At 43.7% G+C, this 52,133-nt stretch overlaps 6 protein-coding genes across 6 annotated transcripts; 2 read left to right on the top strand and 4 right to left on the bottom strand.

The window, feature by feature from the left end:
- Window positions 1–879: 879 nt before the first annotated feature.
- On the bottom strand, window positions 880–1,946 carry LOC143334581 (RING finger protein 222). Its single transcript, XM_076753433.1, has one exon. The coding sequence runs from the start codon at window positions 1,841–1,843 to the stop codon at window positions 1,217–1,219; it is 627 nt and encodes a 208-aa protein (XP_076609548.1). The 5' UTR covers window positions 1,844–1,946; the 3' UTR covers window positions 880–1,216.
- A 1,650-nt stretch (window positions 1,947–3,596) lies between these two features.
- ndel1b (nudE neurodevelopment protein 1-like 1b) lies at window positions 3,597–12,335 on the top strand. The gene is made up of 9 exons (XM_076753479.1): window positions 3,597–3,737; window positions 6,247–6,343; window positions 8,148–8,301; window positions 9,097–9,245; window positions 9,676–9,812; window positions 9,921–10,088; window positions 10,180–10,271; window positions 10,478–10,623; window positions 10,723–12,335. The coding sequence occupies exons 2-9, from the start codon at window positions 6,258–6,260 to the stop codon at window positions 10,811–10,813; spliced, it is 1,023 nt and encodes a 340-aa protein (XP_076609594.1). The 5' UTR covers window positions 3,597–3,737; window positions 6,247–6,257; the 3' UTR covers window positions 10,814–12,335.
- A 199-nt stretch (window positions 12,336–12,534) lies between these two features.
- On the bottom strand, window positions 12,535–18,331 carry LOC143333850 (medium-chain acyl-CoA ligase ACSF2, mitochondrial-like). The gene is made up of 16 exons (XM_076752215.1): window positions 18,234–18,331; window positions 16,839–17,034; window positions 16,334–16,462; window positions 15,971–16,024; window positions 14,857–14,975; window positions 14,541–14,703; window positions 14,342–14,437; window positions 14,107–14,258; window positions 13,923–14,014; window positions 13,744–13,820; window positions 13,548–13,655; window positions 13,322–13,473; window positions 13,098–13,239; window positions 12,844–12,954; window positions 12,685–12,753; window positions 12,535–12,594 (listed from the first exon to the last, which is right to left on the bottom strand). Exons 1-16 carry the CDS (start codon window positions 18,329–18,331, stop codon window positions 12,535–12,537), a joined length of 1,818 nt encoding a protein of 605 aa, XP_076608330.1.
- Window positions 18,332–19,257: 926 nt separating this feature from the next.
- slc16a5b (solute carrier family 16 member 5b) lies at window positions 19,258–25,343 on the bottom strand. Its single transcript, XM_076753340.1, has 5 exons — window positions 25,231–25,343; window positions 23,870–24,328; window positions 22,247–22,387; window positions 21,322–22,158; window positions 19,258–19,936 (listed from the first exon to the last, which is right to left on the bottom strand). Exons 2-5 carry the CDS (start codon window positions 24,288–24,290, stop codon window positions 19,683–19,685), a joined length of 1,653 nt encoding a protein of 550 aa, XP_076609455.1. The 5' UTR covers window positions 24,291–24,328; window positions 25,231–25,343; the 3' UTR covers window positions 19,258–19,682.
- A 1,014-nt stretch (window positions 25,344–26,357) lies between these two features.
- On the top strand, window positions 26,358–28,358 carry atp5pd (ATP synthase peripheral stalk subunit d). The gene is made up of 6 exons (XM_076752678.1): window positions 26,358–26,432; window positions 26,882–27,020; window positions 27,363–27,459; window positions 27,555–27,626; window positions 27,815–27,877; window positions 28,035–28,358. The coding sequence occupies exons 2-6, from the start codon at window positions 26,899–26,901 to the stop codon at window positions 28,164–28,166; spliced, it is 486 nt and encodes a 161-aa protein (XP_076608793.1). The 5' UTR covers window positions 26,358–26,432; window positions 26,882–26,898; the 3' UTR covers window positions 28,167–28,358.
- A 9,733-nt stretch (window positions 28,359–38,091) lies between these two features.
- Window positions 38,092–44,761, bottom strand: metrnla (meteorin like, glial cell differentiation regulator a). The gene is made up of 4 exons (XM_076753682.1): window positions 44,342–44,761; window positions 42,270–42,658; window positions 39,131–39,190; window positions 38,092–38,987 (listed from the first exon to the last, which is right to left on the bottom strand). The coding sequence occupies exons 1-4, from the start codon at window positions 44,437–44,439 to the stop codon at window positions 38,674–38,676; spliced, it is 861 nt and encodes a 286-aa protein (XP_076609797.1). The 5' UTR covers window positions 44,440–44,761; the 3' UTR covers window positions 38,092–38,673.
- Between the last annotated feature and the right edge of the window lie 7,372 nt (window positions 44,762–52,133).

Below are 52,133 nucleotides of genomic sequence, written 5' to 3'. Positions count from 1 at the left end.
CAAAGGAGTGTGTGAGTGTTTGTCAGGATGGTGGTGATACTGACAAGGCCCATTCTGAGAACTCGTTTTTCATTCGTTGTGACTCTCCACCCCAGGTTGCGTAGTGCGGGTCTCTCCGCTCCATCTCAATCTGGATTCTTAAAGAGTCAGTGGTAATTTAATACTACAGTCCAGCAGTGTATCTCCTTACAGCAACCACCCAGGCGCAGCTCATCCCTATACCTGTTGGTCTATCTCCTTCAGACCGCCATGGGCGCATCAATTATTTCTTATTGAAACTTTTAAAGGTGGCTCTCTTTACACCATCTTTGCACACACTACAAAGTGAGCCAGTCACATGCTGTGTAGGATGATAATGAGGGGTCTGATACGACCAAGGACTCCCTCCAGGCCTCTGCATATTAAACATGTTTGAACTTGATTTGCATGTGTAAAATTAAAGTTAAAACTGGAAATTTTGTGAGAATGTCTCCCATCCTTTCTTGTAATGTAAGGAGGAGAGAAGGTATGTCAGCGTGATGCATTTTTTAACAGGCTCTTTATTGTCACAGTTCGCTCCCTAACATAACCAAGTTCAATGTAACCTGCCTAAAATCATGCTGAAGTTGGGATGCATGTTGCAGCTCTGCAGTTTACAGTTTTTGCCCATTGCTTGGAAACAGCGTCTCCAACAACAGGGCAGCGTAACAATGAAGTGAGCTGCTTTAACAACAATGGGATTAAGCAGGGTTAAGTGTTTTTATTGCACCTTTTTTTCTGACAAATGTTTGTCTAGTTGTTCAATAATAATTTATAATTTCAAAATGCCCACCCTTGTTGAATTTACAAACTGTTGAAAAATTTCCTGCACGTTTGCTTCTCATAAAACAGGTAGAACATGTCACAGACAGGAATTCAGAACAAAGACTTTGCTGTCAAGGCTTTCTTAACCTTTACTCTTGACTGTTGCTTGGCAATGCACATAAAGGACATGGGCATGCCTATAAACTTTCCCACTTTTCCCTAAAATCAGGATAGGAAATAGCAACACCTTATCGCATCTCATGTTGCAGACTAAAGTACACCTTAATAAAAACAGAAAATTGCAGGGCTACATTTTCAGTGGGTTGATTATTTTGATCATGAAGACAAACTGCTTGACACACTTAACAAGATGTTTCCTACAAGTCTTTGTTCATCATTGGCACTTCAGAATCCACGCATCCCTCACAGTGAGCTATGCCAACAAAATCCAGGGTAAAGTTGCCGCCACCAGCGCGAGTATAGTGAACGCTGCGAGCAAAACGACCAGGCATCGCGCGGTTGTGCAAATCCTGCGCCTTCGCCTGCGCTGGGGTTGAACCACAGTCATCACAACGCTGAGCGCATCTTCTTCAGCCATGGGTCGCCCTTCAGCGCTTATGATAAAGATCTGAGATGCGTTGCGGCTGGGGCTGATCAGCTTCTGTCGACGGACTCTTTCGGCGACCCCCCTGAAGCAGTGAGCGATCCAGTCAACCCCCCTGGGTGAACTGTCCCTGGAGGGGAGCCGTGCGCTCTGGAGCTGTCCCGGCGGCAGAGGGAGAGGCACCTCTAGCGTCTGCGCTTCATGCGGGTCCTTGTCCGCCGCGAGCGACACCAGCGCTTCCTTCTGTTTCCTGATGAAGGTGAGATGTCGGCAGATGGGGCAAACAATAGTGTCTCTGATGTTTCCATCGCTGTTGATGCTGACCAGCGTTTTGACCAGACAGTCGTGGCAGAACACATGTCCGCAGCTCAGAGTCCTCTCTGTGCCCGACAGACACTCATAGCACACTGGACACTCTCGTGCGTCCTCCTGGCTGTCTTCCCTCTGAAATGCCATGGAATGGATTAACCACCTCAGTCGGGGAGTTGGGGAGTTATTTAGGCTTAAAGTAGACACCTCGCTATTTTCCTCTCCAAGTTGTTTTCCTCTCAGCGCATGACTTTACTGACTTTGGCTGTGGGTGGAGGCGAGAGCTGCAACTTGTAAAACAGGGCCTGCCACCTGTGGCTGCGGTGACTTGATGAGTCCCTCAGTGGAGCTTCAAGTGGCCAAGCTGGTTCACATTTCATGCTGTTCACATGCGCTATCATTCACTGACATTCTTTACATATCAGCAAAACGACCACATCTGCCAACTTGGTGATAATTATCAAAGCTGCAGATTACAAAGCAGTGCAATAAAATTTTTAAAAAAAAGTGTCACCGATTTGCTCAAGTAATTTAATTCTCCCTTTAAATTAATTATGTTTTTATTTGTTTTGCTTTATTTGTTTGTGTTTTTTTTCCCAGTTATTTATTTATATTTTGGGTTTGGTTTGTTTTTGTCAGCGGGATTACAGGAAAACTACTGACCAGTTTAAAGTTGGTAGAAGGGTGTAGCACGGGCCGAGGGACAACCCATTAAAACTCGGAGCGGATCTGAATCACAGGGCAGATACACAAATTATTTTTCACTTTGGTTAACAACGTGACATAGGGCATTTGGACTTGGTGGAATAAATTTCATACATCTTAAAATCCAGTAGGTGGTAGTAGAGTTCAATAGTGAATTAGGATGACTCCGTAACACAGTGCACATTGTGACAGGTACTAGCAATAGAAGTGCTCTTGTACACCTCCTGTATGTCCAAGTGACCAACAAATTTCTATCTTTCAGGTAAACAAAGGTTTTGGAAGATGCTTCTGGAGTGTGCATATACAGCTCAGCTGGATTGGTGCAGACCAACTGTTAAAATATGAATTTTGCTAATGCAAATTAATTATTCACTGAAGAATTGATGCAATGGACCCCAACAAAATGTAAAAATGTTAAAAATTGACACACATTGATCACACACAGAATTGTCTTAAATTTTATTCAGTTTGATCAAGTCTGATGGAATTCATATGATCACTTTAATAAATTTTGTTGAACTAATTTTCTTTGTCTGATCCAGAAATACCAAGAAGTTTATTAAACGTACAGCTGGAAAATGTTGCCTCGTTTTTTTTTAATTACCGCAAAGTAACAGATTTTAATATGAAAAATCATGAATAGTAAATTCATCAAATCAATAATGTATATACCTATAAATATAAGGTTATTGACTGGGTTTTGGTAAAGTGTGTGTACTGTGAGAAAAACTTAAAATTCTATTATATTCTGTTGTCAGTGTCCAGACTTGTATAGACTGTATATAAAAAGGGCTTTAAGTAGATCTTGAATTCCAGTAGTATAATTAAAAAAAGAAAAAACAGCAATAATTGGGCTGTGAGACAGAAAAGGCAATGGTAGAGAACAATTAAGAGTTACGTTTGTCTAATTAATGGACTATACGCCAATGGAAACAATTAGTCATCTATTCAGGGATATTATGGTATTTGGTGTTGATGTTGCTTGTCTCTCTGGAAATCATATGCCACCTCGTGGTCACTGCAGCGAAAACTGTGTGGCTACTAATCCACAGTCCAAAAAAGGAAAAAAAAAAAAGAGGTGCGGCTGACTCTACTACATCCATTTCTATAGCAGCCCTGCCCAGTTCTGACGTAACATGAGGCGTCATCACGTACGCCCATGTCAGGATTTACGTCTGTTCCGGGAGACGCGTTGGCAATTTCCTAAACACAGCTCTGTAGCGTCAGTATCATCCGAGGCCAGGGCGGGGGAGAGGTGCGTGTGTTGGATGTTACACCGGCTGGAAGACGACCTGCTGTAACAGAAGAGTGTGGACTACCGGTTTGACATGAGCAGGTACCGAATTTATCTGTGGAAATATTCCGTTTTGATGTGTTTTGTGGTTGACTCGCTCGTGTGCTGAGCTGTCGTGTTCAACCGCGGCGTCTGTGTGATGACAGCTCGAGCTCGCTTTAAATAACGTTATCGAGAGGTTTGCGCTGCGATCTTTGGCCTCATATAACATTCATTTTCACTTTTGGTACGTAGTATTTTCTGTTTTCCTTTTAGCATTAGACGTAACATTAGTGTGTGGGATTAACCTTCCCGTCGGTACTGTCTGTCAAACCACGCAGTATCAGATATCCACACACTGACAGCAGCGTTTATGAGCTACCTAGCTAAACGACAGCCTGCCTGAGTTCGGAAAAAATACCTCTCATGAATGTCAGTTTGTCCTTTTTAATGCTTCAGTTTATAATTTTTGTAAAAATGTGCATATTGGCTGTAAATGACAGTTATTTGTGACTCATATCAAATGTCATTTTTATAGTAAAGCCTAATTTAGTTAGTTTTTAGTCATCACATTGACAAACAGCACGATGATTTTGAACCTCTAGCATTTTCCTGCCTTCTTGCAGCTAATTCAAAACACAACTGCCCAACATATGGGCTCATTTCAGGGGGATGCTACCACCACACCCTGTAGAGCTGAAGGTCTGATTATTAATCACATTAGGGCAATCCAATGAGACTACGAAGAGGCATTTGGAAAAGCATTTGTAAAACAGCCCTCTCATGGGCCCTGCTGTAAAAATATGACCACATCAGTGCCGGCTCGTGAACTCTTAGTAAGCACCTCGTCATCTCCAACAAAAGAGGATGTAGAGAGAAGAATGTGAGAAAGGAAACTCTCTTCTCTATCTTCCCCTGTTTGTAGCTTCCAGATGGCTCCACAGTAAGTGTGGTGTCCCATCACCACCTTTGGCCCTGCTTGTCCCAGTATTGTTACAACAGACAAATAGAGGGTCCAGGGGTCAAAGCTCTGACAAAGCTCCAAAGGATGCTGAAATGAGAAAACAGGAACTGTCATTTGTGCTTGCAGGCTCTCAGCACTTGACCTGATCTCTGGTATCAGGGATATTCTTAGGGGTGTATCTCTGTGGCCCCGTTTGATTTAAGTATCCTGTCATTGGTCAATGGACTGATAAATAGCCATGTCTTTTTTGAGGGGGTGATTATCCCGATAAGACCCACTGATCTGAATCACCATGAAAACAATTTCCTGTTGCTCATGCCTTTGGTGACCCTCAGGGATCAATAGAAAGCACCAGATCCCATTCAGGCCATTAAGCATCATAGCAAATGCTATTGCTTGATTACCTGAAAATATGCTAAAAATGATATTTTGGCCTATTCCCTGGACAGACTTGAAGGCCCTCCCTGGTCAGATGATGCAACTAACATGTTATGTCAGTAGCAGCTTGGAAACATTTCCCTTACTCCGCCCTTACAGTATTTTGGTCTCCAGTTTCCTCAGTGATTTCCAAAGTAGTGTACTGACACGTGAGGGCCCTGTAGCGAGGAAATTGTTGATGACGCCATCTCAGAGGAATGTTCATAGAGAAGAGCAGACGCTCTGGCCTCTGAGTCTAGACCACCTTCATCTTGGCAGGGAAATGACACATCCTCTTCTTTGCCTGAACCCAAGCCAAGCTAGTCTGGTCAAATCATAATGATAATAGCTCCAGTAACTTATACCACTGCTTTCTTGTTTATGTAACCACTGGCTGAAACTGTTGAGCGTTGCTTGCTTGACCTTCAGTCCAGCTCAGGTTGTTGTTTCCTGTGCTACCTCCACTGGCTGTCTGATATAATCTCTGCTGGCATTATGAAAAGTCCCGGAGCTACAGCTGTATTCCCCACCACACACACAGAACACACACCCAGCAGCTCTTTCCAGATGTGTTTAATAGGTTCCTGAAACCTGCCTTGTTTGGTCCACATGGATCACAGAGTGAGACAGAGTTTATTAGCTCACCAGAAAAGAGGAACAACGGTCTAGTAAAGAGGAAAGACTTTTAACACTCCACCCACATTACCCACGTCTAACTGCCGTGGATGGCTGTTCATGATTTAGCTGTGTTGGCATCACATATGTTGAGCTGTAAGGTTAGAAATGTAATGAGGAGGAGGCACACTTTTGCAGGCTACTCAGTCATAGAAAGGCTTGTTGGCCATGCTGGTACTCAGTTGATCAAAACCCAGCTTCTATAAGACTGGGTGCTTTAGCCAGTGATTCATGAATAACTAAGGATGACGTGACCTCAGAGCAGGGTGACACAGCCGGGCTGATCTGACTTTCTTTGTCACGTTCAAATAAAAAGAGTCCTGTTCTGTTATCTCGTCCACTGAGGAATGAGGGGAAACTTTGAATCTGGATGTGCCCGGTCGTTCGGCTCTGAGATAAGAAGAAAAATGCGCTGTGTCTGATTCTACACGCCAGAGCAAACAGTGAAAGTGCTGTGCCATGTTTGAGTCGCCTGGTTGGCTGCGAGGTTCCTAAATATGTCTCTTTAATCCTCAGGGCGCCCTGACATGGACAAAGAGATGATTCCCAAATTTTCGTCAAAGGATGAGGAAGTTGATTACTGGAAGTCCCAAGCCCTCAAATATAAGAAAAGGTAGGCATTTACCCCTCACACGACGAGTTACCAGTGACCTGTTGGTAATAACCTCTTTAGCCATATTTAACATCTTGTTCTGATCAGTCATAACATACTGTATGCATAAAACTACAGGACAGCTGTGTCCTCAGCTTTTTGTACATGGAGACTATTACTGTTTGCCGACTAAGCTCTTTCTTGCGCACTGGGTTATATAACAATGTGTCATGTCTGTCTTGGAAAAATGATTAACCAAACATCAGACGGCAGCAATTCCCCATATGAAATAAACACTCACAGCTTCGAACAGCAGCTCGCTCTTACATCACAGGCAGATCCTGATATCCTGCGAGCTTTGCGGTTCTGAAATAATTTCCTCATTATCTTCAACCAAATGTTTCAAAAACTTTTAAAGTCTCAGCACAGAAACCCTGTGTTAAGCCATATAAGGCCAATGGCTAGACACGCTTTTTGAAATCAGTGCCCACAAACAGCTGTGGTTTGCTCAGGAGGAAATGACTCCATCTTTGACTGCTTAAACAGAGACCACAGCCTGTGCTGGGACAGGCTCTATGTGGAGTTGGGGCCCATTGTGCTCTCATAGGGAGTGTAAAAAGTGTAAACCTGCACAGACGGGGTTAAACTCCTGGTGGTTTTCTAAGAAATTCCTGCCATGGGTACATAAGGGAAAAAACTTCAACCCATGGAAGAAATAACACTAAGTATACAGTTCACCGTGGCTTTTCTCACACATGTGTTGTGCGTACGATTTCTCAGGATCACTCTTACAGTCACAGCAGTCAGTCTTTATTAGTTACCTATTGAAAGGTTATCTCCCCTGAGGTGATATTTTTAAACTTTTTCCAGTTTGTTGTGACTGCTTGAACACCAAGCAGTTTAAGATTATCAGGATATAATACTGTCAAAGGCACTTGTATTGCCTGTATTCAAACATTTATCGTGAATTTTAAACCATGAAACGTGTAAGAGGGCACAAGCCTGGCAGTTAAATGGGGAAGTTTTAGGGCCCAGTGTGCTGATGAAGCAGCCGCTGTGGTGTTGGTATGTGTGGAACGACCCCGGCATAACAACTGATTCATGGAATCCGGCGCTCTGCAGAGCCACTGTGAGGCCATTATCCCAGCACGAGTCAGCTGATCTCAGAGCAGTGTTAGCCACGGTGTCATCGTGTGTGTGCACACCCTTGACTGGCAAAAAAAACTTCATTTAGATTATGAATGAGTCGCTTTCAGATTACATCCATTTCTTTTTGTCCTACTCCACCTTGAAATGTTTACTACTACATTATGAGTTATTATGTGTGTTTTCAGATCCTCTGCATGGGGTCGACCCTGACCAGTGTGCGCACACATCCTGTTTCTTAGCCCATGTCCTCGTCCTGTTTCTGTCCCCTCTCTTTTTCTCTGCACCTCTGACCTTTAACCTCTCTCACAGCTGAGGGTGCATGACAGCAGCCTTGTTTTTCTGAGCTACTCTTGAACACTTACTGCCACAGTTCAGCTGTCTCTTCAGAGCTGTATATTTAGAGCGCTTAACTCGACAGTGCTGAGCTGTTTCCTGTTTGGCAGAGGTAGGATTGAAGGTTGAAAATCGGCAGATATCTCACTGACTTTTCATGCAGGTTTATTTCTGGCCATTGGAGATGAAGCTACCAGAACAGTCCTGCTCGTCTTACAGGACAAAAGCCAGTCAGTGTTCCAGAGCTCTGCAGAATTGAATGGTGGACAGTGGACAGGGTGGCTGGTAATTGACAATGATTGTTTATGTTTCTCCCCACTGTGTCTGTGTGTGTACCATCCAGTTGCCATGAAGCCCAGGAAGAACTGCAGGAGTTCCAGGAAGGGAGCCGGGAGCTGGAGGCGGAGTTGGAGGCACAGCTTGGCCAGGCCGAACACCGCCTTCGTGACCTCCAAAGTGAGAACGAGAGACTGAAGAACGAAATGGCCAACCTCAAGGTAACTTGGCCTTATTTGGGGATTCAGCTTGCTTTTATGGTCTGTGGATTAGGACACCAACAAACTAATGTGCAGTTACTAAAGATGTGATCTGATCTCTGTTGGATCCAAAGTGCAAGGTTCAGTGTCTGATTTGTATGTTAGGTGTTAACAAGGTGAACAGTTGTTAGGTAATCCTCCAGTGCTCCTTAAGTGGATGTCAGGGTGAAGAGGAAGAAAATAGAAGACTGTGAGGACAATCTTGTTCTTAATCACTGCAGTCATGAATGGCAGGCAGGTGATTATGTCCACAGTTGAGCAGATTACTGTGTGCATCCAGTAAAGTATTGTGATTTTTTTTTTTTTTTCACATGGTCCAGCATGTGAGCATGCTCGCGGGCTGCTAATGCTAAAAACGAATGGTGTCAATGACCCAGAGAGATCACGAATCATGCTTTCCTGTCTTTGTGCCTCAGGGGCCACGATAGAGGCGTGCAGCCCCGCCAATAACTGTACTGTAAAGTGCCACAGGGCAAATGAGCCACGGGGCCTCCCCAGCGAACAAAGAGGCTCTTTGAAAGTGAAATAATGTGGAAGAGCTCCTTTATTAACTGTCTCATGATTCACCGGGTTTTAGTGGGGGTGCTGTTGTTAATGATTATTGTATGCTATATAAAATGGTACTTTCACACTGCATGTCTCACAGAAAGGAAACGAGAGTGGATTTTTTCTGTCGTGGAACAACAGCTCTGTTTGACATCCTTTTCTCTCTACACACACACACACTCACTCCTAAACTGTGATTCACTCTATCAGGAGAAGCTGGAGCAGCAGTATGCCCAGAGTTATAAACAGATCTCTATGCTGGAGGATGACCTGGGCCAGACACGCAGCATCAAGGAGCAGCTCCACAAATACGTCCGAGAGCTCGAGCAGGCCAACGATGACCTGGAGAGAGCCAAAAGGTCAGAGTGACACAGTGCATTAGGGTTAATATATGTCTCAGTACGCACATGAAATACAGTGCTTGTCGGTAGGTTATCAGGAGGATGGGGAAGATAAGAAAATAAGATGCCATGTCAGGATTATTTAGATGCTCTCCTTCGACCTCCCTAAGTTATTGTTGCTGTCTCTCTTTAGCTCGCCATTGTCGAGTAGGACGTGCAGTATTTTTTTAAATAATGGGTCTAGGTGAAAGCAGACTTCTCGTTTCCAGCTGCCACCTGGAGGTTGTTCTTAGCTGTGTGTAGCAAGCTAACGTAAGTAAGCTTGCTACCCAGTAAGTTGTAAGTTCAGGAGGTCATGAATTCTAACTCTATTTAGATGGTGTCATGTTTGGACCTACCATAATTGTTTAAACTAAAATGTTTTGTGCCTCTCAACCTCTACGTGCAGGGCAACAATAGTGTCTCTCGAGGACTTTGAGGGCCGTTTAAACCAGGCCATTGAGAGAAACGCCTTCCTGGAAAGTGAGCTGGATGAGAAGGAGTCTCTTCTAGTATCTGTGCAGCGGCTGAAAGATGAAGCACGAGGTAAAGACAAGGCACAGAAGAATTCATTCTGCCCTCTTGTAGGCAATATGTCACCTATGTAAGGGTTAGCGGAGGAGTATTTCATGAGTTTGACTGCGTCTTCTGCAGACCTGAGACAGGAGCTGGCAGTACGGGAGCGGACAACAGACAGGATGTCGGCACCCAGCTCACCCACCTTAGACATCGACAAGATGGATTCTGCAGTGCAGGCCTCTTTATCCCTCCCAGCTACACCTGTAGGAAAGAACATAGAGCACCCCTTCATCAGTCCAAAAGGTCAGGTTTAATTCATCTCACTCTTTATTGTACACGTGAAACAGGATATTCACTGATTTATATACTAATATTGGCTTGTATGCTCGTGCAGCAATGACCAACGGCTGTGGCAACTCGTCCCTCACTCCCTCTGCTAGAATCTCAGCTCTTAATATTGTCGGCGATCTCCTGAGGAAAGTTGGGGTAGGTGTTATTCCCTTTAATTTAACACACAGTTACACTTTTTTGCATGGAGGGTTGGATCTCTGTATTCAGGTAAACTCAAACAGGGTTTCCAGATTCTGAAGGGGCTGCAGAACGCTGAGGAACAGTGTCCTCAGCCTCAGGACAGACAGAAAGATGTTTCTGACGGAGCTAACACAGATTGCATTTCCTTGTTTTGTGACTAGGCTTTGGAGTCCAAACTTGCCGCCTGCAGGAACTTTGCCAAAGATCAGGCAGCAAGAAAAAATTACTCCAAAGACAACGGCACTCTCATCAACAGCAACGCCACCAAGTTCTCTCACTCTCTACATACGACTTACTTTGACAAAACGTGAGTCTTCCAGCAAATCGTCTCACTGTTCCTTGTCTCTCTGTTATTTCGTTTGGTCTGTGTTCACTAATATCGTGCACGTCCATGTGGAAACTGCAGGACTGTTAATGGATTGGACCCCAGCTCCATCACCTCCATGGCAGCGTCCAGAGCCGTGTCTCCGCCAGGCATGCTGCCGCTGAGTGTGTGAGGCGTCCCCATGCCACGTAAACCTCTACTGCTATCCACCCAACACAAAAACAGTGAGGACACTTGAAAGACCATTACATTGTGTGCTATGTGTGTGTGTGTGCGTGTGTGTGTGTGTGAGAGAGAAGGAGAGTGTGTTTGAAAGGAAGTGTGATGTGTGTTTTGCCTGTTTGGGATTGTGCATTTTTGAACGTGATCTGTGGAGGAGGATGTTTGCAGCTCGAAATGCATCTGTGAGTAGGTGCACAGCCACATGTGCATACGGTCCTACCACACACTTGCATGTGCCTAAAGCTGTACAGTGCTGCGCTTGTATGAATGTCACTGCAAATGCGTTGCTCTCTAGATGTCAACTCTGAAGTGGCGCCATTATATTCTCAGTTCCACTCTTCAGCTGGAAAGCTACTACCCCTGACAAAAGGTCTCTGAACGGACCACAGCTTGTTTCTTTTCCTCCTGTATTTTCACTTAAATTGCACAGTTAAACTATTTTCAATTTAGAATGTATTATATTTAAAAAGGGATGTGTTCATACGAGCTTATTTATCTCACAGTATGCTTTAAAATGCAATGTTTCTTATTTGCAATTTTCTTGCATGTGTGCGTATGTAATGTGGGGTTGGAGAGGTGTAGTAGGACCCCGCGGTCACGACTGAAGTGAATGTTGATCGTTCAAAGCCATGTAGCCAAAGTGCAGTCATTGTTGCTGTCTACTTGCTGTAATTCATTTGGAAGCAGTCTCCATGTTACAGCGTGGAAAGACCAGCTGGTTCTGTCCGCTGACTCAAACCTGCACTTAAACTGACACTGCTCCTCACAGGTTTTGCTCCACTGACATTTTGAGGGAATAGTTTTGCCTTTTTTTTTTTTTTCTTTTTTTTTTCAACCCTGTGACAGGCTCATTTACCTCATTGTGACGGTGGATTCGTCATAGGAGTAGAATTTGGCTTTATGAAAATCACATAAAAGGATGCTTGAAGCAAAACAAAACTCTAGGAACCTTTTTCAGACTGTTTCCTTTTTTGCTGGTGTACATGAATTCATGGTCCGTTGTGGCCTTTGTGTCATGCAGCACATTTGCTGATGTTGTCTGTTGTCGTGTGAACGTTGTGTTAATTTGACTGGATTCTTGGATTTTTAGCAGGTTGGCAATGCATTCATTTTACGTCCCTGAATTTTGTCTGAATCCATTTTGCCCTCACATTTCTCCCTTCCACAGACCTTTTTGTCACCATCCTAAGTTGATGCCTTTGGTATTCATTGTTATTTGATAATATGAGATGTCATTTTGAGCTTTCTTATGAGCCTGTTACTAAAGTGTGTCCTACAGTCCGTGTATATAGCTTGTAAGGATGGTAATTTCTGCCTACCACATTTGTACATACTGACATTTGGCATTAAGGTCCTATTTATTTCAGATTCTGTATGGCATGTTTGGACAATGACTGGTTAAAGTCGTTGTATTATGATAACAGATTGTTTGTCAAAATTGTTTAAGTAAATAAAGATTGAAATTACAAATATGTTGTGTTGTTTGGGTCATATTCTGTAAGCGAAGATGACACAACTTGATCGTTTTCCAAGGTCAATCAGGAAACTTAAAGCTTAAAGATGATTTAAACTCATTGTGCTTTTATATGACATATACTGTATATACAGCATTAAACAGAGTGAATTCAGAGTGATGAAAACTCAGCAGCTGATCAGTTGCATCATCCCAGCTCAGCTCTCAGTAAAGAGGTACTGCTTCTCAATTTTCTCCTTTAAAACGTTCTTCTTGACCTAGAAAAACAGAAAGCAGTGGCCGACTCAGTCTCATTATGTGTATCAGCCATAAGTCATTTTTATAGCTCAGGTGTGTTAGCATTTTACCTTTCCAGAGGCTGTCAGAGGGTAGCTGTCTACAAAGAACACATAGTGTGGGATCTTGAAGTAAGAGATCTAGAGAAAGAAAAACAAATACCAGTCCGCAAACTGTACAGCTGCACTCTGATTTGGGCATGTTGAGCTTTATTGATCGCCTCCTCTCACCTGGCCCTTGCAGAATGCTTTTATCTCCTCCGCGCTGGAGGTGTGGCCCTCCTTCAACCTGATGCAGGCACACACCTGCTCGCCCAGCCTCTCATCTTTCACTCCGACCACCTGGGAAACAAACAGAGAAGCAGAACAGTTCTCATGAAATGCATTTTGTTTTCACTAAAAGGCGCAATTGTCCTCTTGCTGAGAGACAAAAAGTATGGCTTCAAGGTGAATCTTTGCTGCCCCCCAGTGGATCTGAGCCTCACCTGCGCCTCCTGCACTTTGGGATGGGTGCAGAGGAATTGCTCAGTCTCAGCAGGGTAGATGTTCTCCCCTCCTCGGATGATCATGTCCTTTGAGCGTCCTACAATGCTGCAGTATCCCAGACTGTTCAGAGTGGCTATGTCACTGTGAAAAGGAAAATCCCACCTGAGCATCAATCCCTGAAACATGCTCCCTTAGACAAGCACTCAGCAAGCTCTGCACATACCCAGTCTTGTACCATCGGGCTTCAGAGATAACCTCACTGGTTTTCTCAGGATCATCCCAGTATCCAAGCATCACACAGTTGCCTCTGATCATCATCTCTCCTTGGGTCCCCACAGGGACGATCTCTCCAGTAGCGGGGTCCACCACTTTAGCCTGTAGTAAAGACTCAGAGGCATAAGTCACTGCTGGTGTGGTGATGTGTAGATAAAGGTTTGTACAAAATCTACCTCAGTGTGACCCAAGATACATCCAACGGTATTTAGCTGCAGGTCGTCCTTGTCTTGCGGGAATCCCATGAATGTAAGCGGGCTGTTCTCGGTGGTTCCATAAGCGACCTGTTCAGGCATAATGTACATGCTGGACAAAGCTATACTCTTTTTATGTGGCGTTATTTGAAAGGGTGTAGGAGATGTAACCACTCACTATTATGTCTTTCATGTTCATCTCTGTTTTCAGTTTTCTCAGGATCTCAGGAGGGCACATAGCACCTCCTGTTAAACCTGAGACACAGCAGCACATAGACGGTGAACCTTCATATGCTTGTCAAACATCACACCGAATCCATTACACATTGATCAGCTTTTACCCTTCAAATCTCTCACCAGCTTCAACTGACGACAAATCATACTGGTGTAACTCTTGTTGGCTAAGCATGTCTGCGAACATCGTGGGAGTGCCGTAGACGAAGTTACACCTCGAGTGGAAAAACAACGTGAATGCTAATCAGTGAAAGTGCACAAAGTTCTATATTTTAAAGTCGTTTTGATGATGAGCAGGTGGCCATACCTCTCACTCTGGATGGCTTGTAGGTTGGCTCGGCTGTTGTAGCCGGGGGAAGGGAAGATCAGCGTGATACCATGCAAAGCCATATTCATCCCTCCCATCACAGAGCCAAAGCAGTGGTGCATGGGCACAGGCACGCACGCTCGCACCTGAGGCTGATGGGAAAATGGATAACATGATTGCTTACATTCTCATTGCTTGTGTTTCCTTTAAAACAAGAAGACAAATATGGACTTACTTGCCATCCGTAACCCAATCGGAGACCCGTAAAGTAGGCGTTATTTACAATGTTGTGGTGGGAGAGAGTGGCCCCCTTTGGGTTCCCTGTAGTCCCCTGGAACAAACAAAACAAGCAACATGATCTGAATCATTGTTAGATCTATGTGACTTCATAATGTCAGTCCAAGTGATACATGTGTGCCGGTGTAGATGGTTACTGATGTGAACTGAATGTTGATGGGTTCATCGAAGGACAGCTTGCTCTGCAGATCCATCAGCTCTTTGTGGTGCCGACTCTCCCCAGCCTGCATCACATCCTCTACGTGGAGCATCCCTGGCTGTCTGCTGTCTGTCACGATCACCATACGCAAGTCCGGCAACCTTTGAGAGGCAAGACAGGATCTTTACATTACATCAACAAAACCATTTATTAAAGATGCCGTCATCTGTGAAGTGTTTTCAGTCTCACTCCCATGATGACTACAGAGGACGAACATGCATTAAATCTGACATTTGGCATTAGCTCTGTCAGACCTGGAGCTTTTGATCATGCCAGCTGCGGTCGTGTTGATCTCTGGACAGATCTCCCTCAGCATCTCACAGAAATGTTGTGTTTTAAAGCGGGCAGGGCAGACCACAGCTTTACACTGGACCTGCAGAGTTGTGAGTAAGAATTACTTTTACTGTGGAAACAAAATGTTTTACTTCACTTCAGTGGTATAGTAACTGTGTGCACACTTAAAAATGTTGGGTTATTTTTTCAACCCAACAGCTGAGTTGAGACTGTTGGGTAGTTTAATTGGGTTGTTTTCATTAAGTTGGGCAATCTAAGAACCCAATTTGCTGGGTTATTGTTGTTGGGAGTTGAGTTATTAGCTGTTGGGTTGTTGGGTTGTTGGGTTGACGTTAGCGATAGCTTGTTGTGGGTAACGTATGTTAACAGTTATGCACACCCACAGTGGGCCAACGTAAACGTATATGGTTTTAATACATGGAAGCCTTTGCGGCCAGGGCTTTAGAGAATATGAGGTTTAGATGTGAGTTAATGACGCACCAATGAGCAACGTTACTATCTATTAAGTCAGCAAGCTGTTAGCTAATGTTATTAGCATGCACAAACTCCATTTCATTAAAGTTAGCATGTTAGCTGGGTCGCTACGTAGCAGTTTCGAAGTAGCTCGATTATTTTGTTTTAAAGTTGTATGTAAGTTGTAAACCCGAGTGAAGGGCAAATATATTATGAATCCAGTTGACCGTGGTGGGGGATCGATTTTAATGATTTTTTTTCTGTGTTCCAGAGGAGGCAATTGACGAAGAGAGCTTTGGCTACCTTGATCTTCCAACCATCACCACCTTGATTCCCAGAATAGGCGATATTCTCCGGTTAGGCCAGGACGGTTAGGCCAGGACACCCAGTTTCTCCTGTAGATGTAATTCCTGCAATTGAGCCTATGGTTGGGTTATATAAACAACCCAACTGTTGGTTTAAGGAAACCAACCCAACTTGTTGGGTCAAAATAACCCAGCACGTGTTCTGTCCAATATTTAACCAGTGTTGGGTTAAAAAAATAACCTATATTGGGTTGTTTTTAACAAAACATTTTTAAGTGTGTGGCTATGTGAGTAGGCTAATGTCTGGTAACAGAACCTTCTTCAGAGTAAAGTCCACTTCCTTGGCCTGATAGGCCGAATTTAGTGACACCTGCAGGGATAAGAACAGTTTCAAATTAAGAGTATTTATAGTGTCTCACCACACATTTTGAAAAAATATATTCTGTTCTACATGGCTTTTACTATATTATATCATGCTGAACATAGAAATAAATAGAGATAGAAGGTAGAGAAGATAGAGAAATTCCCTGGTAAACAGAGTGTAACACTACAATAGAAAAGCTTCCTGAAAGGGTCCAATGTCCTGCTCACTGACACTTCACTACCACAGATTAGGGGCTGAGGCTCCCATGAGGCTCCTCTCTAGATGTAATCTGGTATGGACAGCTCCCAAACTGACCAGTATAATTCCAGCCTTGGCTGAGGCAAACTGGAAAAGGATCCACTCGTAAGTGTTGGGTCCCCATACTCCCAGTCGGTCGCCCCTCTTCAGGCCCAAAGCAAGCAGACCTGCCGCCACTTTATTGACCTGCACCAGTGAATGTCAAAAAAATGTTAGATAATTCTTCACCACCAGCAGAACAAATTCTGGCATTTTGCAGCATAGCTCTCTAGATTTTTTCCCGGCTGCATACAATTTTATCATTTTGATTGAGGGAAGCGTGGTGATGATTTCTCCATAAGAGGAGAAGCAATTAATGTCAGTGACAAACCAGACTAATAGTTTAGTGAAAGAAAAGGTACAAAAAAAGTTAGATTTAGCAGTGATTTGACAAGCTGATCTCACCAATGAGCTTCCTGAAACTGTTGTTGAAATAGGAGACTCATTGGTCAAACACAAACTGTTCTGGACTGGATTGATGCATGCATGAAGGTTCCTGAAGGCAACAAGATCTGAGACTCACATCCTGCTGAAACTGCGCAAAGGTTTTCCGGACGCCGTCCTCCAGGAAGGCCACAGCTTCACGGTCAGGCCAGCGCTTGACTGTGGAGTCCAGGCACTGGCCTACAGTCATGGGGAGCAGAGAGATGGAGGAGGCGCCGTGGACGTAGCTGCTGGTCAGGGTGGGGATGCGAGGAGGACTGTCGACATTGAGGGACCTGGGACAGCACAGGGGTTAAATACAGAATGATTTCAGCATGATAATGATAATTACTGCACATTTTGAGGAAAATGCTCTAAGTACATATCACAAAATACAAGAGGCTGTTTAAACTGTGAACCTTGGATAAACACACACACCATGCCAACAAAATCAGGCTCAGTCGAAGTCTTAATGGCCAAGAAAAATCAAAGCGTGGGCTGCACAAAAACCAGTTTTGAGGAGCCATTGTTTCAGTGCACTGATACGACCCTCAAACCAAACAGTGGAAAAACACTGAGCTCATATTATTGACAGACATAATAGTCATTGTTAGTGCTTGAATGCATTCGGGCCAAAAAGGACACTTTTTTAAAATTATTCTTAATATTTTTTTATCAAATAGAATATCAGGAATTTGTTTTTGATTATGTGAGCTCATTGTTTTTTCTTTCTTTTTTGTAAGAAAGGTATCACTCCCCAAACCTTCCAGTGTGTTCAGTAATAAAAATATGTGTTCAGCTGAATTTATATTCAGTGTAGACCCTATAGTCCACATATAATCATTCCTTTGGTCAAAAACATTCAAAGTCACCACATTTGTGTTTTTCACTGGACAGGAAGAGCATGAAAATATGTGATTTGAAAAGTAACTGAAGTAGTAAAAAGTAAAATATTTGCTTCTGAGATGTAGTGGAGTAGAGGTGTAAAGTCACATAAAATGGAAATACTCAAGTAAAGTACAACTACCTTGAATTTCACCACTGACTACAACTACTACATGAGAAAAATACCAGAAGACTGAACCCTTAAATGAAACATAATATGAAAAAACACATGAAAAAAACAAACATCTTTCATTATTCTTTATTCGTTTTAAGACATGTATTATATTTCTATAAATATATATTAAATACACAATACATATTTTTGGTCTATTGAAAACATCTCTAAGCCTTAGATTTGAAAGAGGTTCACACAAAGAGAAATCATTTACTATAAGAGGCCCCTCTAGGGTAACCATTAGAGACAGGGTGGCCAATGTCTTTAATGACTGACTTTATTATGTCAAAAATGTCTTTGTCAGCTCATTTAAAAGCCTGTGTTTTCTATATTTGCAGTGAAACGATTACAGACTTTAATGGAACGCAGACATCTTAATAAATGAGTGACACCAGGTTCCCATTTGACCACTTAATATAAAGAGAATGAACTTACCGAAACCACTGGAGCAAACTTGTGCCACATAATTTCCAAGTCTTGTGTTTGAGCCACGCGTTTGAGCTTAGCAGCGAGGAAGAAATCAGCGCTGACATTGATAAGAGAAGCAGTCAATCTGTCTGAACACTGGTTTGAAGACACTGGGGCTTGACAAAACCTTAGCGGCTTCCTGACCACTAATCTTCACTTTGGTTGGATGGCATCACTGCAGGTGTAATCTTTAACCTCCACCCATCCTCATTGGCTGAGAGGTAAAGATGCACTCACCATTTCGCAACTTCATGCACACCTCCAGGAGAGCTCAAACATGGTTTTGCACACTGTTCTCCTGCCTTGGTGGTGTGTGTAAGGGAAATTCTCCTTGCTGAGAGTTGAGAGTTGCTAATTCTCTGAAGAATTACGGACTCAGTGTGATGAATCAGGTCTCTTTAATACAGCATGGAGGGAAGACTCATGCAGAGCGTTCTCTGCTCGGGTGCTTTTATACTGTTTAGAATTCATAATTCATAGACTGATTCCTGGGATTAATAAGTCATCTAATTCCTGCAAAGATTTATAATGTCTGCAGCTCAAAAAGCAAGAGGCAAGGAGCTGTTAACAAACATGAGCCAGTAAGAGGAAGAGAGCCGGCACCACACTCGCTTTACAGAAAAAATACGGCTCATTAAAGTCATTAAAACAGAGACGGCTAAGAAATGGACTCAAAAAATAACAACACAACAAGGCTTAATGTTGCATAATATCTGCAATGTAGGGACCAAAAAAAAAAAAAAGATTTACCCCAGAATATTTCAATTCTTTTTTTTTAATTGATACAGAAACAGAATTTCTGTGTTATGTTATATAAAAATACTGTGTAATCCTGCTCAAAACACACACACACACACACACACACACACACACATTATTTTTTTTTACCACCCCTCCCCACAACTTCATTAAGTCAAACAAATACTGAAAGTTTGAAGATTTCCAGTATCTACACTACAAATGTTACAATGATGAGCGTGTCACATGACAGAGCCTGCAGTGCCACCTACAGGCCACAGGATGCTCTTCCTGCAAATGAACAGGAGGAAGAACACCACTTATTACTAGAATTTTATGAGTTTTATTTTATTACAGAAACCAAATATAAAACATCGACTATGGGGCCAGAAATAACTTAAAATTTGTATAAACCAACTCTTATGCAAACCACCAAACTTAGAAATTTGTAAACTATCACACAGTAAAAAGGTGAATTTATACAACATTAATACAATTACAGCGTAGGATGTTTAAAATAAAATATTCTCAGACACTCCACGTTGTTCAACACTACTGAGTTCATCTGAATCCTTTCCCATTAAAAATAGTATCACCTAGAAATTCAGAAAGATTTTGTCTTTAAAGGGGCGAACAAATAATTCCATACCCTTCCTGAACGTTACTGGTGTTCTTGTATCACACACTTGTTACATAGACTGTGTTTTCTGATGTTCCTCCCTTTGAGGCAGCACACTGGCAGTCAGGGGCCAGGATCACAACAGGCTTCTGATAGAGATCTGACGCCTTCTCCAGGCTCTTCTTCTTCTCCTCGTCTCGTTTTCTGTCCAGGAGGTAGAAGGACCCCGAGATGAAGAGGCTGGCAGAGACTACGCACGCACAGCACGCGTAGAAGACATACGAATACCGGCCTGTGTGGTCCACCATCATGCCTGACAAGGACAAAGTGAGTGTGAAGGGATGGACGGATGTAAAGATGACCACAGTCACATCATGAATTTGTCTTGAAACTGACAAGAAACAGCACTTTGTTAATTCCCCATATATTATCTCATTAGTGTCTATTTAATATGCCACAAAGTTAGACTTAAATCCATTTTTATTCTGTAGATGAACTGTTAGAAAATCTTATTCCACCTCCTCCTCCTTGGTACATCTCATGAATAATCTGTACTTTTATATCATTCCTGATAACATTATTTCTGCTGGGAGGTCAGATTAAACTTTGATTTAGTTGTGAAATATTTGCTTTCTCCCAATTACCAGACCTTATCTGAGGGTGTGCCACTGCCACAATTTGGTGATTTGGAAATTTTGGCACATGGAATGAACCATTTCTTAATGGTCAGTGGTTTGATCCCCAGCTCTATGTGTTGAAGTGTGTTTGTTTTTTTGGTGAATAATGTAGACTGCTTCACATGTGGATTTACTTTGAGCGGATCGAAGGAACACGTCAACAGATGGACTGGGTTCAGAGCATTTCCTATCTCTTGGTTCGGTTTCTGGGAGAGAAGAGCTGACTCACTGAGCTACACACTGAAGTAAAGAAGCCACTGATCCTCGCCTCAGTGTGGAGTTTGTGGAGGATGGCACACGATGAGCCGCGCGGCTCCTGTTCTATTGAAGAACGGAAATTTCCAGATATAACAAAATTAAAAGGCTTAGCAACCACTGCACTTAGAGACCCAAAACAAATATCCCCTGTGTGCAGTAGCTCTGCAATAAAAACTGCCTTATTTGAAATGTTCTATTACTTTTCTGATTTTTCTGGCTGTTACAACTCAGTGGAAAAAACTATACTGACCTTAGTCGACTTTGATTTAAACCTTTTTATTGCTTATTGTCCCATCTGTCCATGCTTTGGTTTATGACCAAGAACATGCAAAAGCAATTTTCCTCAGCCATCCTCTTCACTGCACTTGTGTTTAGTGTCAATTATCACATGTTAAACTAAGATGTCACCGTTACAAGCTCTGTAATCACTCGGCTACCGGGGCGCCACTTCTGTAGTCATCTCTGTGGACATTTTGCACGTCTTTATAGTTGTTTGATTATAGGGGACCCCTGATAATCGGCCCCTGTGCCATTCAGGCCCATTCAATGTATGACCCAATGTATTGGACATATTGAAAATTTGGCCATATTTTGGCACTAGATGAAAGGTCAGAGGTCATTTGGATCCTCTGGGGATCATGGCAGTGCAACTGATTGTTCTTGAGATATTTCAGTCCACTAAAGCAGTGGACAGGTTGACTTTGCCGTACCTAGAGATGTCACTGTTGCGGCACAGGCCACATGAATGAGTGTGTGTCTGTACCTGCTAGGGGCGGTCCACTTAGCATTGTTCCACTTTGCAGCAAGCAGAGAAGTCCAAGAGCTGAGGGGAAGCGGCTCATCTCCACCGTGCCCATCAGCACAGTGTAGACCAGAGAGCCGGCCACGCTCATAGACAGGCCGAACATCACCACGTACACCAGGAGAGCTGTGAAGGAGGCCGATGCTCCACAGATGCAGTTACTCAGCCCATTCAAAAGCCCAGCTCCAGCAAACACGTACACAAAACTCTTGCCTCTGAAGCGTGGCAGACCCAAGACAAGTGCAGCCGTAGGTCGCACCGCGGTGTTCACCAGGCCCAGGACGGACATCAGGAAGGCAGCACGGTCTTTCGCCACGTTGTGGTGAGTAGCATAAGGCACCAGGTAGACCAGAGGCACCAGACACCCCAGTGTCATCCAGGTCATACCCACAGCAAAGGTACGGTAGCGAGCGTTACTCACAAGCAGGTCAAAGGCCATATGTCTTTGTAGGAATGCTAAAAAGGTCTTTACACGGTCTGTTAGCCCTTTTGTCTCCTGCTGCAGAGAGAGGTTGTTTGGCTTATCCGAAACCTGAGAGTGTCTGGGTTTGTTTGGTCCTGATGCAATGGGCCTCATCACTGCCCCACATACACAGCAGTTTAGCAGCACCCCGCCCAGAATCAGGAAGCTGCCACGCCAGCCAAACTGACTGAGCAGGACATTTGCAATCAGGGGTAAACTGCTCATGCCCACAGCCGTGCCGGTGGATGCCAGGGCATTAGCAAAGACACGGCGTCGCACAAAGTAGTGGCCCATGGCAGTCACTGACGGCTGGAAAGAAAGGCAGAATCCCAATCCTGCAGAGGGGAGAACAGAGAGTCTGATGAGGCTTCATGGTGGAGAAGGAGTGGAAGCGTGGGTTTGTGGGTGTGTGCACCTCCTCACCTGTGATGGCACTAGTGATGTAAATGTCAGTGATGGTCCTGGCCAGGGAGGAAACCGCCAGGCCCAGTCCACTTAAAAGCCCGCCCACCATCACTGTTGCCCGACAACCAAAATGCTCCACTAACATGCTGCATAAAGGACCTGGGGAGAAATGGGGGGAAAGGTTTCAAATACAATTTTGCCAATGCAGAGAAGAGTGTGCCATCTTTTTCATTCACAGAAAACTACACAGTAAAACAACGTCCCTATTAGCACAACAAATCAATTTAATTTGCATACATCTATTATTTTTGGACGGTGAGGCCTCACAAAAAAAGGACCCAAAACAGGGCCAAATTAATTTCCTCTTGTCTCTGATGTACCCTCAAAAACACAAAAACACAGCTGATGGCTGCTTTCTTCTCTTGCCAACATGTGGAAAATCAGCTGCAAAAATTAATTATAAAACTCCATTTCCTGACTCACCAAACCGGACTAATGCCAAATGCATTACTTACGCGCAGACTTATCAAATAAAGTCGACATCTAAATCAGCTTAGTGGGCCTTTTCAGCTCTTTGATGTCCCACCTCCATTCGTCAGGCCTTCATGACTCCTTTTCCACTACGATACAGATGTATAACAGATCTCAGGCTGTTAACGACTTGTATTTAATACTTAGTGCACACAGCAGCAATCAGCCATATCCATGCAAAACCATAAAGCAAATGTAATGTACAAGAATTTGGGGAAATGGCAAGAATCACAAGCAGATTGTGTTTCAGTACGCTCATATATCGAGGGTCCAGCCTCTGGTGCTTCGCACAAGATGCATTAATACATAAATCATACCATCTACAGGACGGAGCCAAGGAAGGCCAAACTCTTCACTGATGCACATGTGAGAATACCTACTTCTTCTGCAGAGTGCATTCATGCTCCACAGAGGATGAACTCTTCTGATTTACAACACATGCTTTATGCCAAAATCCAAGCAGAAACATCTCCTTTGCACACACAATATCTTGTAATTTGATTGACAGATAGTCATGAAACTTGTCCCATGAGGATAAACCATTTGGATTAAACAGCCCAGCCCCTCTGGCATTTTCAGAGTCAAACTCTGCTTCTTTAGCCTCACTCCTGGACAGGCTGTATGAATAATGAAATCATCAGGTGTAGGTACACGTTTGAGTGTAAGCACTGTTGCTTCTAGGGGCCACAAGTAAAACTTCAGCTAGTCTTCTTTAATACATTTGCACACTGAACTTGTTCTCAACATATTACCCAGTAGAAATATTTACACTCCGATAGAAGGACGCAATCAGACGGAAGACAAATAAACTCTGCTGCACAAGAACAATGGGTTCCTGGCTGAAGTCTGACCCTGAACTCATCGCGACCGCAGCCTGACTCATTGTTGCCTTCCTCAATAAGAACTTACAAGATGAAGTACATTAAGTCTGTATTTCTACATCACCTTTTGTCTGATTCTTACAAACTTTGGAGAAATTAAAACGATTCGTTCCAACTAGAAAAATCACCCTCTGCTAATGTGTACAGGAGAGGAAAGATAAAGGTGACAGGTATCTCTTCATGCATGTTCAGTTAATGTGGGTTCTAGTACCATGTTGGCGGTCCCTACCTCCAGCATGCAGCACGGCGGTCATGATGGCCGGCACCCAGGAGGTCTCTGTGTTGCTGGTGTTGAACTCTGTTTGAAGGTCTGTGTAGAAGATACCGATGCATGAGGGGAAGGCCAGCGTTAGACACAGAACCAACATGGTGGCTGCCAGCACCACCCATCCCCAGCCTCCGTCGGGTGCAGCTAGATGGCTGTTTTCAGTGGAGCCACCCACCTGCATGGCATCAGCAGGACAGGAGGCGAGCTCCTGCTCCTCTTCCTCTTGGTCTTCCTCCTCTGAGCAGCTGTGTTGCACTCCTGACTCCGCAAGCCACTTCTCCTCTTCTTTAACACACTGGGCATCATTTATGCTTTCCCTCCAGGGTGAAGCATTATCTGTGTGGCTGTGCCCGTTTCTTGTGTCCTCCACCGCCTGAGTCATTTTGCCCACTGCTGCTGTTTGTGCTGTTAGAGGCTGGGCTGTGGGCAGGATTTAAAAAATACTGAGGTCATGAGGGAGTGTAATGCCCTTTTCGCTTTTTGTGCTTAAATCTAGCCAAAGTTCAAGATATTGAGTGTAAAAAGTATCATATTTAGCCTTTAAAAAGGTCTAACTTGTTTGTAATTGTAGGACTTAAACCTCTCAGGTTGCTAAATCTCCTGAATACCAAAGACAACACAGGAGACATTTCCTCAGTGTCCTCATTGGTAGCTACACGACCCTGAAAAGAGGGACAAATACACACTTATGTATAACACAGAACGATACACATACGTGTCCATTTGGATATATAAACTGGTTCAACAGGATGGTATGAGAACTGGTCCAGCATTAAAAGATGAAGGGTTCTTGTTTCAAGGCTCAATGCAATCATGTTTGTCTGGTTGTGATTTCCACAGGTCGTCTAAAACTACACAGCTGCACAAACACAATGCCATCCGACTAAAAATATTGGAACACATATCATATATCTTATTTTCAGTTGTGACACACCTGCCTGCTATCAGGTTTTAATTAAAGTGCAATAACAACTGATTCCCTTCAGGTCATTCTAGCATTTAGACCCATGTTAACTGTGTAAGTTCCCCCTCCCTTTAAAAGATAATCAGAGAAGAAAATTAAGCAAAACATGTAGTCCAGTACAGAACTGCACACCCGAATGCAACACCATCTCATCTAAGAAAGCATTCCTTTATAAGAAAGCTTTCATGCATACTTAATATGTTTCTTGTGTTTTTATTTCTTTATTTCTGGTTTTCATTATTTTTTTGTTTGCTTCCTCTTATCCATGTAAAACATTGAGAGACTTTGTTCAGAAAAAAATCTATACAAATAAAGTTTATTATTAGTATTAGTATTAGTATTAGTATTAGTATCTTACCTTCTAACTCGACTTTCCTCGTCCTTTTCTTTCACTCTTCTCAGTTGGGTCAACAGCTGTTTTTGACATCTAACGGTACCTGAACCTCTCACCGTGTTGACCTTACTGCTTTCAAGCAACTGCGTCAAGTTCGAGAATGACAGGAAAAGTCACACCGGATGTAATTTTCCAAGTAAAACTATAATAGTCGCAAACACTTGCTGAGACTTAAGGCTTGCCATTTTTCGTGACACTTATCAATCAGCAATGTCATACCCTCTACAACACACTGTCATGTGTCTATATTAGTCTACATTTTAAACAATTAGCTCAGAAATTAACTTCTCAATCCTCAGAGTGAATAGTTCAGATATCAATAGTGATTGTTACCATTATTTAGAGGTATTAAAAGTTCATAGTACTAATTGTTCTCTAATCTGGAGTATTGCTATAAACCTTTAGCAAACAATGAGCCCCTGCACCATTTAATGAATTCCCGTAAGCATGCATGTTACGTTTGTGAATGTTTTGGCCACCTGCATTTCTGTAGTATGGAGGTTGGTTGTTTTATTATGAAGGTTTACACCGGAGGTAATAGTAAGGTCTTATTTTTGATTGATCTACATAAACTATATTTCTGACCTGTTTTGAAACAGTTGCGGTCATAAAGCGGAACTTCAACGGACGTCAATGAACACAAATTAGCATCATGGTACATTCGGTTATGTTTTATTTTTTATTTTATTTTATTGTTTTTTCAAATCTATCAATTAAAAAGAAAAAAAGACATAATCGTCCATTAGTTTTATTGTATTGCTGTGCACCACAAGTCAAATGTTTTCTAGTTATGTCTTTATTTTGACTGGTACATCATTAAATAATACCATGATTATAAGTACACTCTTAGTTAACCGTTAGCGCCACCTAGCGTCATTAAAAACACAAACGCAACACCGTACTTAAATTTCTGGTTAAACTTTCAAAATAAAACAATGAAGAGAAAAAGTCCAGCTAGAATTCTGTCATGCGCCAAGCATGAAGGCTCGTCGTGTACAGTTGAAAGATTCATGGACGATCCATGCTCTGATGAAGCGTGATTTGTGTCTAATTATATCGCGAACACCCTGACCGGAAGTGAACTTACTTTTAAAGTAACGCTAGCTAGAGATCATTTCCGCTGCCGGCCGGCAGTCAACAGTTCGAACGGTTGTGTCAAATTAACGGTATGACTCTCCGCTCTAATGTTCAGCTTTATCACAACAGATAAAGATAAGATTTACGCGATGTCATTCAGGGGAAATGTGGCTGATTAATTTACAAAGTTAGACTAATGTTAAATCTGCTGTTTGATATTCTGTCTGCCGGGGGTGTGGTTCCGACTTTGCTAATGTTACCTGTGTTTTGCTAACAGCACAGTAATTCTCCATCAGTCAGAATGAACCAAATGCTGAAAAATCACATGAGACAAGTGTTGAGGAAGACAGGAAGATGATGATTTTGTTGTCCATCCAAAGAGGTTCAGACACCGGGCCATAAATCTGAATATTTGTTCACCTAAATCGGGAAAACACACGGTTAATTAAAGCAGTGTCAACAAAAAGAAGCTAATTTAAGGGACCCCGCCATTAAAACTGCTTGAGTAAATTATCTTGACTTTTTCTGCCCCCTCCAGCTTACACGCCCCGGATCATGGCTGGCAGGCGAGCTGCACTGAAGGCCATTGACTGGCTGGCTTTTGCAGAGAGGGTGCCACCCAACCAGAGGACCATGTTCAACAACCTGAAGACACGAAGCGACGCCATTTCTGCAAAGTTTGTATTCCGGGTCACACACAATTGTCTTCAAAAAAATCCTGCTCTTCCCTTTAAAGGCGTGGCAGTGATGCTGCACCACAATTTCACCTCTGAATATAGTTTTGAGTGTGTATTTGTCTGCAAATTAGCAGGCTTTATACGTAATTTATTAGGCATGGTCGGTGCAGCGGGTCGCACGGATCCCCCAAAGCGAGAACGAAGGTTTGATGAGTTGGCAGCTGTAGGTATGTGTCTACATGAGTGCTAGGATAGGCTACAAACAAGTACAGACAACAGCTTTTATTCTGACAGACCACTGCTGACTGCAGGTGTTTGTAACCAGGTGATCTGCATTCACAGGCTCAGCGCTCTGCCTGAGAGACCCACCGCCATTGATTGGAGCTACTTCAGATCGGCTGTGGCTCACGCAGGCATGGTGGATGAGTTTGAAAAGAAGGTCAGAGAAGATCGTAAAGCGAACTGGTACCGGCAGGTCTGACGATGCAATGCTGATTTAAGTGTTCATAGTATTAACTTTCTGTCTCCTCTCAGTTCAGCGCCATGAAGGTTCCTGAGCCCGTCGACACTCAGACGGCTCTTATCAACACTCAGGAGGCAGAAGCGGTGAGTGTGGCTGCCTTCACATTTTTCTTGCAGTAAAGGAAGTGTGTTTTGATGGTTAATTTCTGTTGCTCCAATGTGCTTTTAAGGTCACAATCAAAGTAGTTTCACTGGACTTCTGTAGTGTACCGAAACTGTATTAAGAACTCATTCCTAATTCTGCTTTTGATGTTTGTTTTCTTGTCTTCCAGAACAAAACAGCTGCTGCCTACATTGAAGAATCCAAAGCTCGTGTCGCCGAGTTTGAAAAAGAGGTGGGAGTCACAATCACATCACGTCCTTTTTCATGAGTGCGAGATATGCACTAATACTACTCTGAAGACGTGGTCCGCTGTCTTAATTAACCCGATCCTACGGGAAACATTTATCAAAATCCTCTTTTGTTCTGATCTTCTGCTCTTCCTCCTCCAGCTTGACAATCTCAGGAACATGATTCCCTTCGACCAGATGACTATCGAAGATCTGAACGAGGTATTCCCGGAGACAAAGCTGGACAAAGAGAAATATCCTTACTGGCCACACAAACCCATTGCTGATCTGTAAATGCACCACCCTGACTAATTCTGTATGTGTATCCTCTACTGAGGAAAAGTATGTGTATATAAAAGTCTTGTTTCATCCATTCAGGAGTTTATCAAATGATTGTATGAATGGAGGAAAAACATAATGTCTTTGTTTTGTTTCTCTTCAGTTAGACTTGAGTGATTGGTGAAAGTAAACCCTGAAAAAATGGCACGATTTTCTCGCTTTTTGTCATCAGTAAAACGCGTTCACAGGCCCCGTAAAAACAACCCCACAGACCCCTCACAGGCAAAACAACTGTTATTTTATTACTGGATTTCTTCCTAGGCGTCATGAACTGAACTTGATCTGTTGGACTGTGTTTTCTTTCTAAATTTGGGATGAAATATCGTCCAACACTCACTGAAAAGCCAACCCTTGCGGACACACTGATGGGTTTTTAAGTACACACTCGGCCAAATCACTCTCAGCAGAAAGAAGAGTTTGGTTTCCCTCCCTCTTGGGGTCACTGTTGTCTTTGGGACAGCGACTTGTAGTTGTCAGTTTTCTGCATCAGCGGGGCAGAGGCACTCTCCTCTTTATGTCTTTCCTCATGTCTGCAGGTGTGCACGGCCTCGCACACTTAAATTGATGACTTCTTATAGAGGCTACGTCTCCGTTAGATTTGACTGATTCAAGTCATCCATAAGCGAGTGGACGGCATGTCTGCAGAGCAAATGACCACAGCTCCAGCCCTTTTATTATGCAGTGTCAGTCTTGTTCAGGCTTTGTTATGACTACGGCATGAATCTACATTTCACCACAGCTGGAAATATGAGTGGTCTCTCTGGAATCGGAGGGAGACTAAACATAAAGCTTAATTTCTATGCTCTCACTGCACTGTTATTATGGCTTTGGTTTGTGGGCTAATACTGTACATAACTCGGCCCATTGGTGCAGGCATGATTGTCATGAGTAGAAGAGGGTCCTCTAGCCTCAACATTGTCATTGTCTCAGGATTCACCACACACAATAGAGGCAGGGTACATCAAGCAGCTGCAAGGGGCATTTTGTCCTGCGGGGGGCAGCATATGTCCTATTAAGAGGGACCAGCAAACGTTATGCTAAAGTCAATTTCTTTTATATCTGTGTTTTTGTGAGGAGCTAACATTTTGTTGTTTTTCAGAGTGGAAAAATGTAACAGATTCAGACACTAGACTATTAAACCCAAAGGGTGAATTTGTTAGTTTTTTTTTGTTGTTGTTGTTGTTGTTGTTGTTTTTTTTTCTTCAAATGCAAAATAGCCTTGAATGCCTGAAGGGGCATTTTAGAGGATGAAGATCATTAGTTATTCTTCCTCCTTAGCTTTCACTTCCTCACAAGACTAATAAATTCCTTAAATATGAGGTCTGCAAGTGTGAAAACAAACAACCTCTTTTTCCTAAATACTGAAGGAAAACTGCTCAATGGAAGTCAGCAATTAAAGAGATGCGTTTATGTGTGAAATTCAATCTGAAAAAAGTTTTGCTTGTTTAGTTTTTGACTAAAGTGGTACACCAGTGATTTCGTATCACCCCTCCACAAAGCTGGTGACTTGCTGGAAGAATATCCTGACTGTCAGTGTCAGTCTACAGAAAACAGTGGATCTTATGGTTTCAGATAGGAGGTAAAACTCCTTCCTCACTTAACTGTCTCTGTATTTATGTTCAGACAAGCTTTATAATTGACAGCACAGTGCACAGCTCTCACTCTCTGTTCATCGAAATGGCATATTTAGGAGCTTTTCCATGACTGAAAAAAAAATTCTTTCATGCCTTAAACTGACATGCATGGATTTATGAATATGAAAATAGCATGCACACCTGCTGATCAAACACACAAACCTCTGCTTGTTTTCTGTTTGGCCAGCTACTCTAAACACATATAAGAGTGATTTGGGCATACATGTTCGGACATGAAACTGATTTCAAAGAAGAAGATGAGCAACTTGTGCTGGGTGGCCCACATGTTGGTGTATCAGAACAGTAATGTATTCCATGTCAATAGACAGCACGAGGCTTTGGCTTGAAGATGTTATCAGACAGCTATGGAAAGTCCCACCCCGCAAGTTGACAGGATTGGTTCCTCAAGTATGTTGGTCATTGGTCCAGTTCCAAGGCAGAGAGGCTCAGGCATGGTGTTGACTACTTATTTAACTCCAGATGTGTGTGGTAGCATATAAAAAAACTAAATATAGACACGTTAACAAGGTTAAAAACTTCATTTTCATTGGAGTGGATTGTGAAAGTTCAGTCTAGCTCATGCATCGGTCGATCTCTCCCTGCAACCAATTTAGATAATAATCCAGCCAGATCATTTAAACAAGATGGTGTTTCCTTAAGTAGAATGAAAGTGTCCCTGTTCTAAGTGAGTGGATGTGTTGGTCTACACAATCCACAGCAGTTGATAAACATGAAAGGTAGGATACGGTTTCATTTTTGCACGATTTTATTAATATACGTGCCTGTGATGCTTTTATTGACTACAAACCGTTGCAGGTAAATAATACCAGCATGAAAATGCTTCCTAATCAACCAGACGTGCTCGTCATCTTTCCACAGTGTTCTGTTAGTAATTTCTGTTTTAGCGAGACTAACAGTCGGAAACTGGCAAAGGAGGGCAAACAGAGTTAACTTCTCTAATTAAAAGCCCCAGCTGAAATGACTTTGGCCCCTCCAAGACTGAAATTTGAGTAGGCTGAGTAGTGGTCCTCATGAAGAGTACACTGATGTGTTTTGTCAGTCTGAATGACTGCACACTTTTGATGCCTACATAGTTCAAGAGCATTGGTCAGTTCTGTCATGCACATGTCTAACAGCGCAATGTGGAGGATTTTGTCTAATAAACATTTAAGACGCGCCAGAATCGTACCAGCAGGAGTGGAGGCTTATAACATTTTAAGACTTCAGCAGCCTCACATTTTTCAGATAGCAGGGCGAAACAAAATGTCACCGTCAGCACGCTGTGAGGCTCATCGCCATTCTCTCCCAATCAGACATGCTGTGCATACCACAGCGGAGCAGTGCTAATCCTCCCAAAAATCTACGCATGATGTCATACCAGCGAGCACACGTCTCATGATTCTGCAGCCGGGTAAGTTTGACGTAGCTGTGGTGTGACAACGCAACAGCATTCCCAAGACTTGAGAGTGAGATTAAAAACACAGATAGGGAAGCAAAGAATTGAAACAGGCTGCGAGGCAACGAAGGTGAAATAAACATTCTTTATGTTTAATGTATTTCCCATGTTTGAGGTCTCATTTTTCAAAAAAAAAAAAAAAAGGGTCTGAGTGTTTTCTGTAATTTGACATCAGTTTTTTACATCCTCAGTGTTAATTAATCAGGCTGACCTTTGACCTTTTGGAGTGCAGGCAAATTTCAAGCAGCATAACAGGGTCTTGAACTCTGATTGAGGGTCACTGACTGTCACCTGTGCCGAGCTACTATGTGAAACAGAAACATGCATGGGCACACAAGTGTTTGTGTGTGTGTGTGTGTGTGTGTGTGTGCGTGCGTGCGTGTGTGCGTGACCCCCTGCAGCTCTACTTTCCCTGGGCTCAGCCATTCTTTTCCCAGCTGACCCTTCAGCTGTTGGCAGCACTTGTCCACTTGATAACTGTTGCCATAACTCAGGACTCAGCAGGCTGGTTTACAACCTGTAATGATTTTAACGAAATCCCGCCGCTCCTGTCTGACCTCTACCCCAGAATCTTATTTTAGAGGATCACATGTGGAGAAATCAAAGTGGCTTTTAATCCAGTCAAGAGCAAAAATTCTGCTTTAATGCATGTTTGACGCTGGGGTCTGTGCTGAGCTGTGCTACGTGTGAGTTGGTGTGTGACAGGCCCTAAATTCTTCCGATGCTCTCCTGAATTAGGCAGTGCTGTTGTTGGCTTGGATTTCCATTTCGCATGTTGAAAAAACATGCTCAAATGATTGAACAGCTTGAGATGATTTTTTTTTTTGGCAAGGATAACCACAAAACAAACATAATTCTGTGAATGTGATGATTTAATAACAGGAATTCAACCCCTCTTCACACTGCATGTATTTTCATTTATTTCAGATTGCATCTTCAGAATAAAGTTGCTATAGTCCAATTTTTATTATTTGATGCAGGTTGAAAAATTCAGTTCAGATAGTTGAAACAGATTTTCCATTGGTGTGACTTAAAGTCCATTTTGCACATAAAGGCAGATTATAACTTGTATTGTGTGCTTGCAGTGGCCAAACTGTGTCTTCCTCATTGGAACAGTGCAACAATTATAATCTGTAGATATTTGAGCAGGATCATGATGGTTGCTGGCTCGTGGCTTTAAATTGTGTTAAAAACAGAAATCATCTGCAAATAAAACCTCAGTATGACACATCCGCTCCCTCGTTTGCTGAGTCCTCCTCCCTCAAGAATCGATCCATCATTCTCTGTCCCAAAACCAAACAGCTCACATCCGCTTCTGTGTGAAAATCTAAGTGTTCGCTTCCTACCTATCCATCACACAACCTATTATGTTCCTCATTTAGACATCCATCAAACGTCACATGTTCAATTACACAATCCATCACGCTCTGCACTTGTCCCGCCATTGGCTGATAATCGTTGTCACCCCACAATGCCCAAGATGTATGTTTCCTATAGAGGCTAGAGGGCACGCCCCCGTCTCCTCCAGATTCTAATGTCTGAATTTAGACAGGAACCTTTTTTTTTTTTCTCTTCTCATCCGAAGGCCAGGACGCAGGTCAGAGGTCGGATGGGGGTTGGCCTGGTTGCCGGGGAGGGGTTCACCAACAAGGCAAAGCCACTGCTGCTCATTGGACTGTGCAAACGGTAGATCTGCTGAGTCTGACAGGCCTGAGAGCAGAGGAGCCCGGGCAGATTGTATTATCACAATCACACAAGAAGCGAATGTTGATGAGTGACAGGTTGTGTAAAGCAAGCAACAACACGCTCATTCACAGCCGAGATGAAGTCAAGAGAGCTGTGGTGGCAGGACTAGCTTTTGTTATTGTGATCAGTGAAAATCTCTGTGACGGTCCTTTCACAATGCATCGTATCGCGTAGGGCTGGGTTATGCTGGAATCCAACAAGTTTGTAGGACATGTTGTCTGACCGCATCGCAAGGCAAAAGTGTTTATAGCTGTTCTGAGCTGGCCGCCATTAAGAGGGGTGAAACACGCTAATGGTTTAAATATGGGGGTAAAGGTGTACATTTCCAAACAGTCTCTCGGGGAAGGCATTCAAAGTGTTCGGTTGCTCATGTGAAAAGTGCCACATAGTTGTGTAACAAATGAAAAAAGAACCCTGGCTTCTTTCTCACCTCCGCACACCTGGCTAGTCACTGTGTGAAGAGGGTGTGCATGACGGATTGTCAGTATCAGAGAGTTACATGAAGACATAGCCCACCCAAATCCAGCAGTGAAAAGGTCTGGTGGGGGAAGTTGGTTTACGAAACCATTAGACCCTCCGACAAGCCGTTCTAACCACCACTTTACTGTGGTGATAATAAGAGAAACTGGAAACAGCAGGGGAACTCACTAACAGAACTATAAGATCATAACATACAAAACCTGATTCAAAGGTCAAGGTCAAGCGTCAATACCAAAATCCAAACATCAGTTCTATTGGGATCCTGACATCTCAGAACGAACTTCATCTCTTTGCAACAGACCGCCAATCACCATAGCATGGTGACATCATGAGAAAGTTGTCCCCCCGTTGACAAGGCCTGCCGTTGCCATGGGGCTCCTGGAAATGGCACTGCGGATCCCAGCAAATGAAGGATGTTGGGGGAGGGGCCACGAAGGCAAGTAAATAAAAGTGCCATTTGCAGTGTGTTTGCTTGACGTCCTTGGAGCCAAATTCTGCTCCGTTATTGGGCTGCTGAGCATTGGGGGGCTCCCAGTAGCTCCTTTGCAGCGGGACCCCCCACTCTGGAGGACATTGGTGTGTTTGCTGAGCGAACAGGGCACCCCGACGCGGCCTCTGGGAGCCATGTGAGCTGACAGCGGTCGCACACATTCACTCATTAAGAAAAGAGGACGGTGTTGGACAAAAGGAAGAGGGAGACAGTCTTGTAGGAGCAGACTGCAGCAGCAAATCACCATTCACAAACAGAAATAATTAGTCATAATACATTCATCAGCCATGAAAGAGGAATTTACATGATAAAACATAGCCGTGTTCTATCACATGCATAGGCTCTATAGGTGTCCATTGCTATTGCTAGCCTATGCTACTGTATGTGTTTAATGGGACATGATCTGAAAAGTCTCCAACTTTAAGATAGAGCGGAACATCCTCTTGACAGGCTCCCATCATCCAAAACTCCAAACCATCTGATGGAGTCAGTGCCTGGTCTACTTCACGCACACTTCTCAGTTGGAGCACACAATTCCCAGCTCCCCTTTGATACCTGATATTTAGACATGCAGGCCCATGCTCTGACCCCACAATCACTTTTTGCTAGAGACACCCAACACCCGAGTCCTTAATCCTGTCACACTGCTTCGGTGGGAGAGGCGGGGCGAGGGAGGAGGCTGCAAGGAATTTCATGACTGGGAAACTCATGACCCACTGGGGATTAATAAGCATTCTGTGAGGTTTCTTTTTGGCTTGTTGACCCTCGCTTCCTGACGTTACTCTGCCTGACTCAAACCGCACATGGAATTCTGCACACTTCAGAATTTAATGTTTAATTGAAAAATAAATACTACTAATACTAATACTACTTTTGAGCTACTCAAGTACAAAAATGCCTTTGTTGGGCACAATATGGATTTTTAGCCATAGTAGTGACTGTAGCAGGTCTATCAGTTGGTCCTCAACTTTTATCCAGACTAACCGTTCTTCAAAACTATTGGACTGATTGCTCTTTAATTTGGTACAGATATTGAAGGTCTCCAAGGGATGAATGAAGGCATCCCTTTAACTGTTCATCTTGCATTTGGTGCAGATAACTGCAAAACTGAGCTTTCCCTCCAGCTGTGCTTTGTGTTTAGGGCTAATTAGCTAATGTTAGCATGTTAACAGCCAAAAGATGGATGTGGTAAATGGTAGGCTACCTGTCCCTGTGAGCATGACAGCATGATGATGATTTTAGCATGCTAATGTTAGCATTCAGCCTAAAGGTAGGCTTCTTGTGCCTGTGAGCATGTCAGCATGCTGATATTAGCATGTTAATGTTAGCATTCAGCCCAAAGGTAGGCTACCTGTCCCCGTGAGCATGTTAGCATGCTCATATTAGCATACTAATGTTAGCATTCAGCCTAAAGCATCACTGTACAGCTTCACAGAGCTGCTGACTTGGTTGTAGATGCTAAGTCTTGTTTGTTTTTGTTTGATAAAGTAGGTGACATGTCTTTCACTGAACATAGTTTCTCTAGTATGATTTGAATAACAAACACAAGGATGAAACATACAGTTGATTTACAGTTGAGTAGATTTTTCATAAAACATTTTAAACATGCGATGGCTGCATTAAAGAAGTGTGTCAGGGCAGAATTGTGTCAGATTGGAGGTGTTAGGACTGCAGCTGCAGAGTGAGATGTGGCTGAGTGTGGGTGGTGGCTATCTGGCTGCTGGGGTGGTGTGTTTATGTGTGCTGGGGTTAGAGCCACGTGCACAGTGCGGGCAAACACACACACACACACACACACACACACACATACAAACACAGAGAGAGAGAAAAACCACAGAGACTCTATTGATTCCAGCTAATCAAGGCAGCAGTGCTGGGGGATGCTGCACACGCGTGTGTGTGAAGTCAACACATTCTTCACATTCCTGCACTTAGAGGCATAGAATATTAGCCAGCACACAGAGCTCACAGGCCTCTTCTCTCTGCCGGCGTCCTCCTGCTCTTTAACTCCACTGCCCCGTCTTTCTGACAAGTGACTGTGCACTTTAGTTTTCAACAGTACTCCTGTTTTTTTCTTTCTCCTCTTTAATTCCACCCACGAGATGACCATGCAGTGACTTCTGGCTGAATCACCCTTCCAGCACAAAGACTCCTCATACTCGTGTCTGGTCAAAACTGGTCTTTCTCAACTGGTGTTACAACTAAATCTGACCTCACCCATAAAGTTGCAACCGATTGCATGTGCATATGACAGTAATTGAATGAGCTACACCCAGTGACACTGGAGCCAAGTACTTTTTTTGCCTTTATCAAGTAAGTGCAGTATAAGTGACAATAGCCAGTACACAGATCTAATTACAGATAACTGTGACAGCGACACAGACCCCTTTTTATTTATCAAAAGCAATGCTGTAATTGATAAGTTAATATTATCAGTCCGATCACATTTTATCACATGGCTTATCATTTATATCATGATCTGTCTCGCAGAGGTCTGCCAGTATTAAAACTCTTCACCTTTAAGTCTTCACTGATAAAAGCCTTAAGCCTGCAACTAACAATTACTGTCATCGTCAATTAATCTGCAGATTATTGATTAATACTTGATTAATCCTTTGCTCTGTAAGCCTTTGTGCAGTGGATTAGAGTACAGAGGACACCATCAACACTTTGGACAGCGATGCAGACATTGATTATGCTGTTGGGGAATCACCTGAAGACTTGGTGCATCTGTTAGCAGCAGCTGAAGGAAGGAGAGAGGGAGGTCTGACACCCAGGACAGCTGGACCAGCAAAGAACCCAACAGCCAAGTAATGCCCACTGACCCTCCTCTTCCTCCTCCGGGGCTCCTGGTCTTAAAGCCAGAGCGAGAAGGTTCACAGTAAGGCATCGTTACCATAGAAACTCTGTTTGCATTTCCCAGTGAGCAATTCTGGGACCGCTGGCTTTCAGCTGGAATTCAGACATTCAATTCAATGCACAGCGCCGTCTGGAAAAGCAATTGTCTATACGGGGCAACTTATTGAAAGGCATTCTAGGTGCATTTCCGTTTAAGTGAAAAGGCAGACAGAAAGGGCCTCGGCCATGAACGGGATGTCATCCCAACAGGCCTGGCTCGCAGGCTGCATCATCTGGCGTGGCAGCACAGCCAAGAGCTCCAATAACCTGACTCGGTCCTTGTGTTTTTATTTGAGGTGATGAAAATGAAAAGCTTCTATTTAATCAGGGAGCCTGAGCAGAACTGTACATGCCAATCAAAATCTGGAGTGTGGTTGGAGAGTGGCGCTTTCTGCTGCGTGCCCAGTCACTGGGCTGTATTCAGGTCTGTCTTCAGTCGTCTCCCTCATACCAGGCTGCTGCGCTGGAACAAAGAGGCCTTTCACATTGACCTTGACACACGGCCACCCCCATCACCACAGGAACCAACGCAGAGGAATCCACTCCAGCTCTCTGATATCAATCTCTCTGTAGCCCTGGCAGACGGTCCCAGCTCAAGGCTGAGGTGAACCTTGGAGAGGAGGCTAATGCATATCATATGAGTGTGTTTTGATTCCAACAGAGAATGTAGAAAAAATAACCCGTTAGCACCACTGTGAATATTATATCTGATGTGAAATTACCCACAACGTCCATCTAAGTTTGGGTTTATAGAGTCAGTGTGTCAAAATAAATGAGCTTTAATAGAATTAGGGCCGAAACTAATGACTATATTCAATCGTTTGTTTGGACTACAACATAAAACATTTGTAAAAAAAAAAAAAAAGGGCTGTTCACAGTTTCCCACAGCTGAAGGAGATGTATTCAAATGTCTTTAAGTCCAAAACCCAAAAATACTCAGTTCACAGTGATATAAAAGGAGAAAAAAGCAAAGACTCAAATTAGAGAGGCTGCAAAGAGGTAATGGTCGGCTTTTTTGCTTGAAAAAAAGACATTTTCTGCTGAAAATACAGGATAATTGCTCATGGAAATCTAGTAAACATAAAATAAGACACCTGTCTCAAAAAGTTAGATTTGTCCTACTGCAAATTTCACATGTGATTTTACATGTAAACAACAACAGATATCAACGCTGTTCCAGGGAATAAAAGCTTTTATTCTCAAGGGCAAAAAAACAAGATCTTGCTTCTTTTGGTGCATTTTTTTTTTTTTTAACAATTGTACAGCCTGAAAAAACACATGAATTCAGGCATTAAATTGCGAATCTTTTTTTTAAACAAAATAAAAATAAGACGCTTTCACTTTATACATTTCTGTCATAAGAAATAACTTCAGAACTGTACATCAAGCTTTTTACAAAGCACGCAGAGCTTCAAAATATACAATGTTCATTCACATTTTATACACATAAAGTAACCAAATGGGGGTTTTGCTACATTTAAAACCTGGGAGTTCCTGGTCTGCGAAAAAAGGCAGTCCGAACACATTCCACGTTGAGTCACGTTCGGCATCGAGAGCAGAGTCCATCCAGCATGCTGCTTGGCAACATTCAGGAGCTCCGTTCTTTGTCTCCAAGGAGTCACGAGATGGCAGGAGAGGAGAGAGGCTGTGCCACGGGCCAGTCTATCAGTCTATCTCTCCTCAGCATGCACACTTGGTTCACCTCCTCCCCACCCAGTGAGGACTTGTCCTATTTCCAAGCGTGGGCAGGTAACACACTCAGTCAGTATCCACTTGACAGGGGTTGGTCCCCTGCTGCTGCGCCTCATGATACAACCGCAGGAAGTCTTTGTAGCGTGGAGCGCAGCCCATCCAGGCTTCACCAAACCTCACCGTCCCCGTGAAGAGGAACTCGCCCTCGCCAGACCTCACCCCACACTGAAGGGGCATCTTGATGTGGCCGGTCCAGCTCCGTACCCTCACGCCCCCAGATGCAAAGACCTGGGTCTTCTGTCTGTAGAGGCGACTGATCTCCACCGTGACAGACGAGTGCTCCTCCTCCTGCTCCACCTTCTTAATGCTGCCCCGTGCCACTGAAAACACCAAGCAGGAAGGCAAGATTTAGATGCTGGTAATGGCTGTATTTCATGCTACACAGAATGTTTTCATTGGACATTTCTGCACGCCATACAGCAGCGGGAAACCTATAATTCTTCCGAGCTGCATTTTAACTTACCAAAGTCATTGGTGCAGACTGCTAGAAGCATCTCAGCGTCGGTGCACGGCTGGCAGGGTGCTAAATGGAAATAAAAAAGAGGGTGGATGAGTTTTGGAGGCAAATTTTGGGAAAGCACTACAAACAAAAATAGGAAGTGCATGATTTCTTTTGCACGCCCGGTCCTGCAGCATGATAAAAAACTCTTTGACAACGTTTCAGTTAAGTACCACTTGCACGCAACTGCCTTTGGGCCAGCCACGTTAGAGTATGTGCTCCTCACACACACACACACACACACACACACACACACACACACACACACACACACACAGAAACTCCCAACTGGGGTCACAGTGATTTCCATTCCCACAGATGATTATTTATTTACAAAGACGGCAGGGCAGTATTCAGCTGTCACGAGCTTGGGGTTTAACACCAACCAGAGCTGGGCATGCTGCTGACGGTAAAAAAAAAAAAAACCTGATGAGTGTTTAGTGCTCTTGGGGGCAGGAGGAACCCACTTGATACTCCATGACAAACAAGGACCAGATGAAAAGGATACAAAGGCTACATCTTTGACCTGAGCTCTGTTAGCCCTTCAGCAGGCCTGCTGGGACTGAAACAGCCAGTCTCAATACTCACATCAAGTGCAGTTTTTAGCAGCCGTAAAAGTGAAAATCACTTCAGAAAACGGGGGCAGATTTGACAAAATTACACAAAAAGCTCCCATATTATCCCATTTTGTCTGGAACAATTAAGGGAAGCCAAGAGAGGACGTGCTCTCACATCCACAGGGCAAATAACTGGCTGTAAAAAAAAGTGAAATAGCCTCTACAAAGTACTTGAAGAGCCTACCCCAGGCTAAATTTCACCTATGACTGGTGGCAAGCTGCAACTCAGCCTGCCCACAACCAGAGTGCTTTATAGGAAGCGAAAGAGCCTTAAATGAGAGCAGTCAAGTCGATGATTAGTTGACTCAGGTGGTCCTGTGGCTAGCCTGACCAGAACGCCTTTATTAGCCCTAGATCTGCTGTGGTTTCAGCGGCACACAGGGGCAGGTGGACACAGGAGGATGGGGGTGGGCGGCAGAGGGAGAGGTGTCGAGTCAGCAGTTGGCTGAGGGTGGGGAGGCAGTGGGTTTCCATCCATAAAATCAAAGGAGGAATGATTAAAACTGTTAATTCAGGTGGATTTGGTGCACCGGAAACCACCCTGGTTTACAGAGTCTGGTCATAAATCAGAAAAATAATCTAGTTGAGAAATGATGCATCCTGGGAACAAATATGCAGACCCTGAAATAAGCCCAAAAACAGAGATGTGACATCTTTAGGAGCAGAGCTGGAGCTTATTTTGAGCTGTCCGAAGTTGAGGGTGAGGGGTGAGGCATGTCTTAGGTCAGCTTGTGTAGCAACACGAGGCGCTGCCTGCATCACCAGAGAGGTCAGAGGGCAAACAGCCACAAGCTCGGGCGGCTTAAGAACAGCTGGAGAGCCGGGACGCTTCAGAGGGGCCGACCTCCCCCCTGAGCGGAGTGCAAAGGCCCTTTGAAGTGAGCCTACGTGCTGCCATAGCATCAGCGTGGCCTAAACCCGGGGGTGTTTTCTCTTTCCTCCGCAGCAGAGCCGAGCGGGGCTCACATGTCAGACATGAAACAGAACCACAGGAATGGGCTGAGAGCCGAGTCAGCATCTCTCTCTGGCCCGTGCACATGCAGCGCCACTCTGATCAGAACCACTTCACAGGGCCGGAGAGGGATGAGGGATGGGATGAGTGGTGAAGAGAGGGGGCGGGGGGGGCGGAGGGACACGATACAGTGTCCCTGCAACATCTGGGCCCTGATGCATTCCTCTGTAATGGAGCACAACTTGCTAATACCACTCGCCACTGGCGAAAACCACTTCAAACAGCCGGGAAGAGAGAGGGAAGATATATGACGGGGAGGGTAATGAAAAGGCAAATACTGGAATGATAAATAGACAAGAAAGAAGAGGTAGGAAATAGTGAGACAGAGGGGAAGAATAATTTAAGTGAGCTGAAAGGCAGGCCGAGGGAGTGTCAGCGAGAGAAGAAGCAGTGGGGGGAAAAATAAGCCTATATGCTCCGAGAAGGTCCTCCCAACATCTGGCTGGAGACACATTCCAGTTTGACGGTGAGCAACTCAATCCCAGCACAGCGGGTCAGAGAGAAGTGGAGAGGAAAGAAACGGAGGGGAAGGAAAAAAAGAAGATGAGAAGAAGCGAAAGGAGCAATCAATCCACCAGCCCGGGCTTCAGATGACACGAGACCTCTGTCTTTGTGAATCATCCCAGTCCTATCTCAGGCCACATCACACACCCAGATTATACTCCAGAGCTGAGCACAGCACACTAATGTGGTCAAAACAACTCCGAGCTCGCTCCTCTACATTTAACCCGCTCCCTCTGTCCGCCGTGCCAGATAATGACGCAGGATGTGGATACGTGAACCCAGAGAGCCGTAAAAACAGATGTGGGCCTGATACTGCTCAGATTGTGCTTTAGGTGGAAAAAAACACAGTTGCTAGCACAGTTGCGCAGCTTGAAACTGTGCAGGTTTGGCAGGTACGCAGCGTGAAAATAGACGGCTGTTTTTCAGTGGAGGCCCTCTGTTTGACTGTGCCCCTCCACACACAAGCCACGCCACCCCACCCACCCCCAGAGCCAAAAACAAACAAAAAAAAAAAACAGGTTAGAGCCAAGTCAGATCAAGCACGGAGAGTTGTGAAATGAGCTCAGATATGAAGATCTCGTCCTAAAAAACACAAGTTCAACAAAGACCTGAAGGCTTCACATTCTGAAGTTTCGATCCTTGCTGCGAAATAAATTCTCCCAAAACCAAAACGCACAGACGGCGCGACCGGAGAAATGGACTTTGGCTTCAGTATTAGCAGCGTGCTGGAGCAAATGTTGAGTTTCCTACTGTTAGAGTCCAACTTAATAAAAGTTTCCACCAGTAGATGGCTGCATTCAGTGCGCAGCACACACCGCAGGGACAAAGCACAAAGGAACCCAGTCCTACAGGGAATCAATCAAAAGGCTGTAGACCTTCATAATGGAGACTCAGAGGAAACACAAGACTAAACTGCGTGTTTGCTGCTGTTACTGTGCTGTAGAAGCAGCATAATGGACATGCATCTTACCCCCCAGTGCCTTTGCCTCTGCTCCCAGCCTGTCGCTGACCAGCTCGTACTGGAACGCCGTGATGCGGCGGCTGATGTCCATGTGAGGGACGGCCTCGATGAAGAGCGCCCCCTCCCGGATACCGAAGCACTGCACCTTGCCCTGAGCCTGGTCCTGCTCGCGCAGCAGCAGCCGCAGCTTGCCATTGCGGTCCAGGTAGATGTTGGTGCCTTTGGAGTCTGCGGAGGGTTTGATGCAGACGGAGAGGCGGGCGGCGGCAGAGGAGACCGTGTTGGGTCGGAGGTTGACAATGATGGCTCCCGTGGGATAGAGCCACTCCAGAGAGCCCTGGGAGCAACGCAAGTACACCTGCTCCACGTCCCTGGCGTGGCCTTCATGAGTCAGACCGCTGGAAGAGAAGAAGAGCAGACATGAACATCTGAAGAGAGGCGTCGTGAGGAAAGTGTACAAGCACAGAAACCAAAAAACGTGAAAGCTTTCTTTGTGGAGATGTGTTTTTCAAACTCCTCCTGAACCCTTTTACTCTTTAATGCAGCATAAAGGGGATTATTCAGTAATCCAAAAATGATTTTCTGGTCATTTATACCCCTAGTTAACTGACCAAGGTTAAGACCTCTGGCAGACTTTGAGGACATGAGACCACATTCCTCCTGAAGCATTAAAGGCCGTCTGCGCGCAAGACTGGCTGCATGACCAGTCACGAGCCGGAGCAGCCAAAATGACCTCAGCTCCAACACACACTCCCTCCCCATACCACATTGTTCCTCCCTGAGCTTTGGCAAAACGCACCACTGGCACGCTGCCTTTGGGAAGAGTTTGGAAGCAGAAATGGATGAATGGAGGGACACAGGGGCTTCTGGGCAGACAACGGCAGCAACAGTAGCTGGGCCCGCTGCATGCAAGTGCAAATGCAGGTCACGCACCGAACCTCCCCTTGCTTTCAAGCCACCAAAGAGACTGGAAGAGACTTGTCCGGGCAGCACTTCGGACTCTGGCGCCAGCATGACCAAAGGAGTCCCTCCAGAACTTAATGCCTGGTCAGGGTTTGAAAACTCCAGGCTGTCAGTCATTCTGTGGCAAAGCCAGAGGCAGGAAGCCATCAGCAGTCTACCAGCGTGTGCATGCCAAGCTCGTGGTTTGACTCTGGGGGAGAAACGCCCAGTTTCCTGAAAATGAGATGCTGAAATTCAAATTTGCCATAGATCTAAAGTAACCCAGCTGCACATGCTGAGCATATGCAGCTGAAGCCCCCGTAACCAGGCTTTCCTCAGCACGCCTCTAATTAAGTCCCTTCTAACTTCATCACTTCTGCATGCAATTAAAGGAGATTAGTCAAGAGTCTCACTAATGAACAACAGATTATTGGTTAAGAGCTCAAAGTACAGAACAGGGCCTACCCCTCCTGACTGGAGGATGAAAAACAAAACCGCACTATTTGAGGCGCAGCTTCTCAAGTGCAAAACAGATTTCAGCAGATGTTTGATGGGAGGTGAAACTTTCCAGTGCATGAGGTTTTAGAAATATTTGAAACCATAAATACTGAAAAGCTCGAGGGAGATCTGTGCGTGTAACTCTGCGACTATTTTCAGTATGTGTGTTTTTATATGTCAGACAAGAAAAAATATTAATAATAATCCAACATCAGCATCATAACATTTGATCATCAGATGTCATAAACATTTAATTAATTCTAAGCTCATGTTATTCCAAACAGCAGACACACATCTATTAAAACACGTCGGTGAGTCTCATCTGGAAGCGATCGGGTCATTTTGTCAATTAGTCATTCATAAATTCAGCACAACCCAAAGCAAAACTCACGTGTCCGTGAAACCATTTTCATTTCATTTCCTCTCACCTTCCAGAAAAAAATGAACACGCTTCATGAGCTTGATTTCATTTGTTCTACATTTCTCTTCTGATTTCTGTCTCTGTCTCTCTGAACTCCGCTGCCTGCTCGCTCGAGTTTCGGTAACGCTCGCTCGGTACGCGTTCCTTCACACTTTCTTAAAAGCACTGTTTTAATAAATATTTTCACCCTGTGTGTCGTAAAGAGGACCGTGAAGCTCACCTGCCCTTCCAGCTGCACTGGTCGCTTGAGTATTGGCAGAAAGAAATCCGACAGAGAAGCAGGAGAGGCAGCAGGGAGGCCAGCATCGGGGTGAGCATGTTTATGTCGCGGCTCACTTCGCCTCCTCTCGGGTGAAACTATGATGAAGTCCGCCGCCGTGTTTCCAGCGACATATCGTTTCCATGTGCCCGCGGCCGGCTGCGCGCTGCTCCCCGGGGTTTCTTCTTCTATTCCCGGATGGCTCAGAGGACTAACGGCGCTGATTAACACCCGCTCGTAGCGCCCCGGTGCTGACAGCCCTCCGTAAAATGCGGACTGAGCTCAGACTCGACTCCACTCCTGCAGCCCCGATGGCTCTCCACGTCACACCCCATTCACGGCAGTCCATCACGTATGCTGCCTTCACGTGCTCAGCCGAGGCTCCGAGCTTTTATCTTCGGAGTATAGTGCGTCGCTGTGGTGGTGGTCATAAGGTTTTTATCATGCAGTGGTAGAAAAAAGGGATGCATGATTTTAATGAACTTAACAACTTATGTCAACAACATAAATATGACAGACTTTATGGCTGCTTAACATTAAACACAAATGATCCCAAACAGTTTTAATACCACCGTGTAGAAACACAGTAAATGCATTTAAGTGTTACATAAAAAAGTAAAAGTACCCAAAAGTAAAATTATGTAGAACAGTCCATTTCAGGATTGTGAAGTTCCAATGACGTCTTACTTTAACCAGTATTAATACATCATAATTTACTTGTTGATTAGATTTTGTATTGTTAATCTGAATGTGACAAGTAATTTAAATTCCTTAAAAAAAAAAAATGTAGTCAAGTAGAAAGTATATCTGAACTGTAATGGAGTAAAAAGTAGAAAGTAGCAGAAAATAGAAATCCTGTAGTTAATAATGTAGTGATGTACTTTCCACCACTACAGATCACCAATTAAGCTTTATTAAAAATGAAGATTTGTTCTTGTTTGCTGGTTTTTTGTTTTGTTTGTGTGGTCTTGACGGTTATTTATACACCAACTGTGCCAACTGTACGTTATTTGTTTACTTCAAATACAAAAAAGTAACTTTTTACTTTGTCATTTAGAAAAATAATTATTTTGTGATCACATCATAACAGGAAAGATGTTTTGTGTTGAGTGTGTAATTATTTTGTGAAAGGGATATTTAAAAATAGGTTAATATGCCTTCTGTGGCATTATTAAATAAGTTGAGTGACATTTCAGTGATTTAATCGTGACAGAAATTTCGTACCTTCCCATTAATTTGCTGGGATGTGTTGAGACGACAACAAGTTAGAAAGTTCCGACAGCCCCTGAAGTAAGCATATAAGTAAAGACTTTTAACAGCAGCCCTATATGCTCACTTTTTTTTTTAGGGAAAATAAATATTTTTAATTTTACATTTTAAATAATTAGCATTATTCCTAAATTAATAAGAGGCTTCCACGAGCCTTTTCACCCACTTTTCTAAAGTTAATGAAGTCAAATGAGGGGAAATGAAAAGAAGTAGAAGAAGAATTTGTTAAGATCAGCTTGATTGGTAAATGGATTCAATGTAGCTCCTATCATTATCACAGCATCATTATCACAGCGAGCTTTCTGTTAAATCAAGCAGGATCTTATTAAAACTGCCACCAGAATAAAGCAACACTGTGTTATTGCTCAGTTTTTCTGCATTGTGCAACCAACAGTTTTCAGCAATTGCACAATAAGTTGAAATGCAAAAGCTGAAAAGTGGTGAGTGTTTATGTTATATGTTATAGACAATACATTGGCAATTAATGACCACCATAGATTTGTATTTGTCAAAAATAATGATCAAATGATGGCACAAAACATGGATCTGTAGAAATTTTACTCACTGTTTTTGAGTATATTGGCTGTTTTTATGTTCAGATGATTTCTGTCTGGACAGAGGAACCAGCTGAAATTAGAAAATGATGGTTCAGTGCTCTGGTCACAGCCCCACAAACATCTGCAAATAGCAGCCACATCAAGGAATAAATGAATGGAAGTCCTAAGTATTGGTCGAGTAAACACAACTTCACGTTGTTTTATGTGAAATAATGGAGGCTTTATATCAAAAATTCAAAATAATGACACAGTGGCTCCACGACTTAAATTTATTCTACAATAGTTCATTCATGAGTGGGAATCTGGAAAACTGTATGTCAGAAAACCACACTGTGCCTTCCAGACAGCACTCAGGTCAAAGAGTCATACAGAACAGCCAAAGACAATAATAATCATTATCAATTTACATAATTAAGTTTGACAACCGATCTATAACTTTATGACACATAAGTCCCAACCAAAGTTTGAAGACAGCGCTCTTGAGCTGTAAAGTTTACCAGCAGCTCTGTTTCCAAGCACAACAGGAGCTGCAGGGACTTGCATGGTGGCAGGGTCCGTTACCACTGGGTGCATCTGTAAACATAAACTACTCATCACTCAAGTCGTGGATCCTGGGTTTTCTTATGGAACAAGATGTTTTGTGTGTGTGTGGATGGTGTTGGGCATGGGAAAGAAACCCGTCCGACAAGGAAAACCAGAGCTGTTTGTAACTGCTACTTTTCCTCTCTGGTTTCTTAGGACTTGGGATTGGTTGTATAGCTGGCTGATGATCGACATGTCTTTATTTGGGGCCTGACATACAGGGTGTATGTCCGAGCCTGGGCCTCGTGCCATCAAAGGGCCCCACAAACCTCAGACACATGTGCATGTAGGATTTTTGATTTGACTTCAGATTGTCCCTCTCTAATAAAATTGCTCAAACTCTAAATCATCTTCCAGAAATGTACATTGAGCAACTTTTTTGGCTGGTGAGTGTGCGCTCTGTTTTCCATATAGTCCTTCCTGTATTGCAGGCTGTTTGGGAGTTATACCTTCTGTCTTCTGATGAGGTAACAGAACCGCGAGACGTGTCTGAACACGAGGTCTAAGGAAGCATCATAATGACACCTGTGCTGTTATGCCAAAGCTACACCTGTAAGAGTTTCTCAACGATGTCTGTTAATTTCCAACACTTTGTATCCCCATTCCTTGTTATGATCTAAGGTTAAAGGGCAACTCCATCCATTTTACACATTAAAGTCTGTCTCGCTCACATTTAAACTGGAGTCAAATCCCTTCACACATAAAGCTAATTCTGATTCGGACTGAGGAGAACTGCTTAGAGCAACTGCTTCACTGTCAACAGCTATTTCACTTTTTCCAGCTTTGAGAATTGAGCATACTGTGCTTATGTGTGCATAAATAATGGGACAGCAACTGTTTTGTAGTATTTAGTATGCATGCTGACATTTTCGAGTGAGCTTACAGCTCAAAACTCGAGCACAAATGATCAGTTAATCAGCAGAAAGGCAATCAACAACAATTTTGCAGCAGGATTTGCAGCTTTTCTCGGTTTAAAAAGGCTGTAAAAGGAATATCCTGGGTTTTGAACCGCCCGCCAGACATAACGAGACATTAAAAAATGTCACCTTGAATTGAGATGGGTATTAGGTTTGACATTTTACAGGCAAAACAATTATCCAGCCCTTCTCAAAGCCTGTTTAGAATGACTAAACACCCATTTCCCAAAGAAATGAATGTCTTTTAAGAAGGGTGCGTGTTATTCCAGTTGCTTGGTCACTTGCTGTTAGTGTTTGTTATTTTCCCTCTCACTGCAGCAGCTTCAAGGAAGCAGCCTCAGCTCTCACCCTCCACCTGTCAGAAGTTTCACTGGTGGTTGGAGCACGGGAAGACGGGGTGGGGGGAGAGGGAGAAAAAAACAAATCGATGACAGATAGCAGGAGACTGAAAAACAGACAGTTAATCATACAGTGCGCTCCGGTTGTTGGCTTCTGATTGAAACTTGGCAGAAGAAACATGACATTCAAAACAGAAGCAGTGAGGTGCAGCTGAAATTAAAGGATTAGGAGCATTTGGTAAATATGTGTTCTGTAGCCCGGGATAGTGAGGTAGAACACAAGTGCAGTTTAAGGCGGCAGGGAGGGAGGGGGAGGTTTGGGGGGAGGGGCGGGATTGCTTTTTTTTTTTTTTTGTCAGGCCTGTTGTCACCAAACTTTTGCTGCGTGTGACTCACTTTTATGCCCTGGGCTGGCCTCCAGGTGAAAAAGCAGTCATAAAGCAGACTGGGCTGCCGACAGGATGTGATTTTTATGTGTGTTTGCATGTACGTGTGTGTCTTCACTGTCCCTCCTCTCTGTTTTTTTCCTTAATTGTCTCACTGCGGCAAAGCAAGAAACCCATCTTGTAAAGGACTAAACAAACCTTTGTTAAGACGTTTTTTTGTGTGAGACGGCGACCAAACCCATTGTTCTCTTCTGGATTTAAAAGATAGAGTTTACTGATCTGTTTGGCTGAGCCCTTCGCTGTCTGGAGTTAATTTTCAACCACCTCCAAACCCTCAATGCTAAACCTCCTGTTCCGAGAACCAGTTTGCCAAATGCCTGAAGTGCTGCTCACTTTCAGAGCTCGTCCCAACCTGTTTCATTAAGCCTTCTATCTGGGACAGATAAAGTGTAAACTGCAGCCACACAAGCATGTCCGATATCTTGTGGTATGCACAGGCAGATTGGAAGGTGCTGATATCGTGGAGAGGCCGTCTGCCTGTCATCATCCCTCTCTGGCTCCTGTCCAAACTGTCAGACATGCAGCTGAGCTCAAACATGCATGAGCATTCCTCTTCGTAAACAGAAACCCTGTCATTTTGAAGTGCCGGCCACCGTTTCTATCTCTTCTGACACCTTGCAGGATTGTGTCAGGCTTTGTCTCTTGCTTGAGTAGCATGGTAATGAAGACAGTGTACAGCCCAGCTGCGTCTCTACCACCAGTCCTGATCGGAGGTTGTAGTGCTGGTCTTAAAGTCAATACATCCAGTCGGTGTGGAAATATGTGGGAGGAAGTGACATATTTGAAGTATGCAGCAACTGGCACGAATTCCCTGAAGTTTTTGCAAGCCAGGGAAGACAAAGCCTGCCTTTTGTTTCAGCCCTGATGGTGATGTATAGCTTGTGTGTATGTGCTTGTGGGAGAAAAAAAGCCCATTGAAATAAGAGAAAAAAGACGTGGAGAAAGCCAGAAAACGTCATGGTTCTTGCGCTGTATCTTTTGCAGGCTATGTGAGGGAGATTAGATGTTGCCACAGCTACACGCTCGAGTCCGTGTTGAATTAGCCCTTGTTGCCTCCAAGCTGTTCTCAACACCACACTATCAGCTCCTTCACATCCTTCTTTCTCTCAGCGGCATGCAGAAACCTGAGGAACTACTTGCTGAGGGCTCATAAGAAGAATTTGGGTCAGAGCTCATTTTGACACGGTTCGGGGTGAGCTAGCAGGTGGGCAGCTCTTGTGAAAGCACCACAATAAAAGTGAACTCTATCTCTGCCTTTGAATTTCACAGAGATCTGATATGGATTAGGCCTGCAGGTCCAGGTGGTTCGGAGGATTAGCCAATCAGCTACCAAACATGATGAACATCACATTGCAGGGGAAGACAGGGACCAGCGTCGGAGCTCAACTCTGACTCATTAAGGAAAGCGGAGCTGTATCGTCGCAGCGTCCTTTCTCCAGGACGACTTCCGCTCGGCAGATTAGCCTCGCTGATCTGATTCTCAAGACTTCCTGTGGAGAAAGAGCTCTGGCCCACGTCCCTCCTGTTTCTTCATGGCACTGTGACATGAGAGCTTCCTTGATGCGTACACTCATTCTTTGATTCGCTCAATCAGTCCAGGATGCGGTACACAAAAAGCTTCAGCCATTAGGCCCGCTGATGCTGGGTGACAGCCATGATAGACTCAGAGACCGTGGGGGCGGGGGGGACAAAGCTGGAGCGCTTTCCTTTGTTAATTCCTGAGTTCTGTGGCTCACACAGGGAGATCAGCTCTTTCTATCTACCCACAGAATCTGGCATCATTCCCGTGCAATGCTTTGGCGCTGACACTCTTGAGCTTTGCAGGAGAACATTTAAACATTTGACTATCAAATAATATTGATTTCACGTCAGCTGTGCCAGTCTCTGTGGTGTGTCTTTTTCCTGGAATCAAAGCAAAACAGATCTTTGTGGAGTTTTAACATTGCAGGGGACGTTGTCTGTCTTCAATCAGAGAAGCAGTCATCTGCCAGTGTGGATGAGGCTTGGTCAGACTCCCTGGGCCTTTTCGATTGACGAGTGAGGTTATGTTTTTGGTTGTGGCTTCTTTATACTTTGAGGAGGAGATGTTTGAGGAGATATCTCCTAACTTTCCCACGTGTGCTTTTGGAGGTCTGCGTTTTTAACCCAAATATTAACAAAAGACAGAGACAACTGCAGCAGTGGAAGGTAACTAAGTACATTTACTCAAGTACTGCACTATGCACTTGAGTACTGTAACATTCTTATCTGACAGCTTTAGTTACTTTGCAGATTTTACATCCTGCACACACTGCAGGATGTAAAATGTTGTAGTTTGAGTTTTATTCTTTGAGTCATATACTGACCTGCCAGTGTGGCAAGACGATTTCAACCTGTTTTAAAGGAAGTCGAATGGCTTTGTGACTCTTCTCGAATAAGGGGGGAATAATCCTTTGTTCTTCTTCAACTTTTCTCAGGATTCTTACACTTTTTTAAAAAGTTGATGAAACAAGTTGATTTCTGTCTGAAACAACAGAAAAAACTGGCAAATATTCTCACTCATGGGGAAAAAATACTCATAGAACTCAATATGTTTTTTTTTTTTTACAGTGAAAAACACGACATGATCATCATATTAACTAGTTAAAATGAGCTCCATCTTTACCAGCATTAGCATTAAGATGCAGCTTGTGTGTAAGGAGCACTTTTACTTTTGATATCATGTTTCTGTGCATTTACTTAAGTAAAGCTTGGGTGCATGATTTTTACTTGTAGTGGAGTATTTTTACACTTTGGTATTGATACTTTCACTCAAGTAAAAGGTCTGAATTCTTCTTCCACCACTGCACAGCTGACACAGCGCACCAACAAGCACAAATCACACTAACAATCTCATTTGTTTACACAGGGCAAGTGAACAAGAAAAGGAAATGGAGGAGAGGAGAACAGTTGGCCTATTGTGCTCATTCGCATGCAAAGTTTTATTTTAGCACATGGTTTGCCTGGAGAAACAAACAATTAAGGACATAACAATCTGTCAGATCTTGGTATTAACTAAGCATGATGGCTCTTCGTGGAAATTGTGACCCAGTGGTCTGGTTCTTGGAGGACACATACAGAGGGGTCTTTAGATCCTCTGGCACCCCTCTGAATGGATCTCATTCTGCCTGCAAGAGCTGGATTTTAGAAACCCAGAGTTCTGTCGGTGGTTTGTTCAGCTCTGAAGATGAAACTCGCCTCATCTGCTGATTCATCCCAGAATCAGGACAGTTTGTGAAATAGTCATTTTAACCCAAAACACAAAATGTTTCTCAAACTGCATATTTATTGCAAAGCATTATTGCAAAGTTAATCACTGACTAAGAAAGACGGTGAATGTGTCTGAAAAAATGGGAAATTTTGCATCCATGTACACAAACTGTTTAGTTTCAAATTGGTGACTATCTGACAAACTGCCATGAGACTGTGTGAGTCTGATTCACTAGCTGGTGACAGCCATGGCCACAGGTGGTGGGGGGTGGTAGGTTCATGGGAAAGGTAGGGGTCAGGAAGAACCATACAAGGGTCAACGAGGAAGACAAAGAGTCCATGTTTGGGGCTGTTCACAGGCAAAATCATACAGACTCTGATGTATTCTCACTAGTAGCAATTGTACCATCCAACTA

Source organism: Chaetodon auriga, chromosome 16 (genome assembly GCF_051107435.1).
Source record: "Chaetodon auriga isolate fChaAug3 chromosome 16, fChaAug3.hap1, whole genome shotgun sequence".
Lineage (NCBI taxonomy): Eukaryota > Metazoa > Chordata > Actinopteri > Chaetodontiformes > Chaetodontidae > Chaetodon > Chaetodon auriga.
Note: the sequence above shows the minus strand (reverse complement) of the source record. Positions and strands in the feature narration are given on the sequence as shown.

Bases quoted from the DNA above. Each gene is read 5' to 3' on its own strand.
- ndel1b (XM_076753479.1), top strand. From the start codon at position 6,258: ATGGACAAAGAGATGATTCCCAAATTTTCGTCAAAGGATGAGGAAGTT. The intron at 6,344-8,147 runs GTAGGCATTTAC...TGTACCATCCAG, and splicing joins GCCCTCAAATATAAGAAAAG to TTGCCATGAAGCCCAGGAAG. The intron at 10,089-10,179 runs GTCAGGTTTAAT...ATGCTCGTGCAG, and splicing joins CCCCTTCATCAGTCCAAAAG to CAATGACCAACGGCTGTGGC.
- LOC143334581 (XM_076753433.1), bottom strand. From the start codon at position 1,843: ATGGCATTTCAGAGGGAAGACAGCCAGGAGGACGCACGAGAGTGTCCA.
- metrnla (XM_076753682.1), bottom strand. From the start codon at position 44,439: ATGCTCACCCCGATGCTGGCCTCCCTGCTGCCTCTCCTGCTTCTCTGT. The intron at 42,659-44,341 runs GTGAGCTTCACG...CTTCTCTTCCAG, and splicing joins CAGTGCAGCTGGAAGGGCAG to CGGTCTGACTCATGAAGGCC. The intron at 39,191-42,269 runs GTAAGATGCATG...ATTTCCATTTAG, and splicing joins AGAGGCAAAGGCACTGGGGG to CACCCTGCCAGCCGTGCACC.
- slc16a5b (XM_076753340.1), bottom strand. From the start codon at position 24,290: ATGACTCAGGCGGTGGAGGACACAAGAAACGGGCACAGCCACACAGAT. The intron at 22,388-23,869 runs GTAGGGACCGCC...ATTTCTCCCCAG, and splicing joins CGCCGTGCTGCATGCTGGAG to GTCCTTTATGCAGCATGTTA. The intron at 22,159-22,246 runs GTGAGGAGGTGC...TCCCCTCTGCAG, and splicing joins CATCACTAGTGCCATCACAG to GATTGGGATTCTGCCTTTCT.
- atp5pd (XM_076752678.1), top strand. From the start codon at position 26,899: ATGGCTGGCAGGCGAGCTGCACTGAAGGCCATTGACTGGCTGGCTTTT. The intron at 27,021-27,362 runs GTTTGTATTCCG...CTGCATTCACAG, and splicing joins AGCGACGCCATTTCTGCAAA to GCTCAGCGCTCTGCCTGAGA. The intron at 27,627-27,814 runs GTGAGTGTGGCT...CTTGTCTTCCAG, and splicing joins ACACTCAGGAGGCAGAAGCG to AACAAAACAGCTGCTGCCTA.
- LOC143333850 (XM_076752215.1), bottom strand. From the start codon at position 18,331: ATGTCAGCGCTGATTTCTTCCTCGCTGCTAAGCTCAAACGCGTGGCTC. The intron at 13,821-13,922 runs GTGAGAGATTTG...GCTGTGTCTCAG, and splicing joins TTTGTCGTCAGTTGAAGCTG to GTTTAACAGGAGGTGCTATG. The intron at 12,595-12,684 runs GTAAAATGCTAA...CTGTTTTTCTAG, and splicing joins CTCTGACAGCCTCTGGAAAG to GTCAAGAAGAACGTTTTAAA.